Below are 72,089 nucleotides of genomic sequence, written 5' to 3'. Positions count from 1 at the left end.
ACCATACGTTTCTTCAACTCCTGGAAACTAGCCTCACATTCCTCAGTCCATTTGAACTTGGTATCCTTCTTCAACAACTCAGTCATAGGCTTCGCGGTCTTTGAGAAATTCTCAATAGATCTTCGGTAGTATCGTGCGAGTCCCAGAAAACTCCGTATCTCTCCCATCATGGTCGGTGCTCCCCATTTGGTCACGATATCAACTATAGTGGGATCCACTGCTATTCCTTCTCCGGATATAACGTGTCCGAGGAATCCTACTTCCTTCAACCAAAACTCACATTTGCTGAACTTGGCATGCAACTGATGTTCTCTGAGCTTCTCAAGTACCAATCGCAAATGTTCCTTATGCTCTTCTTCATTCTTCTCGTAAACCAGGATATCATCAATGAACACTACGACGAACTTATCCAAGAACTCCATAAACACTTTGTTCATCATGTTCATAAAATAAGGAGGTGCGTTAGTCAGACCAAATGACATAACGGTATACTCGTACAGCCCATACCTAGTGGTAAAAGCTGTCTTAGGAATATCCTGTTCTCGAATCTTCAATTGGTGGTACCCTGATCGCAAATCGATCTTGGAAAATACCTTAGCTCCTTGCAATCGATCAAACAGATCATTGATCATTGGTAGTCGGTACTTGTTCTTGATTGTTACTTCATTCAATCCTCGATAATCAACAACCCTCCTTAACGATCCATCCTTCTTCTCCACTAGAAGTACTAGCGATCCCCAAGGCGAAGAACTTGGGAGAATATATCCTTTATCCAGTAACTCCTTAATCTGCTTCTTAATTTCCACCAAATCCTTTGCTGGCATCCTATACGGTCTCTTTGATATTGGCCCGGTGCCTGGCTATAGCTCAATCAAAAACTCAATATCTCTATCCGGTGGCATGCCTGGCAACTCTTCTGGAAATACTTCAGGGAAATCCCTTACCACTGGTACTTCCTCCTACACAACTCCTGTTAAGCAATTTACTTGAGCCCTCTTTGGCACATGTCGGGATACATACTTGATCCTTCTCCCTTCTAGGGTGGTAAGCAAAATTGACTTACTAGCACATTCAATATTCCCTTCATACTTTGATAACCAATCCATGCCTAATATCACATCCAATCCTTGGGATTCCAATACTATTAGGTCTGAGGGAAAAACATAGTTACCAATCTTTAATGTTAACCGATCACACCATCGACTAGCCATATACTCTGCTCCAGGCAAGGTTACTAACATGGGTGACCTAAGGGCTTGCGTTGAAAGGTTATACGTATCCATAAATCCCCTTGAGATGTATGAATGCGATGCGCCAGTATCAAAAAGAACGAGTGCAGTAAATGACTTAACCAAAAACTTACCTATTACTGCATCAGGCTGAGCTTCAACCTCCTCCACGTTAACGTGGTTCACTTGTCCCCTGTTGAAAGGGTTCGACTTCTTCCCAGAGCTTCCATTGCCATTTCCATTTTATAATTCAGGACATTCATTGGCATAATATCCGGTCTTCGAACACTTAAAGCAAGTGACTTGGCTCAGGTCCTTCTTGGCTGGGGTTGATGGGTTGATGCGATTCTGGCCGTTGCTTCCTCCATTCCCATTACCATTTCTGGTGCCATTGTGATTGTGCGAGCTACCTCCTCCATGGGTATGCTGAAAAGGTCCTCCCGGTCTAGGGGTAAAATGTGGCTTCTGCTGAGCTCCTAAATTTTACTTCCCTTGTCCATACTTCCTCTTGTGGTTCTCAATTTGCTGTTGCCTGCCTTCAATCATAAGAGCTCGATCTACCAACTCCTGATAGTTGTTGAAGGTTGCTACCATCAACTGCATGCTTAACTCATCATTCAGTCCTTCTAGAAATTTCTCCAGCTTCGCTGCATCTGTAGCGACGTCATCTGGGGCATAACGTGCTAACTTACTAAAGTCCTCCACATACTGGCCAACTGTCCGTCCTCCTTGGCGCAAGTTGCGAAACTCACGCTTCTTCATGGCCATAGCTCCTGCTGAAACATGGGCAGTACGAAAGGCCTGCTGAAACTGGTCCCATGTGACAGTGTCGACAGGGAAAGTGGCTGTGAAATTCTCCCACCATGATGCTGCGGGTCCTTCAAGCTGATGTGCGACAAACTTCACCTTCTCCGCATCTGTGCATCCTGCTGTGGTCAACTCTTTAGCTGTCTTGCGGAGCCAATCATCTGCTACTATCGGCTCGGTGCTACTGGAAAACACAGGCGGATTCAGCCTAAGAAAATGGGCTAAGTGATCAACAGGTGGTGGTGGTGGTGGTGGGTTGTTGTTGTTGTTCCCCTGATTCTGATTCTGGACTAGCAACTGCATCAGTGTCTTCTGCTGCTGGATCAACTGGTTGAGCTCCGGTGGGAAGGTAAATCCGGGGTCACGTCTCGGAGGCATATGAGGGTTTAGAAAAGATGATATGTAAGAATAGAGGGGGTCTAAAGGGAAAACACTACCCATATGCACATGAGGCAAAAGCAAACAATTCACTTTATTCAATCAAACAAGGGCATACAATCGATCTAACTATCGCAAAAGTGTTGGGACTACTATATTTACATGGTGGACTACTACTACTTATGAGGTGGTCTACTAGAAATATTCTTCGGTTGCAGACTCCATGATATCTGCTCCAGCTTCATCAACATAATCATCATCGCTATCACCTAGATCCGAATCGGTGTCGTCGATGATGATGTAGTCTTCTGGGTGAATCTCCTTGGGTTCTTCATCTTCATCTACTAGTGTAGGGCCTCCCATAAATATCCCGATCTTCATTGTTAAGTCGGCATTCTTGTCCACCAATACTTCAATTTCCTGTTCATAATCTTCACGTGTAACCTTGAGTTCTTCCTCCAGTTCCTTGATTCTTGTATTAGCCTTCTTCAGATCTATCATGTCAACGAACATCAGGTTCTCTTGTCGTCGAATGTGCTGATTTAACTCCTGGTGAAAGTGCATTATATCGACTAGAGGGGGGGTGAATAGGAGATTTTTATGAAAGTCTTCAAAACGTGGAAGTTATGAAGACAAACGATAGAAATAAACCTATTACCCTGCAGCGGAAGGTAGACTACACTAGGCAAGCCATAGTCAAGTATTCAATAGAGTGAAAGCACAATGACTAATAGCAGCAATGTAGTAAGGATCAGGTAGGAAGATATTGTGAAGCCACACAGAACACGCAGTCACTCAGTGAAGACAAAAGATAGTGCGAACATACAATGACTTCGCAAGGAGTAACAGTAAGTAAAGAGAAGGGAAGATGAAACAAGTGACTCGCTGAAGACAATGATTTGTTGGACCAGTTCTAGTTGCTGTGACAACTGTACGTCTGGTTAGGGCGGCTAGGTATTTAAACCTTAGGACACACAGTCCCGGACACCCAGTCCTGAACACGCAGCTCAGGACACCCAATCCTCACTGTATTCCCCTTGAGCTAAGGTCACACAGACCTCGCCCAATCACTCAGTAAGGACCAAAAAGGATTGAAGACATAGAGCATCTACTCGTTCCCATGAGGAGTAGGTGAAGCAGCAGGGTCATTGGTTGTGTTTGGCGGTGCTGAAGAGCTTGGAGCAGAGTCGAAGCGTGCTGAAGGACATGGCGGTGAAGTAGCATCATCTTCAAGGGATGGAGTTCGTCGCAGCACTGCCCTTCGAGGAGGTGTGGAGTCAAACTTGAATTGCTCAGTGAAGCCATCCTCTTGAAGATCATCTTCAGAACACATCAGTGTTAGCCCTTTCCATGTGCGGCGAGAGGTTTCATGGGCAACAAAAGCATTCTTGGTGGCAAGATTGCGAATGCGATTAACATCCACCAAGAGGCTTTGCATCTGACGCTTCAGCCAGTCATGATGCCTATCCTGTTTCTGATGAAGAGCCACAAGAAGCTCTCGGTCGTTGAGAACACGAGTGCGCTTCTTGGGTTGTGGAGCAGTTGTACTGTCAGTGGCTTCAGTGAGAGCAGGATGCGGTGCACGTGTAGTGCCAGCCAAAGGATACACACAAGTTACGGCTACCACGCCTTCAACATTCTGAGTGAAACTTTGATGCTCTGCATTCTGAAGACTGAGAGGTTCCTTGGTAGGCTCAGGATAGATGGCTTCAATAGACATATCCACATCAGGCAAAAAGATCCGATGGTTGCGGGCCGAGGGCTGATATGAGATAGCGGAGGGAAGTTTGATCAGCCGCATCACCCAAGGGGCGTAGAACTTCAAACCAAACAGATCAGAGCCAGATGCAGCAAGTTGGCGAATGAAGAAATCCTGTGTATTGAAGCATTTTCCATGAAGAATGTAGAAGACCAAAGTCTTCATTGCACCTTCCAGCTTGGCATGGGAAGAATGTCCTTTGATTGGCTAGAGAGTTTGCCTTACGATGTGATAAATGGTTCTTGCCAGATACTCAAGGTCTTCAACGAAGAACTCTGTGGGATAGGCAGCATCTTGGGGCAATGACTTCATCATACTGAGCATCTGACTCATATTAGGTTCAGTCTTCTGAAAGATGCTCTCAATAGCTTCACTATGAAGCTGACAGCCATGCTCGTAGAGATCGCCAGGAGTGGGAAAACCAGTGAGCTCAATGATGTCAAAGGCTTTGGCTTCGTGATGAACGTTTCCAGTCATCCACTCCAGGACCCAAGTCTTCGGATCTCTACTATACCCGCGGATGTGAAGTGTGGCATAGAATTGGAGTAACAACTCTTCATTCCAATGCTCTTGGTTAGTGACGAACGGCAGCAGTCCAACCTCTTTGAAGCAATCCAGAGCCTCTTCCAGAGAGGGCAGACCAGCTATTGCTTCAATGTCAAGGCGCTTGTATGGGAAGATGCGACCTTGGTTGTAAAGAACACATAAGTAATAGCTTCTCTACGGATAACTCCAGAACTGATCAGATGATATTCTTTCCCTGGAGTAGGGGTTCCTGGAGCTGTTGAAGAATGTGTTGTCTGCTCTGAAGCCATTGATATTGAAGGAGCCAGGTGCTGATGCAGGACCTGGGAACCTTGGCAATCTTGGGATTGGCTTCTGTACCTGAGGCCTGTGCTCAACATGATGGTCGAACTGGGGACCGGCAGCAGACTCAGGAACAAAAGTGGCGGGATCAGTGGCTTCGCTGACTTCTAGTGCTTTTGTTGGTGAGGGCTCCACATTAGCTTCAGCCATGACAGCGTCAGTGGCTTCAGTGGTGTTGGTGGTGGTAGCCGTAAGATTTTCAACCTCCACTTGACGAGCTGGAGGGTCGCTTACGACCACGTTCTCCTTGAGAACTGCTTCTTGGTGGGACAGGGGAGCAACAGCTTGTGGTACTTCTTCTTCATCGGCTGATGCAGCCGGAATGTCTTCAGCAGTTTTAGCTTCAGACGCAGAGACTTGAGGCCTTGGACCTTTGCGAAGCCTGCGCAACGCGGGTGACGCCTGTGGAGTTTGTGTTGGCTGGGCCTCAGAGTCTTCTTCCTCTTGTGGGCGATCCGCCCATGAAGCATCCTGTGCTATTGGTGTCACTGGACGACCAATGCTGATGAGTTCACTGTGCGTGAGCACAGGCAATGATACCTGTTGGTGCTCTAGCTGAGGAAGGGCTGCATCATCTTCAACATTGTCATGGTGACCAATGTCCTCAACAGCAAGGGGATCAGCTGCTGGAAAGTCTTCAGCTTCATGAGCCTTTGTGAAAGCAGGCTCATGGACAGTCAGTTGACGTTCTTGTGGATCGGCGTCAGGGTGAACCATGGAAATGGGTTCAACAATCAAGGGCTCTATGGGAGCAGCCCGTTCCTTATTGGTCATTCTTTTCTTCTTGGCGGGGGCAGTAACAGAGGCTTCAGGATGTTTTCTCTTCCTTGCTTCAGCCTCAGCAGTCCTGGTCTTCTTCAGTTCTGAAGGGGTTGACCCGGCCTTTGGCTTCGGGCTAGTCATGCTAGTTGGGAAGACAAGGGGATCTGCCTCCTGCCTTGGTGCTTCAAGTTCAGCCATAGCGGGCTTCTTCTGCTAATTGGCAGCCATCCTGGGGTCGATGGCAGGATGCCCAAGGGCCTTGCGCTTCTCAGCCTCATTGTAGGCTTGCACACACCTATCAGCCAAGACCTTCATGCGCTCACGAGAACCCTGAGCTTCTGCACGTTTCTTTAGAAAGGCTTCCTTGGGCTCATGCAGCATAATCTTGAAATTCTTCACGTCTTGCACGCTGAGCTTGGCCATATGCTTCTTGAACTGAGTTTTCTCAAAGTCAATCTTCTGCTTTAGTTCAACAATGCGCTGGGTGATAGCTAACTCTGAAGCAATGGCGCCATGGAAGGAGACACTGAGGCCAATGGGTAGTTGGAGATCGTCGAAGCTGATGTTTGGCGTGTCAAACCATTCATCAATGAAGTTGTGAATGGCTGTTACATCAAAGAGAGGCAGATCATTGAAGATTTCTGCTTCTTCTTTGCTCTTGATGAGTTGCTCAAGAGCGTCATCTGCAAGATCTTCATCACTTGACAGATCAATGGTATCATTGCGCAGAATGGCAGCAGCTGTTAGCTCTTGGCCGGTGTGTGGCAGAGGCATCTTGACCTTCTGGGGCTTCGAGATGCGTGATAAATCTTCGGACTGCACACTGTCTTCAGGAGGTGTAGTTGCCAGTGGCTTCGCCCGTGAGATTTTTGGTGAAGGGGCAGGCTTTAAAGCTTTAGGCTTCTTCCACTTCTTTGGCTTCGGTGCTGCAGACGCTTCACCTGATTCAGCGTCAGCTGCAGGCTCATTTACTGCGGTCCCTTGAACCAAGATATGGGTGATGAGGCCTTCCAGGTTGTAGAAAGGACCGACGACATTGGGTTCTGCATCTCGTGTGCCATCAGCCCTTGGAGCTGAGGGACCAGGGTTGAAGTCAAGTGCCAATGTCTTCTTGTTTTGCTTCGTTGAGTTCTGGGCAAACTGGAAGTTGCGCTTGAATAGAATGTCGTCATGACACCATAGTAGTGACGATGGGTGTGCATCAGCAGGCTGTGGCCCACGGACCATGCAGGGATAGAAGCCTTGTTCAATGGCTGCATCTCTGGACTTGGGTTGAAGATTCATTTATAGGATGTCTCCCCACTGTCTCTTGATGGCATTTTTCTCAGCATATTCCTGGGTTACAAATCGGTATTTGAACCATTGTTCTGCCCAATATCTTCGAATCCATTGGATTTAGGTCTTGCGCTGATTGTAATCCTCTTCGGGATCTGTCTTGTACATTTTTGAGAGTTCATCTGGCAGATCTCTAGATGTTTCTCCACGACGCTTTCTGCCACCCTTCCTTGCTGATTTCTCTGAAGCCATGAACTTTACACTGAAAGGCTTCAACACGTTCAAAGGCTTCAAAGATTTTCGCTTGCTGGATAGACAGGAACTTGCTTCGGGAGAATTTATAAGATGCTGTAATTCTGCAAATGAATGCAGACTATGAGAACCAAGTGATTCTCCCACGGACATGTACCTGTCACAGCATTAAGGTGCGAGGGAAGGGGAAGAGGTCATATGCATTCTCAGAAGATTTTGAATAAAAATCAGTTTAGAAGACATTGACCTCATCGTGCGAAGACATTCACTCATAGATAAGGAGTTGGTTCCAGATTTGTACGAATCTAGAGATCAGTACAAGTGAGGAATCTAACTACTTTGTGAAGCATAAGTGAATATACTAGGCATGTTATGAGATGCAGTATGAGAGAGATCTAACTTGTGTGAATAGAAACTGCTTGTGGTAGAAAGTGACAAAGCCATAGGATCAATGGTGCCGTAAAAAGGAAGTTTTATTTACCACACTAAGAACTGCTAGACGGAGTGGAAGATGAGGCCGAGCAGTTCGATATTCCGTGCCCTAACTTGGCGATGGAGGACACCTACGGCGATGGCGGAGAGGACAATGTTCGCGGTCAGCGTGAAGACAACGTCGGAGAGGTTGCGGCAGCGAAACGCTTCATTGCCGGCGTCGTCGAGGGCTAGCGGTGGCGCTAGGGTTCGTGCGAGAGTGGAAGTAGAGATAATGACCGCCGTGAAGTGTGTATTTATAGGTACAGGGGCGGCACTGCGTTATTACATAGGTGCCCCTGGCGATTCGCATCTGAGGAACACGTGGCCATCATGCAGAATTTTGGGGTTTGTTCCACGTCCCACGCACGCCTGGATTGTCGGGTGGTCATTCCTACTTCTGCAGGTTTCATGTGGAGGAATGAGCATTGAAAGTGGACTTAAGGTTTGTCTTTGTATCTTCTGCTGACAAAGATGCAGAAAAGACATTCAACGGTTTCAATAGAATGCATATGATTTGGAGAGATAGAGTTTGAGATAGATAGCATAGAGAGGTTAGGGTCCGATCACATTCACTTAGTTCCAAATATTCAACAAGAAGACATAGCTATAAGTGAATGCTGTAGAGGACGACAGAACACTAGTATATATATATAATCAACATAGTGAAGATAATCATGAAGACATGTTGAGATTGAAGCCAAAACAAATGTGAAGACATAGCAAGGTAATGCCATGAGTGAAACACTTCAAAATAGAACATTTGGTGGTGGTGTTACCCACCGTATAGGAAGTATTAGACCCAGACACGGCGCACAATTATCGTGGCGCTCCGAAGTCAAATTCCACATTAATGTATTCACACTTAGAATGTATGTCTTGATTGATTGAAGATATACTTTACTTCGTGTGTTGCACATCTAAGTCATCAATATGCATAAGGGTTAGGATGTGTGCCTGATCACAAGACATTTGAGGATTCCAGGATATTTAGCTCACACTGTAACTTGCAAAATCTCTTCACATCCTAGGGCTTGGTGAAGATATCTGCCAATTACTCTTCAGTGTTGACGTGTATGATATCAATATCTTCCTTCACAACATGATCTCTGAAGAAGTGATGACGAATTTCAATGTGCTTTGTCTTCGAGTGCTGAACTGGGTTGTTGGCAATCTTGATGGCGCTTTCATTGTCGCAGTAGAGTGGCACTTGCTTCAGATGAATGCCATAGTCCTTGAGCGTTTGCTTCATCCACAGAAGCTGAGCGCAGCAAGATCCAGCAGCAATGTATTCAGATTCAGCAGTGGAGAGAGATACACAGTTCTGCTTCTTTGAAGACCAACATACAAGTGATCATCCCAGAAAGTGACATGTGCCTGATGTAGACTTGCGATCAACTTTGTCACCAGCATAATCAGCATCCGAGAATCCAACCAGATCAAACTCTGAGCCCTTTGGATACCATAAACCTAGAGTTGGGGTGTGAGCCAAATATCGAAGAATTCTCCTCACAGCTAAGTGATGTGACTCCTTTGATCGAGCACACATGCAAACACTAAGCATAATATCTGGCCTAGATGCACATAGATAAAGTAAAGAACCAATCATGGAGCGGTATACCTTTTGATCGAACTCTTTACCATTGTCGTCAGGACCCAGATGATGCTTGGCTGGCATTGACGTCGTGAAGCCTTTGCAGTCTTGCATACTGAACTTCTTGAGGCAATCTTTGAGATACTTCTCTTGAGATATGAAGATGCCGTTGCGTTGCTGTCGTATTTTAAGACCGAGAAAGAACTTCATCTCTCCCATCATAGACATTTGATATTGCTCTTGCATCATATATCCAAACTCTTCACTGTACTTCTGATTGGTGCAGCCGAAGATAATGTCATCCACATATATTTGGCACACAAACAGTTCACCATCATATGTCTTCGTGAAGAGAGTGGGGTCGAGAGAACCAGGTATGAAGCCTTTGCTCTTCAGGAAGTATTTGAGTGTGTCATACGTGGCCCGAGGGGCTTGTTTGAGGCCATACAGTGCCTTGTTGAGCTAGTATACCATGTCAGGATGTTTTGGATCTTCAAAGCCAGGAGGTTGTGCAACATACACTTCTTCTTCAATCTTGCCATTGAGGAAGGCACTCTTCACATCCATTTGATAAAGAAGTATGTTGTGATGATTTGCATAGGCCAGCAGTATGCGTATGGCTTCAAGTCTAGCCACAGGAGCAAATGTTTCATCGAAGTCAATGCCTTCCACTTGAGTATATCCTTGAGCAACGAGACGAGCTTTGTTTCTGACAACTTGACCATGCTCATCTTGCTTGTTGCGTTATATCCATTTGGTGCCTATTATGTTGTGCTTCCGAGGATCGGGACGCTTGACCAATTCCCATACATTATTCAGCTCAAACTGTTGAAGCTCGTCTTGCATAGCTTGAATCCATTCAGGTTCCATGAAGGCTTCTTCAACTTTCTTGGGTTCTGTTATTGAGACGAATGCGAAGTGCCCACAAAAATTTGCTAGCTGAGTTGCCCTTGAACGAGTGAGTGGACCGGGTGCATTGATGCTATCAATTATTCTTTCAATCTGCACTTCATTGATAACGCGAGGATGTACAGGGCGAAGATTTTGCTCTTGCTGATCATTGTCATTGTTAGAAGGAATGTCTTCAGGTTGAGCATTTTCTTCATGTTGATCAGGTGCTGAGATGATAAGTTCTTCTTCAGGATGAGCTTCAGAAGGTATAATTTCTCCAGTTCCCATTAGCTTGATTGATTCACTGGATGGAACTTCATCTAGCACATTTGGTAGTTGCTCTCTTTCTGAACCGTTGGTCTCATCGAACCGCACATGCACTGTTTCAACCACTTTGTAATGAAAGAGATGGAAGACTCTGTAGGAGTGCGAATCCTTTCCATATCCAAGCATAAAACCCTCATGTGCTTTTGGTGCAAACTTCAAGGTGTGATGTGGGTCCTTGATCCAGCACCTGGCGCCAAATACTCTGAAGTAACTGTCATTTGGCTTCTTGCCGGTAAGGAGCTCATAAGATGTCTTGTTCAGAAGCTTGTGAAGATAAACACGATTGATTGTATGGCATGCAGTATCAATGGCTTCAGGCCAGAATTTTCTTGGAGTCTTGTATTCATCTAGCATCGTTCTGGCCATCTCAATGAGTGTTCTGTTCTTGCGTTCGACGACCCCATTCTGCTGTGGCGTCTACGGGGCTAAGAATTCATGTGTGATGCCCAAGGCATCAAGATATGTATCAAGGCTAGTGTTCTTGAATTTAGTGCCATTGTCACTTCTGATATGCTTTATCTTGGCGCCATAGTTGTTCATTGCTCGATTGGCGAAGCGTCTGAAGACATCCTGCACTTCAGTCTTGTAAAGGATTATGTGCACCCAAGTATATCTAGAATAATCATCAACAATGACGAAGCCATAGAGACAAGCAGTGATAGTAAGAGTTGAGTAATGAGTGGGAGCGAAAAGATCCATGTGAAGAAGTTCGAATGGTCGAGTAGTGGTCATGATTGTCTTCGAGGAATGTTTGGCCCTCGTCATCTTTCCTGCCTCACAGGCACCGCATAAGTGATCTTTCTTGAACTTGATGCCCTCGATGCCTATGACATGCTTCTTCTTTGCCAGGGTGTGGAGGTTCCTCATGCCAGCATGCCCAAGCCTCCGATGCCAGAGCCAGCATTCTGAAGCTTTTGCTAGAAGACATACGGCAAGCTGTGGTCCTGCTGAGAAATCTACCACGTACAAATCATCTTTTCGATACCCTTCAAATACTAGAGACTTGTCAGATTCCATTAGAACAAGGCAATGATATTTTCCAAATATTACGATCATGTTTAAATCGCAAAGCATTGAGACAGACATTAAGTTGAAGCCAAGGGATTCAACAAGCATGACTTTATCCATGTGTTGATCCCTTGAGATTGCAACTCTACCTAGACCCAATACCTTACTTTTACCAGTGTCAGCAAATGTGATGTGGCTCTTGTCGGATGGACGTAAGGTTGAGTCCATAAGAAGGCTTCTTTTGCCAGTCATGTGATTTGTACACCCACTATCAATAATCCATTCTGAAGACACTGGTGTCGTATCCTACAGTGCATTTAGGGGGATAGGCTTCACGAAGAGCATTGTGAAGCAAAAACATTTGACGAACCAGTGGGTTATGAAAGCTTAGATCCAGATTAGGACTAATAGGGAGAGTAGCAAGCGATTCAGGAACGAAGTACATAGTAAGACCATTCGGGCATTTGATCTTGCGCCCTACAAGATGTTTAAGGTCCTCAGCAATAGCGTCAGACGATTTTGGTTTTCTGCTAGAGACCTTTCCTTGCAGAGTTAAGCTTTCTTAGCCACCCACATCTTCAAGGGTGGCTTAGAAGCAATAAGTCTAAGTGCAGCATCTGAGAACTTTGGCTTTGGAGTCCTAGCAAACAGTCTTGCAGGCGGACAATAGTACTCATAAGAATAAGCAGAATAGTTCTTGGTCTTATGAACATGGCGGTTTGATGAACCGCTCTCATATTCATATGCCTGAGTATGTTTCCCCTGCAACACATTTACGTTAGTGCGACTCAGGTGAGTCCTCTGTTTGTATGAAGCCTTTGGACCATATGAAGCCTTTGGTCTGAGGTTTGTCTTCTTCACGTGAGGTGTCATGATGACATTCATAGGAAGATTCTCCAGACACCTTTTCGGAACCCAGATCTTCTTCATAGGCGGTCCATTCCTGCAATTAGTACCAATGTACCTGGCAAACACTTCACCATTCTGATTCTTAAACAGTTTATAGTTTGCATCAAAGGAGTCATCAATGACAATGGGGTTAGCACAAGTGAACCCAGATAGAGTGGATGGATCTGCTAAAAATTCCTTTGCAGCAACCCATGTGGTTTTGGGGTACTACTCAGGTTTCCAGTAAGAGCCATCAGCATTCATTTTCCTTAAGAACCCAACACCCTCTTTCCTCGGGTTTCAGTTCAAAATCTGCTTTTTGAGGACATCACATAGTGTCTGATGCCCTTCAAGACTTTTGTACATCCCTGTTTCAAGCAATGTCTTCAACCTAGCATTCTCATCAGCAATAGTAGTGGAATCCTCAGCAGAGGGGTTAGTTCCCACATCAACAGTTGAAGATATTGCAACAGTAGCAGCAGTAGAACATTCAGCAACAATAGTAGCATTATCACGCTCAATGCATTTAAGACATGGTGGTTCAAATCCTTCCTGAGCGGAGCTGATCTGTTCGGCGCGAAGTGACTTGTTTTCCTTTTGAAGATCTTCATGAGCCGCTCTCAATTTCTCAAGATCTTGCTTCCTTTGAAGATAATCATAGGAAAGCTTTTCATGAGTTGTTGAGAGAGTTTCATGACGACTTTCAAGTTCCTCATACTTAGCGTGAAGATTTTTTATGTCTTCAATTAAGGATTCAGATCGAGTCATTTCAGCACCTAACAGATGATCGCTTCTGTCTAATAGTTTTTGAATATGTTCCATAGCTTTTTGTTGTTCAGTTGCAATTTTAGCAAGTGTTTTGTAGCTGGGTTTTGAACCACAATCAGAGTCATCGTCACTAGATGTTTGATAGTGAGTAGTGCGTGTGTTTACCTTGGCACCACGTGCCATGAAGCAGTAGGTAGAAGCGGAGTAGTCCTTGTCATTTGCATCGGTGTCGGTGATGAAGTCATTGTCTTCAGTGTTGAAGATGGACTTGGCAACGTAAGCTGTAGCCAGACTTGTGACGCCTGAATCGGACTCCTCCTCAGACTCTACCTCCGCCTCCTCAGAAGCGGACTCCTCCTTTGAATCCATTTCCTTGCCAACAAACGCACGTGCCTTGCCAGATGAGCTCTTCTTGTGTGATGAAGACTTTGAGGCAGACTTGGAAGAAGACTTTGAGTATTTCTTCTTCTTCTTGTCGTCAGAGTCATATTCCTTGCTCTTCTTCTTCTTTTTGTTCTCATTGTCCCACTGTGGACACTCAGAGATGAAGTGGCCAGGTTTCTTGCACTTGTGACATGTTTTCTTCTTGTAGTCGTGAGCAGAAGCTTCATCATTCCTTGAGCTTGATCGCGAAGACTTTATGAAACCTTTCTTCTTTCTGAATTTTTGGAACTTCTTCACAAGCATAGCAAGTTCCCTTCCAATGTCTTCAGGATCATCCGAACTACTGTCAGATTCTTCTTCAGATGAGGAGACAGCTTTTGCCTTCAAGGCACGAGTTGGCCCATAGTTTGGACTGTAGATATCTCTTTCCTCAAAAAGCTAAAACTCATGTGTGTTGAGCCTCTCAAGTATGTCAAACGGATCGAGTGTCTTGAAATCAGGACGTTCTTGAATCATCAGGGCTAGGGTGTCAAACGAACTATCAAGTGATCTCAGTAGTGTCTTGACGACTTCATGTTTGGTGATCTCAGTAGCGCCGAGGGCTTGAAGCTCATTTGTGATGTCAGTGAGTCAGTCAAATGTGAGCTGGACATTCTCATTGTCATTTCGCTTGAAGCGGTTGAAGAGGTTGCGAAGGACACTGATTCTCTGATCTCTCTGGGTTGAGACGCCTTCATTAACCTTGGAGAACCATACCCAGACCAGCTTAGATGTTTTCAAAGCACTCACACGGCCATACTGTCCTTTGGTCAGATGACTACAGATGATATTCTTGGCAGTAGAGTCCAGTTGAATGAACTTCTTGACATCAACAGCAGTGACACCTTCTCCAGCCTTGGGAACGCCATTCTTGATGACATACCATAGGTCGACGTCAATGGCTTCAAGATGCATGCGCATCTTATTCTTCCAGTAGGGATATTCAGTTCCATCGAAGACGGGGCATGCAGCGGAGACTTTAATTATCCCTGCAGTCGACATAGCTAAAACTCCAGGTGGTTAAACCGAATCACACAGAACAAGGGAGCACCTTGCTCTCATACCAATTGAAAGTGCGTTATATCGACTAGAGGGGGGGTGAATAGGCGATTTTTATGGAAGTCTTCAAAACGTGGAAGTTATGAAGACAAACGATAGAAATAAACCTATTACCCTGCAGCGGAAGGTAGACTACACTAGGCAAGCCATAGTCAAGTATTCAATAGAGTGAAAGCACAATGACTAATAGCAGCAATGTAGTAAGGATCAGGTAGGAAGATATTGTGAAGCCACACAGAACATGCAGTCACTCAGTGAAGACAAAAGATAGTGCGAACATACAATGACTTCACAAGGAGTAACAGTAAGTAAAGAGAAGGGAAGATGAAACCAGTGACTCGCTGAAGACAATGATTTGTTGGACCAGTTCCAGTTGCTTTGACAACTGTACGTCTGGTTAGGGCGGCTAGCTATTTAAACCTTAGGACACACAGTCCCGGACACCCAGTCCTGAACACGCAGCTTAGGACACCCAGTCCTCACCGTATTCCCCTTGAGCTAAGGTCACACAGACCTCGCCCAATCACTCTGGTAAGTCTTCAAGGTAGACTCCCAAACCTTCACAGACTTCGTTCACCGGCAATCCACAATGTCTCTTGGATGCTCAGAACGTGACGCCTAACCGGCTGGAGGATGCACAGTCCTCAAGTGTAATAAGTCTTCAGATCACACAGACAAGAAGACTTAAGTGATGCCTAATTCTCTTTGGCTCTGGGTGGTTAGGGCTTTATCCTCGCAAGGAATTCTCTCTCAAAGGCTTCGAGGTGGGTTGCTCTCAAACGACAAAAGCCGTACACTGAATCTGAGCAGCCAACCATTTATGGTTGTAGGGGGTGGGCTATTTATAGCCACTTGGCAACCCAACCTGATTTGTCCGAAATGACCCTGGGTCACTAAGGAACTGACACGTGTTCCAACGGTCAGATTTCAAACTCACACGGCAACTTTACTTCGGCTACAAGCAAAGCTGACTTGCCTGACTCTGGACAAGATTCGCTCTCAAAGTCTTCACTCGAAGACATAGGTTTTGTTTAAGCATCACTTCAGTCATTCTGACTCATTATCTTGGACCCCACTTAACAGTACGGTGGTTGCTATGACTCAACACAGAAGAAAGAGAACTACGAAAGATCTAAGTCTTCGAGCTCCATAGCCTTCATGTGGTGTCTTCTCTTGTCATAGTCTTCAATGTGAATATCTTCATATACCACCTTTGACTTCAATGTCTTCATACATTTTTAGGGGTCATCTCTGGTAGGAAAACTGAATCAATGAGGGACTTCTACCTGTGTTATCCTGTAATTCTCACAAACACATTAGTCCCTCAACTAGGTTTGTAGTCAATACTACAAAACCAACTAGGGGTGGCACTAGTTGCACTTACACCTGTATAAAAGCTGCAATTTATCTATCCTTTCGGGTGCTGATCATCTCCCAGTGCTCATCTCGGCGCCCACAAATCTGGTAGATAGTATCCTTGAGATCATTGTGGTAGACTTCTCCAATGCGTCCCATGGCGATGTGTGTTGCCATGCTTTTTCCTAGACTCCAAGTTGGTGCATCAAAAGAAAACTCTATGGGCTCATGACTGGCATGAACGTTCTTCCTGGAACTTGAACTTGAATCATCCAGTGCTCTTCTTCAGGTAAAGTGGCGTTGTAGGTTCCGGTGAAGCTTGGTACTCCTATGTTTAGGTATCTAGTGACTTCCTTCAAGTGACGTCCAAAGGGTGTATCTTCATCTAGTTGCGTGAACTTGTTCCTTGCATCTGCCATCCTAAAGTGTAGAAAAGATGACAGGTCAGAAGAGAAGAGAGTGAATAGTGATCTAGGTCTTTTGCTTAGTGGTCGTGTCCTACAGTCAGCATGTGCTCTGATACCATCTCTGTAGCGACCAGACCTCAAACAGTCTGATCTCTGTGCTCCGGTGTCATCCCTGGATAAGTAATGCTGACACCACACAGTACTCGGAGGATTTATAACAGAGTAGCAATCACACACTTATTACATCGAGTGTCTCGATAGAGAACTTATTACAGTAAATATGGCTTAAGGCCATCTAATAACGATAATAGCGGAAGGCTTGGAAGATAAGTGAGTCCATCAACTCCAACGGCATCACTGAGTATAGAACCACGACCTAAAAACTCCTTAATCGTCATCTGAAAATTCTGCAACATTAACGTTGCAGCCCGAAACGGGTCAACACATGGAATATGCTGGCAAGGTAACACATAGAGAATAATGGAATGAAACAGCTATACTATATGCATATTTGGCTGGTGGAAAGCTCTATGGTTACAGTTTTGCGTAAAGCCAACTTTTCCCTACTTGAAAGGAATGGATTTAATTACTATCATGGTGGTTGTTAAACATTGAGAATGGTTGACAGCATTCTCAATCCCAATTAAGCATCATCATTAAACAAAACCCAACCAAATTAATTTAGAGTAACATGTTGAGATTCACATGATAATCCAGGTACTAGATACTCAAGATGTCCATAACCGGGGACACGGCTAACCATGATTAGTTTATTACACTCTGCAGAGGTTTGCGCACTTTTCCCCACAAGACTCGATCGCCTCCGTTTGGTTTCTCGCACTACATGGTGTTTGTCGTGGAATTGTCACGGCAGATGTCCTCTTGCAAGGACTTGATCGTGGAGCCATCACAACTAGGAAGCTTAAAGGGGTTAATCGGAACAAAGGACACGCGAGGTTTATACTAGTTCATCCCCTTATGGTGAAGGAAGGCCTACATCTAGTTGGGTTGGAATTGCTTGAGGTTTCGATGACCAGGGAGCGAGATACGCTATGCCCGGTTCTCGATCTCTTGTTTCTTCTCTCCCTAAGCCGCCAGCGGGTCATCCCTTTATATACACGGGCTGACGCCCTATGGCTTACAGAGTCCCGGCTGGCTCATAAACAGTGTCCGGCTCGGTGACTAGTTATTTCTACCTTACAATACAAGTCGCGCCCTCATGGCGGTTTATCACCATGGGCCATAAATCGTCTGTGGGCCACTAGACCCTTTACTGAACCGCCATCTTCACATCTTGGTCTTGGGCTTCAGATGGGCTTCTCTTTGCGTAACCCGGCCCATCCTGGGTGTCTTACGTAAATAGTTATATCCCCAACATTAGGCCCCAGATTGATTTGAACCGGTTCATGTCAATCTTTAAAAACCTTATAAGCTAGCCCTTAGTCCTCTGTTTTGTGCGGAAATTCTAACCCGCCGTGACGTCATCATCTGGATCCGGGTCAAATCTTTGTGACGTCATCTTCAATAAAATTCATATTTTATTCCGCCATATCCTCCAACGAATCTTTGCCTTTACTGACCATCCCGAGAATCGAGGCGTCGGGGCCGCTGGATAATGATGCTTTGGTCTCCTTGTTTCTCGCGCCGTCTTGGTCGGCCCCTCCTTATAAATAGATGCGACCTAGGCCTTCTCCATTTCCTTCAGTCGTCTTCCTCCTTATAAATAGATGCCGCCGTCGAACCCCTCGTCTTCACCGACTCAGGCCGCTGCATCACCCTGATTTCGACCAGAAAACGACGGCGACCCTCCGCAGCTCTTCCGATGCAGATCTCCATTAGTTTCACCTCCAATGCTTTGATTTAGATTATAGAAACAACATAGAACTGCTGCGGAAAATATTTGTACTTATCCTGTATAAGAACAGATCTCATTTCCCTTGTTTTGGAAACCCTCCGCGAGTATATGAACTTCTCTGTACTGTTTTTAGGTCTAGAAATATTTTCTTTCTCAGAACCTCGTTTGATCCAAAATAATGATTGCAACTTGTGAAACCTGTTTGTTCCATACTTAACCAAAAAACCGCATCTGTTGACTCTGCTTCAGCCATAATAATTCATGTGACCGGTTTAAAATAATACCGGTTGTCAGCACCGCTTGCTTATGGCGACTTAAGAAAACCTTAATCAGCTTTAATACCTGCAGCTACTAATCATTATCACATAGTTACCTGTATGTCATTAGGCCCCTTCTTAAGTCGCCATCTCAGATAACCCAATAATGCTTATTCTCTGGATAATAATGAACCGGAAAATTTCCTTTATCTTGTTGTAGGCTTCAATTTACCCAATGGCACCCAAAGCTGTTAAGCCTCCGATTACCTGCAACTGGGTCCCATCCATTGTTAAAGAGAGCAAACTGTCCGAGTTCGTAAAGTCTGGCCATCTGCCCAAGAAGGATGCCATGTCTTATCGCGCTCCTGACCCGTCTGAAGAGAAACCTCAACCCAAGGAAGGGGAGGTGATCATTTTCACCGATCACATGAGCCGGGGATTTGCTCCTCCCGGTTCAAAATTCTTTAGAGATGTTTTGCACTTCTTTGACTTAAGACCTCAAGACATCGGGCCCAATTCGGTGTCAAATATCTGCAACTTTCAAGTTTTCTGTGAGGTCTACCTTGGAGAAGAACCTAGCCTACTTTTGTTCAGGGAGTTGTTCTATTTGAACTGGCAGAATGAACGCGCCAATGGACCCAGTCTAGAACTTGGTGGCATCTCGATTCAGCGAAGAAGAGACTACCTTTTCCCTTATGCTGAACTGCCGAGTCATCCAAAGGACTGGAACCAAACGTGGTTCTACTGCCAGGACACTTCTCCGGCTGGTGAAAACACGCTGCCCGGCTTCCGTGCATTGCGCCTTGAACCTACTCACCCGCTGCCAGATAAGTTGACAGCTACTGAACGTCTGCCACTCACCCCCAAAATCAAGAAGATAAAAGCTCTTTTAGGGAACGGCTTAGATGGCATTGACCTGGTCCGAGTCTGGGTTGCTTGGAGAATAATTCCGTTAAGCCGCCGCCCCGGCTTAATGTGTAGTTATTTAGGCGAGAAAGATGACCCTCAGCGTCATAGCCCTGACGACTTACCAGATGATGTAGTGGAAGCTACAACTCAGCCCTTGTTAAAGGAGGGCATAGTGAATAGTAACGCCTTCGGCTTACTACCTTTTTGCCAGAAGAACCCGGTCCCTGCAGTAAGTTTCCAGCCATCGGTTTATTATTATCTTTTATTTATCATGTTAGGCTGTATTCTTCTGCATAACTCGTTATAACCTTTTATAGGCAAATGGTAACTTCTGGAAAACCCAATATGATCATGAGGCAGCCAAGAAAGCCAGGGCGGCCAAGAGAGCCGAAAAGAAAACCACCAAGCCCACCACCTCAAGGAAGAGGAAGCCAAGCGCCTCTGAGCTATTTCAGCTTGATGATACTGATGATAATGTGGAAGAGGTAACCTTTGAATTTCCCTTTCTCCTGTATCACTACCTTACTGATACTAACCTTCTTTCAGGAAGACACGGGCAACAGCCAACCCGTCGAGGAAGAGGTAATTATAATCTCCTCCGACTCCGAGCTTCAGCCGCGTCAGAAAATTCGAAGAGTAACCCGGAAAGTAAGATTTTCACATCCTTTGGCTTACCAAGATCCTGACTTTCTTTTGAAGCGACAGATTTATGAGAGCCGGAGGCAGACCCGGACCAGCAAAGACGCAAAACTCTCCTCCGGCTTACCTGATGTGACCAGGAAACGCCAGACTAAGGTTACCTCCGATTCACACCTTCTTTTTCTTTTGGCGGGTTTCATTCGTTATCCTCTCAATTTTTTTGACTCCAATTATCAGGATATTTCACCTCCGGTGAGTCTATGCAGTCCAACATGCCAGCCTTCAAAACTGATCCCGGGTAATATAAACTTGTTGTACCTCATGCCTTTATTTTACTCATACTTTTCGTATTTAATCTGTCTACTTTTTCTGCAGTGTGCAAGTAAAACCCAGCAAAAGGGCAAAGAAGAATAAGCCGCACCACAAGCCGGTTGTGACTGAACCAGAGCTGGGTACAGCTGCTCCTGATGCCCCTGCTCACGAACCGCCGCCTCAACCATCTCATGACGCTCCTATATCTTCCTCTGACCCGCCTACTGAGAAAATCTTCAACAAGTCTGGTAACCCGGAGGCTCCTAGCCCCGCCAAAGCAAGTGATCCGGAAGTTGAGATCCTCAAAACTCAGTTTGTTGAACCGGCACAGCCATCTGTACTTGCCAAGTGTTCTAAAGAGGAGTTGGTAGAACGCCGAAAGACCAAGCTGGACGTCACTGACTATACTCATTTGAGTATCGAAGAGATCGTCTCCGGCTATATCAATCAAGTACATAACAGCCGTGACCTGGAAATTGACATGGTGAAGCAGATACAGCAGAAATCTGAGGTATGACTTATGCTTGCTTTCTTTAACCATACTTACTGTACCAGCCCCCAAGTCCATTGCTTACAAGCAAATATGCCGTAGACTTTTGAAAATTGCCTAGCACTGCTTATCCGGCTTAGGAAAAAGACTTTTAACCCGGTAACATTTGCGATACACATTAGCCCCCAAGTGCTAAACATCTTTGCTTGCAAAGTGTTTGGGACTTTAATTTCCATAAACCGGAGTAGTAATTGAAAAATTCTTCAGGATACATTAGCCCCCAAGTGCCAAATACCTTTGCTTGCAAAGTGCTTGGGACTTAGCACTATTTACCGTAAACTTGACTGTTATCTGGCGCAATGCAGGTCATGATAAGTCAATTTGAATCGGAAATTGTTGACCTGAAGAACTGTGTGGCAGCAAAGGAGACTGAAACTCAAAAGGCTAACTCCAAATTCAAATTCAGCGTCTCTGAACAAGAGAGGCTGAAGCAAAATTTTGAATCGGAGAAAAAAATTTGGGCTGATGAAAAGGCCGCACTGGTGACCCGGGCTGAGACAGCAGAGGCATCGCTGGTGGAAACAACGGCCGAACTGTCCGACTTAAAGCGCCAGATATCTCGAATGGTCTCAGCAATCTTTGGTGAGTGACTTACTCAAATCATAAACACTGCAAAACTCCTTGAATGACCTTTTCGGTTGTTTCCTCTGACTCACATTATGCTTAATAACAAAGGCCCCAGGAGCACAAATCTCAAGCAGAACATGGTGATCAAGCTGAAGGCGGTTTATACTCTGGTGGAACAGCTCTACACCGGGTCACAACGTGCCCTGGCCATTGCGTCTTTATCAAATGATGTTCCCTATCTCCTGCAAGATGTGCTGAAGCGGCTTGCTGTGCTACCTCAGCGGATCCAAGAGTTAAGACGAGCATCTGCAAGAGCCGGAGCTATTGCCGCATTGAGTCGGGCCAAGGCGTGGCTTCCAGAACTAGATCCTGCTGATATTGCTCTTGGGTATCCAAGTTTAATGGAAGATGGCACCGTGTTTAATGATAAAGATTTCACCGCCTATGTGAAAGATATACGTCCGGTGGCTACTCTTATTGGGAACAACACTGACCTCTCCAAGTGTCAGCCGGGTTATGACAATGAGAATTGGAGAATCCCCACGCCGCATTATGACAACGTCAGCTTGATACCTCCAACCCGTAAGCACACCTTTGCTCTTGAACTCGACCCAACCGGTTTAATAAATGATGAAGCTGAGTTTGAGGCCTTGAGTGGCATTGACTGGGCCTCATCATCCTTCCAGGACAAAGCAGCCGGCGGAGAGGCGGAGAAGGATAATCCAGAGGCTTCAAATCAACCCCAAGAGTAGATTATCAGGCGCCACCTTGATTTTTGCTATGCCTTTGCGTATGCTTATGGCCTTTAGTACTTGCATAAGCCGCCGTCACTATATACTTTATATGAATCTGTTATGCCCTTTGCAGAAATACCTTGCATTGCTCTGTAGTGCTTACAGCTGCTTTTCCGGTTTATATAAACCAACCCCTAAGGATAAACTTAACTCCTGAAAATTGGCACATACAAGTTCACCTGGTTCTTAACAACCTGATGTAACTAATATTAATTCTGGAAGATTGTAATGTACTCCATTGTACCTTCAAGAGGGTCACAAGATATCTAATGTTGGCACTTGTAAAATATGATGAACAAAATTCAAGGGTTTTTGATTCGAATACGATGAGTGACCCGTTCCAAAGGGGTTGAGCTAAGATTCGGATACGATCTGTTAGCCCCCAGTGGCTGTGGCGATGCCGATGAAGTGGGTATCGACAACTATGTTCTCTTTGGTTCGAATACGACCTATGTTTGAACAGGAAGCCCCCAAGTGACCATAAGAGTTATTTAATGACGCTGATTCGAATACGATCCATGTCAGACCCGAAAGGAGTTAAGCTATGATTCAGATATGATCAAGAAGCCCCCAAGGGGGTTTAGCAGTATGCCAATCAAGTGGGTATCGACAGTTATGTTCTCTTTGGTTCGAATATGACCTATGTTTGAACAGGAAGCCCCCAAGTGATCACGGCTGGATTCAGATATGATCATAAGCCGGACCAAAGGAAAGCCGGATTCAGATATGATCCGCTTCTCCTTGGTCATCTCCACCACCTGACAAGGAAAACACATAAACCTTTTTAGGAGTGGAAAAAAGGACAGAGGTCCTGCTTTATTGCTTTATATAATATACACAGTATAAGTATATACACATTAGAGCCGACGGCTCAAGTATAATAAGGCCGAAGATGAGCGATATTCCACGGCCGACGGGTCTCCTCCTCCGACTTACGTGAGTCTTTGTGTTCCCGAACGTCGATAAGGTAGTATGATCCATTATTCAGATTCTTGCTGACCACAAAGGGTCCTTCCCAAGGAGGGGATAGCTTGTGCATGTTAGATTGATCCTGGATGAGTCGGAGCACTAAGTCGCCTTCCTGAAAGGTTTTGGACTTAACCCGGCGGCTGTGGTAGCGGCGCAGGTCTTGCTGGTAAATCGCCGAGCGGGCTATTGCCAAGTCTCGCTCTTCATCCAACAGGTCAAGTGCATCTTGCCGAGCTTTTTCATTGTCTTCCTCAACATAAGCCGCCACATGGGGTGAATCGTGACGGATGTCACTTGGCAGGACCGCCTCTGCTCCATACACTATAAAGAAAGGCGTGTAACCCGTAGATCTGTTAGGTGTAGTATTGATACTCCAGAGTACAGAAGGTAACTCCTCCACCCAACAACCCGGCGTCTGCTGTAAAGGGACCAAGAGCCGGGGCTTGATACCCTTCAAGATTTCTTGATTGGCTCGTTCTGCTTGACCATTTGATTGAGGGTGAGCTACAGCTGAAACGTCAAGCCGGACATGCTCTCGTTGACAGAACTCTTCCATAGCTCCTTTGGAAAGGTTAGTACCATTATCAGTTATGATGCTATGTGGAAAACCAAAGCGAAAAATCACCTTTTTCATAAACTGGACCGCTGTGGCCGCATCACACTTACTGACTGGCTCCGCCTCCACCCACTTTGTGAACTTGTCAACCGCCACCAAGAGGTGAGTCTTTTTATCCTTATATCTTTTGAAAGGCCCGACCATATCAAGACCCCAGACTGCAAATGGCCAGGCAATTGGAATCATCCTCAATTCTTGAGCCGGCACATGGGCTCGTCGTGAGAATTTCTGACATCCGTCACATTTACTGACGAGGTCTTCCACATCAGCATGAGCCGTCAGCCAATAAAACCCATGACGGAAAGCTTTGGCCACAAGAGATTTTGAGCCGGCATGATGACCACAATCACCTTCATGAATCTCACGAAGGATCTCCTGACCTTCTGCAGGTGACACGCAACGTTGAATCGCTCAAGTGACGCTGTAATGATGTAACTCGCCATTGACAATTGTCATGGACTTGGACCGCCGGACGATTTGTCTTGCCAAGGTCTCATCTTCAGGCAACTCTCCCCGGGTCATGTAAGCCAAATAAGGCACTGTCCAATCCGGGGTAACGTGGAGAGCCGCCACCAGCTGTGCCTCCGAGTCTGGTATTGCCAGATCTTCTTCTGTAGGTAACTTAACAGAAGGATTATGCAAAACATCAAGAAAGGTGTTAGGCGGCACCGGCTTACGTTGAGACCCCAGCCGGCTTAAGGCATCCGCCGCCTCATTCTTCCTTCGATCAATGTGTTCCACTACATAACCCTTGAAATATCTAGCCACAGCATCAACTTCACGACGGTAAGCCGCCATGAGGGGATCTTTAGAGTCCCACTTGCCTGACACCTGTTGAGCCACAAGGTCTGAGTCTCCTAAGCATCTTACCCGGCTCAAGTTCATCTCTTTGGCCATCCGGAGACCATGGAGCAGGGCCTCATACTCAGCTGCATTGTTAGTGCAAGGAAACATAAGCCGTAGCACATAACAAAATTTGTCACCTCGAGGGGAAGTTAATACAACTCCAGCCCCCGAGCCTTCCAACTGTCTGGACCCATCAAAGTGAATAATCCAATAATTGTTATCGGGCTTCTCCTCAGGTGCCTGTAGCTCTGTCCAGTCGTTGATGAAATCCACCAAAGCTTGAGACTTAATGGCAGTGCGCGGTACATACTTCAGACCATGAGGCCCGAGTTCGATGGCCCATTTGGAGACTCGTCCTGTAGCCTCTCTGTTCTGAATAATGTCTCCCAAGGGGGCAGAACTTACCACAGTGATAGGGTGACCTTGGAAGTATTGCTTCAGCTTCCGGCTTGCCATGAACACCCCGTAAACAAGTTTCTGCCAATGAGGATATCTTTGTTTTGACTCGATGAGTACCTCACTGACATAATAAATCGGCCGTTGAACCGGATGTTCCTTACCAGCCTCCTTGTGCTCTACCACAATTGCCACACTGACGGATCGTGAATTAGCAGCCACATATAACAGCAAAGGCTCTTTGTCAACGGGAGCCACAAGAACTGGCGGCTCAGATAACTGCCTCTTCAAATCCTCAAAAGCAGCATTAGCAGCATCACTCCAGACAAAGGTGTCTGCCTTCTTCATCAATTGGTACAGCGGTAGGGCCTTCTCACCTAACCGGCTTATGAACCGACTTAAAGCGGCAACACGACCCGCCAATCGCTGAACATCATTAATACATGCCGGTTTAGCCAAAGAAGTGATTGCCTTAATCTTCTCCGGATTAGCCTCGATGCCCCTGTTTGAGACCAAGAATCCCAAAAGCTTGCCTGCAGGCACACCAAATACACACTTCTCCGAGTTAAGAATCATTTTGTAAACCCGGAGATTGTCAAAGGTTTCTCTGAGATCAGATATCAAGGTGTCCGCCTCTCTAGATTTCACTACTATGTCATCCACATAAGAATGAACGTTGCGCCCAATCTGATTGTGAAGACAATTCTGTACACACCGTTGATAAGTTGCCTGGGCACTCTTGAGCCCAAACAGCATAGACACACAGCAGAAGGCTCCAAACGGGGTGATGAAAGCCGTCTCCTCCTGGTCCTTAATTGCCATCTTGATCTGATGATAGCCAGAATAAGCATCCAAAAGGCTCAAACATGCACAACCTGCCGTAGCATCAATGATTTGATCAATACGGGGGAGAGCAAAAGGATCAGCCGGACAAGCCTTATTTAGGTCCATGTAATCCAGACACATCCGCCAGGTACCATTTTTCTTGAGTACGAGCACCGGGTTAGCCAACCACTCCGGGTGAAAAACTTCAACAATAAACCCAGCCGCCAAGAGCCGGGAGACCTCTTCTCCTATAGCTTTTCTTCGCTCCTCATTGAATCGCCGCAGAAACTGCCTGACCGGCTTATACTTCGAATCAACATTAAGAGTGTGCTCAGCGAGTTCTCTCGGTACCCCCAGCATGTCAAAAGGTATCCATGCAAAGATGTCCCGGTTCTCACGAATGAACTCGATGAGAGTGCTTTCCTATTTAGGATCCAAGTTGGCACTAATGCTGAATTGCTTAGATGAATCGCCCGGAGTGAAATCAACAAGCTTAGTCTCTGCAGCCGATTTAAACTTCATGGCCAGGTCATGCTCCGTAGTCGGCTTCTTGAGAGAAGTCATATCTGCCGGGTCAACGTTATCTTGATAAAATTTGAGCTCCTCTGCTGCACAGACAGACTCGGCGTAAGCCGCATCGCGTTCTTCACACTCCAGGGCCACCTTTTGGCTTCCATGCACAGTGATGGTACCCTTGTAACCCACATCTTGAGCTGTAGATAAACATAACACGGCTGTGCCATGAATTTGGCATAGGCCGGCCGCCCGAACAAAGCGTGATATGGACTCTTGATTTTGACCACCTCAAAAGTTAACTTTTCCGCCCTAGAATCATGCTCGTCTCCGAAGGCCACCTCTAGCTCAATATTCCCCACAGGATACGCCGACTTACCGGGCACCACTCCATGGAAGACGGTGTTGGAAGTCTTTAAATTCTTGTCAGTTAAGCCCATGTGCCGAAAGGTCTCGTAATAGAGGATGTTGATGCTGCTACCTCCATCCATGAGCACCTTAGTAAATTTATAACCACCAACCTGCGGTGCCACCACTAGGGCCAGTTGACCTGGATTATCAACTCGGGGAGGGTGATCCTCCCTACTCCAGACAATAGGCTGTTCCGACCACCTCAAGTAACGAGGGACTGCCGGTTCCACAGAAATCACAGCCCTCTTATGAACTTTCTTATCACGTTTACACAAACTTGTGGTGAACATGTGATACTGCCCACTGTTTAACTGTTTTGGATGGCTCTGATAACCCGACTGCTGCTGCTGCTGACCTCCTTGACCAGATTGCTGCTGATTATAACCACCCTGATTTCCCTGAAAACCGGATCCTGAACCACCACCCGGGCCATGAAAGCCGCCGGCTCCCGAGCCGCCGCCTGTGCCTTGATTGTCATCAAATGTATTAGAATTCTTGAAAGCTTTCATGATTGCGCAATCCTTCCATAAATGAGTCGCTGGTCGTTCCCGGGTGCCGTGTTTCGGGCAGGGTTCATTGAGTAGTTGCTCGAGAGACGGACCTGACCCACCAAACCGGGGTGGCTTTCCTTTGCGCTTCTGATTGTTACCCTGTGCATTGGCCACAAATTCCGGGTTACCGTCCGCCTTCCGCTTATTACCTCCTTGACTCGACGGGTTATGCTGCTGACCCTTTCCATTACCGTTCTTCTTTCCCTTCCCTGTCTTTTCCTCATCAGACGCGGGATCCTTGGTACTATCAGAGTCGGCATACTTGACTAAAGCCACCATCAGCGTCCCCATATCGTTGCAATCACGCTTAAGGCGCCCCAGCTTCTGGCTCAGAGGCTCAAAGCGGCAATTCTTCTCCAGCATGAGAACTGCTGAGCCGGCATCCATCTTGTCAGACGAATGTATTATATCCTTGACCCGGCGCACCCAATGAGTCATAGATTCACCTTCTTCCTGCTTACAATTTGTCAGATCCACAATTGACATAGACTGCTTGCAAGTATCTTTGAAGTTCTAGATGAAACGGGCCTTTAGCTCCACCCATGAACTAATGGAGTTGGGTGGCAAACCGTTTAACCAAGAATGGGCCGTTCCGTCCAGCATCATGGTGAAATATTTAGCCATCGCTTCATCACTAACCTCCAGCAGCTCCATAGCCATCTCGTAACTTTCAATCCACGCCCCAGGCTGTAAATCCGCCGTATAATTTGGCACCTTCCGAGGTCCCTTGAAATCCTTGGGCAGACGTACATTACGTAGAGCCGGTACCAGACAAGGAACTCCTCCGATTCTAGTAGCAACTCCCGCTTCAACGGAAGTTGTCGGGTAAGCCGGTTAGTTCTGTTGGGCTGCTAGTTGATCCGCTAGCTGAGCCGCCCGCTCGTCCTCTTGACGTATCCGATCCTGAACCGGATTAGACCCGCCGGGCTGGTTCCGGCGCTGAGCTTTACTTGACAAGGCCTCTGACTCCATGTGTCTACTGTAACTCGGGCTCCGATTTTGACGAGGCGGAGCTAACCAGGGCGGAGGTGTCGAGTGAATCCTATCTCGGCTGTAGGCATCCGCCGCCTCATTCTTCCTTCGATCAATGTGTTCCACTACATAACCCTTGAAATATCTAGCCACAGCATCAACTTCACGACGGTAAGCCGCCATGAGGGGATCTTTAGAGTCCCACTTGCCTGACACCTGTTGAGCCACAAGGTCTGAGTCTCCTAAGCATCTTACCCGGCTCAAGTTCATCTCTTTGGCCATCCGGAGACCATGGAGCAGGGCCTCATACTCAGCTGCATTGTTAGTGCAAGGAAACATAAGCCGGAGCACATAACAAAATTTGTCACCTCGAGGGGAAGTTAATACAACTCCAGCCCCCGAGCCTTCCAACTGTCTGGACCCATCAAAGTGAATAATCCAATAATTGTTATCGGGCTTCTCCTCAGGTGCCTGTAGCTCTGTCCAGTCGTTGATGAAATCCACCAAAGCTCGAGACTTAATGGCAGTGCGCGGTACGTACTTCAGACCATGAGGCCCGAGTTCGATGGCCCATTTAGCGACTCGTCCTGTAGCCTCTCTGTTCTGAATAATGTCTCCCAAGGGGGCAGAACTTACCACAGTGATAGGGTGACTTTTGAAGTATTGCTTCAGCTTCCGGCTTGCCATGAGCACCCCGTAAACAAGTTTCTGCCAATGAGGATATCTTTGTTTTGACTCGATGAGTACCTCACTGACATAATAAACCGGCCGTTGAACCGGATGTTCCTTACCAGCCTCCTTGTGCTCTACCACAATTGCCACACTGACGGCTCGTGAATTAGCAGCCACATATAACAGCAAAGGCTCTTTGTCAACGGGAGCCGCAAGAACTGGCGGCTCAGATAACTGCCTCTTCAAATCCTCAAAAGCAGCATTAGCAGCATCACTCCAGACAAAGGTGTCTGCCTTCTTCATCAATTGGTACAGCGGTAGGGCCTTCTCACCTAACCGGCTTATGAACCGACTTAAAGCGGCAACACGACCCGCCAATCGCTGAACATCATTAATACATGCCGGTTTAGCCAAAGAAGTGATTGCCTTAATCTTCTCCGGATTAGCCTCGATGCCCCTGTTTGAGACCAAGAATCCCAAAAGCTTGCCTGCAGGCACACCAAATACACACTTCTCCGAGTTAAGAATCATTTTGTAAACCCGGAGATTGTCAAAGGTTTCTCTGAGATCAGATATCAATGTTTCCGCCTCTCTGGATTTCACTACTATGTCATCCACATAAGAATGAACGTTGCGCCCAATCTGATTGTGAAGACAATTCTGTACACACCGTTGATAAGTTGCCTGGGCACTCTTGAGCCCAAACAGCATAGACACACAGCAGAAGGCTCCAAACGGGGTGATGAAAGCCGTCTTCTCCTGGTCCTTAATTGCCATCTTGATCTGATGATAGCCAGAATAAGCATCCAAAAGGATCAAACATGCACAACCTGCCGTAGCATCAATGATTTGATCAATACGGGGGAGAGCAAAAGGATCAGCCGGACAAGCCTTATTTAGGTCCGTGTAATCCAGACACATCCGCCAGGTACCGTTTTTCTTGAGTACGAGCACCGGGTTAGCCAACCACTCCGGGTGAAAAACTTCAATAATAAACCCAGCCGCCAAGAGCCGGGAGACCTCTTCTCCTATAGCTTTTCTTCGCTCCTCATTGAATCGCCGCAGAAACTGCCTGACCGGCTTATACTTCGAATCAACATTAAGAGTGTGCTCAGCGAGTTCTCTCGGTACCCCCAGCATGTCAAAAGGTATCCATGCAAAGATGTCCCGGTTCTCACGAATGAACTCGATGAGAGTGCTTTCCTATTTAGGATCCAAGTTGGCACTAATGCTGAATTGCTTAGATGAATCGCCCGGAGTGAAATCAACAAGCTTAGTCTCTGCAGCCGATTTAAACTTCATGGCCAGGTCATGCTCCGTAGTCGGCTTCTTGAGAGAAGTCATATCTGCCGGGTCAACGTTATCTTGATAAAATTTGAGCTCCTCTGCTGCACAGACAGACTCGGCGTAAGCCGCATCGCGTTCTTCACACTCCAGGGCCACCTTTTGGCTTCCATGCACAGTGATGGTACCCTTGTAACCCACATCTTGAGCTGTAGATAAACATAACACGGCTGTGCCATGAATTTGGCATAGGCCGGCTGCCCGAACAAAGCGTGATATGGACTCTTGATTTTGACCACCTCAAAAGTTAACTTTTCCGCCCTAGAATCATGCTCGTCTCCGAAGGCCACCTCTAGCTCAATATTCCCCACAGGATACGCCGACTTACCGGGCACCACTCCATGGAAGACGGTGTTGGAAGTCTTTAAATTCTTGTCAGTTAAGCCCATGTGCCGAAAGGTCTCGTAATAGAGGATGTTGATGCTGCTACCTCCATCCATGAGCACCTTAGTAAATTTATAACCACCAACCTGCGGTGCCACCACTAGGGCCAGTTGACCTGGATTATCAACTCGGGGAGGGTGATCCTCCCTACTCCAGACAATAGGCTGTTCCGACCACCTCAAGTAACGAGGGACTGCCGGTTCCACAGAATTCACAGCCCTCTTATGAACTTTCTTATCACGTTTACACAAACTTGTGGTGAACATGTGATACTGCCCACTGTTTAACTGTTTTGGATGGCTCTGATAACCCGACTGCTGCTGCTGCTGACCTCCTTGACCAGATTGCTGCTGATTATAACCACCCTGATTTCCCTGAAAACCGGATCCTGAACCACCACCCGGGCCATGAAAGCCGCCGGCTCCCGAGCCGCCGCCTGTGCCTTGATTGTCATCAAATGTATTAGAATTCTTGAAAGCTTTCATGATTGCGCAATCCTTCCATAAATGAGTCGCTGGTCGTTCCCGGGTGCCGTGTTTCGGGCAGGGTTCATTGAGTAGTTGCTCGAGAGACGGACCTGACCCACCAAACCGGGGTGGCTTTCCTTTGCGCTTCTGATTGTTACCCTGTGCATTGGCCACAAATTCCGGGTTACCGTCCGCCTTCCGCTTATTACCTCCTTGACTCGACGGGTTATGCTGCTGACCCTTTCCATTACCGTTCTTCTTTCCCTTCCCTGTCTTTTCCTCATCAGACGCGGGATCCTTGGTACTATCAGAGTCGGCATACTTGACTAAAGCCACCATCAGCGTCCCGATATCGTTGCAATCACGCTTAAGGCGCCCCAGCTTCTGGCTCAAAGGCTCAAAGCGGCAATTCTTCTCCAGCATGAGAACTGCTGAGCCGGCATCCATCTTGTCAGACGAATGTATTATATCCTTGACCCGGCGCACCCAATGAGTCATAGATTCACCTTCTTCCTGCTTACAATTTGTCAGATCCACAATTGACATAGACTGCTTGCAAGTATCTTTGAAGTTCTAGATGAAACGGGCCTTTAGCTCCGCCCATGAACTAATGGAGTTGGGTGGCAAACCGTTTAACCAAGAACGGGCCGTTCCGTCCAGCATCATGGTGAAATATTTAGCCATCGCTTCATCACTAACCTCCAGCAGCTCCATAGCCATCTCGTAACTTTCAATCCACGCCCCAGGCTGTAAATCGGCCGTATAATTTTGCACCTTCCGAGGTCCCTTGAAATCCTTGGGCAGACGTACATTACGTAGAGCCGGTACCAGACAAGGAACTCCTCCGATTCTAGTAGCAACTCCCGCTTCAACGGAAGTTGTCGGGTAAGCCGGTTAGTTCTGTTGGGCTGCTAGTTGATCCGCTAGCTGAGCCGCCCGCTCGTCCTCCTGACGTATCCGATCCTGAACCGGATTAGACCCGCCGGGCTAGTTCCGGCGCTGAGCATTACTTGACAAGGCCTCTGACTCCATGTGTCTACTGTAACTCGGGCTCCGATTTTGACGAGGCGGAGCTAACCAGGGCGGAGGAGTCGAGTGAATCCTATCTCGGCTGTAGGCATCCGCCGCCTCATTCTTCCTTCGATCAATGTGTTCCACTATGTAACCCTTGAAATATCCAGCCACAGCATCAACTTCACGATGGTAAGCCGCCATGAGGGGATCTTTAGAGTCCCACTTGCCTGACACCTATTGAGCCATAAGGTCTGAGTCTCCTAAGCATCTTACCCGGCTCAAGTTCATCTCTTTGGCCATCCGGAGACCATGGAGCAGGGCCTCATACTCAGCTGCATTGTTAGTGCAAGGAAACATAAGCCGGAGCACATAACAAAATTTGTCACCTCGAGGGGAAGTTAATATAACTCCAGTCTCCGAGCCTTCCAACTGTCTGGACCCAACAAAGTGAATAATCTAATAATTGTTATCGGGCTTCTCCTCAGGTGCCTGTAGCTCTGTCCAGTCGTTGATGAAATCCACCAAAGCTCGAGACTTAATGGCAGTGCGCGGTACGTACTTCAGACCATGAGGCCCGAGTTCGATGGCCCATTTAGCGACTCGTCCTGTAGCCTCTCTGTTCTGAATAATGTCTCCCAAGGGGGCAGAACTTACCACAGTGATAGGGTGACTTTGGAAGTATTGCTTCAGCTTCCGGCTTGCCATGAACACCCCGTAAACAAGTTTCTGCCAATGAGGATATCTTTGTTTTGACTCGATGAGTACCTCACTGACATAATAAAACGGTCGTTGAACCGTATGTTCCTTACCAGCCTCCTTGCACTCTACCACAATTGCCACACTGACGGCTCGTGAATTAGCAGCCACATATAACAGCAAAGGCTCTTTGTCAACGGGAGCCGCAAGAACTGGCGGCTTAGATAACTGCCTCTTCAAATCCTCAAAAGCAGCATTAGCAGCATCACTTCAAACAAAGGTGTCTGCCTTCTTCATCAATTGGTACAGCGGTAGGGCCTTCTCACCTAACCGGCTTATGAACGGACTTAAAGTGGCAACACGACCCGCCAATCGCAGAACATCATTAATACATGCCGGTTTAGCCAAAGAAGTGATTGCCTTAATCTTCTCCGGATTAGCCTCGATGCCCCTGTTTGAGACCAAGAATCCCAAAAGCTTGCCTGCAGGCAGACCAAATACACACTCCTCCGGGTTAAGCATCATTTTGTAAACTCGGAGATTGTCAAAGGTTTCTCTGAGATCAGATATCAAGGTTTCCGCCTCTCTGGATTTCACTACTATGTCATCCCCATAAGCATGAACATTGCGCCCAATCTGATTGTGAAGACAATTCTGTACACACCGTTGATAAGTTGCCTCGGCACCCTTGAGCCCAAACGGCATAGACACATAGCAGAAGGCTCCAAACGGGGTGATGAAAGCCGTCTTCTCCTGGTCCTTAATTGCCATCTTGATCTGTTGATAGCCAGAATAAGCATAAAAAAAGCTCAAACATGCATAACCTGCCGTAGCATCAATGATTTGATCAATACGGGGGAGAGCAAAAGGATCAGCCGGACAAGCCTTATTTGGGTCCGTGTAATCCACACACATCCGCCAGGTACCGTTTTTCTTGAGTACGAGCACTGGGTTAGCCAACCACTCCGGGTGAAAAACTTCAACATTGAACCCAGCCGCCAAGAGCCGGGCGTCCTCTTCTCCTATAGCTTTTTGTCGCTCCTCATTAAATCACCGCAGAAACTGCCAGACCGGCTTATACTCCGGATCAATATTAAGAGTGTGCTCAGCGAGTTCTCTTGGTACACACGGCATGTCAGAAGGTTTCCATGCAAAGATGTCCCGGTTCTCATGGATGAACTCGATGAGTGCACTTTCCTATTTAGGATCTAAGTTGGCACTAAAGCTGAATTGCTTAGATGAATCGCCCGGAGTGAAATCAACAAGCTTAGTCTCTGCAGCCGATTTAAACTTCATGGCCAGGTCATGCTCCGTAGTCGGCTTCTTGAGAGAAGTCATATCTGCTGGGTCAACGTTATCTTTATAAAATTTGAGCTCCTCTGCTGCACGGATAGACTCAGCGTAAGCCGCATCACCTTCTTCACACTCCAGGGCCACCTTTCGGCTTCCATGCACAGTGATGGTACCCTTGTAACCCGGAATCTTGAGCTGTAGATAAACATAACACAGCCGTGCCATGAATTTGGCATTGGCCGGCTGCCCGAACAAAGCCTGATATGGACTCTTGATTTTGACCACCTCAAAAGTTAACTTTTCCGCCCTAGAATCATGCTCGTCTCTGAAGGACACCTCTAGCTCAATCTTCCCCACAGGATACGCCGACTTACTGGGCACCACTCCATGGAAGACGGTGTTGGAAGTCTTTAAATTCTTGTCAGTTAAGCCCATGCGCCGAAAGGTCTCGTAATAGAGGATGTTGATGCTGCTACCTCCATCCATGAGCACCATAGTAAATTTATAACCACCAACCTGCGGTGCCACCACTAGGGCCAGTTGAACCGGATTGTCAACCCGGGGAGGGTGACCCTCCCTGCTCCAGACAATAGGCTGTTCCGACCACCTCAACTAACGAGGGACTGCCGGTTCAATAGAATTCACAGCCCTCTTATGAACTTTCTGATCACGTTTATACAAACTTGTGGTGAACACGTGATACTACCCACTGTTTAACTGTTTTGGATGGCTCTGATAACCCGACTGCTGCTGCTGCTGACCTCCTTGACCAGACTGCTTCTGATTATAACCACCCTGATTTCCCTGAAAACCGGATCCTGAACCACCGCCCGGGCCATGAAAGCCGCCGGCTCCTGAGCCGCCGCCTGGGCCTTGATTTCCATCAAATGTATTAGAATTCTTGAAAGATTTCATGATTGCGCAATCCTTCCATAAATGAGTCGTTGGTCGTTCCCAGGTTCCGTGTTTCAGGCAGGGTTCATTGAGTAGTTGCTCGAGAGACGGACCTGACCCACCAAACCGGGGTGGCTTTCCTTTGCGCTTCTAATTGTTACCCTGTGCATTGGCCACAAATTCCGGGTTACCGTCCGCCTTCCGCTTATTGCCTCCTTGACTGGCCGGGTTATGCTGCTGACCCTTTCCATTACCGTTCTTCTTTCCCTTCCCTGTCTTTTCCTCATCAGACGCGGGATCCTTTGTACTATCAGAGTCAGGATACTTGACTAAACCCGCCATCAGCATCCCCATATCATTGCAATCACGCTTAAGGCGCCCCAGCTTCTGTCTCAGAGGCTCAAAGCGGCAATTCTTCTCCAGCATGAGAACTGTTGAGCCGGCATCCATCTTGTGAGACGAATGTATTATATCCTTGACCCGGCACACCCAATGAGTCATAGATTCACCTTCTTCCTGCTTACAATTTGTCAGATCCACAATTGACATAGACTGCTTGCAAGTATCTTTGAAGTTCTGGATGAAACGGGACTTTAGCTCCGCCCATGAACTAATGGAGTTGGGTGGCAAACCCTTTAACCAAGAACAGGCCGTTCCGTCCAGCATCATGGTGAAATATTTAGCCATCGCTTCATCACTAACCTCCAGCAGCTCCATAGCCATCTCGTCACTTTCAATCCACGCCCCAGGCTGTAAATTGGCCGTATAATTCGGCACCTTCCGAGGTCCCTTGAAATCCTTGGGCAGACGTACATTACGTAGAGCCGGTACCAGACAAGGAACTCCTCCGGTTCTAATAGCAACTCCCGCTTCAATGGAAGTCGTCGGGTAAGCCGGTGAGTTCTGTTGGGCTGCTAGTTGAGCCGCTAGCTGAGCCACATGCTCGTCCTCCTGACGTATCCGATCCTGAACCGGGTTATACCTGCCGGGTAGGTTCCGGCGCTGAGCGTTACTTGACAAGGCCTCTGACTCCATGTGTTTACTGTAACTCGGGCTCCGATTTTGACGAGGCAGTGCTAACCAGGGCAGAGTCGAGTGAATCCTATCCCGGCTGTGGGAGTAGGTTTCTTGCTGAGCCGGGGCTGTTTGGACAAGTTCTCTGATCTTCCGGGTTTCCACCGCTGTCGGATCATCCCCATCTACTGGGAGAGCCGCCAATCGTGCTGATGCTGCAATTAAGTTCTCCATGGGGTTGGAGAAGTGACCCTGTGGTATTGGTACATAATTGGGCGGTACCATATTGCCGTGAGGAGGTGCCAACCCCTGAAGCTGATTCGCACCTGGCGGGTTACTTGGGCCGGTCCCGGGTGTAGCAAAGAGATTCCGATGATCATAATTCTGAGGTAAACGGGACTGAGTTTTCTGATGTCTCCTCCTCATTACCTCATTAGATGCGTTTAAGCTCAACGTGAGCTGCAAGGCCTCTGCCTGAAGTTGCTGCGCTCGTACGTCCAAAGCCGCCCGCTCTGCTGCTAATCTAGCATCCTCAGCTACTAAGGTTTCCTTGACCCGGGCGATCTTGTCGCGAACCTGTGCCACCTCTGCCTCATGCTCAGATTGTTTCGCAGGGATGACTGTAACAGTTAACAAAGCCGTAAGCTTATCCATGAGATCCATCAGCACCTGAGCCGGTGAGCGCATGGGGCCTCCTGCCCCGGCTGCTCCTAACCCGGACGTTATCGCTGCTGAGGCCGTAGAGTTTTGGCCGGATTGAGTACCAGCCACGAAGACTCCTGCCTAGTTTGGCGACTCTAAGAGGTCCGGAATAGTGCTGCCATCGGAACAGCCCCCAAGCACACCATCTTGAACTTGATACAGCGAATCTGTTGAGCCAGCGGACGAATCACCGTCAGAGAGGACGGCCGGCTCACCATCACCTTCAGATCCTTTAGGAAGTTCACCTCCATGGATGCAACCCACAAAGGCACGCTTCACGATGGGTTGAGCTCGGGCAGGTTTCCCACACTGAGCCGTCTCGACAAGGTCGGTGCAGCGGTCCGGCTCAGGGCCCGGCTCAACAATCCGGCCGATGAAGACGTGAATTCCGCCAAAGGGGACCCGGTAGCCGTACTCAATTGAGCTGGTGTCGGGGCCCCAGCCTTCGTCGTCGATGTAGATCTTGCCGCGATGACTCTTGGTCATCCGGCCAACTGCGTATCCCTTGAGCCCTTCGAAGCTGCCCTTCAAGAACTCAAATCCACCGTGCGCTGGCCCGACGGTGGGCGCCAACTATCGTGGAATTGTCACGGCAGATATCCTCTTGCAAGGACTTGATCGTGGAGCCGTAGCAACTAGGAAGCTTAAAGGGGTTAATCGGGACAAAGGACACGCGAGGTTTATACTAGTTCAGCCCCTTATGGTGAAGTAAGGCCTACGTCTAGTTGGGTTGGAATTGCTTGAGGTTTTGATGACCAGGGAGCGAGATACGCTATGCCGGTTCTTGATCTCTTCTTTATTCTCTCCCTAAGCCTCCAGCGGGTCGTCCCCTTATATACACGGGCTGACGCCCTACGGCTTATAGAGTCCCGGCCGGCTCATAAACAGTGTCCGGCTCGGTGACTAGTTATTTCTACCTTACGATACAAGTCGCGCCCTCATGGCGGTTTATCACCATGGGCCATAAATCGTCTGTGGGTCACTGGACCCTTTACTGAACCGCCATCTTCACGTCTTGGTCTTGGACTTCAGATGGGCTTCTCTTTGCGTAACCCGGCCCCTCCTGGGCGGCTTACGTAAATAGTTATATCCCCAACATTAGGCCCTAGGTTGATTTGAACCGGTTCATGTCAATCTTTAAAAATCTTATAAGCTAGCCCTTAGTCCTCTGTTTTGTGTGGAAATTCTAACCCGCCGTGACATCATCATCTAGATCCGGGACAAATCTCTGTGACGTCATCTTCAATAAAATTCATATTTTATTCCCCCATATCCTCCAACGAACCTTTGCCTTTACTGACCATCCCAAGAATCGAGGCGTCGGGGCCGCTGGATAATGATGCTTTGGTATCCTCGTTTCTTGCGCCGTCTTGGTCGGCCCCTCCTTATAAATAGATGCGACCTAGGCCTTCTCCATTTCCTTCAGTCATCTTCCTCCCCACACTTCTTCCTTTGCTGCTCAAGCTCCGCCGCCGCCGCCGTCGAACCCCTCGTCTTCACCGACTCAGGCCGCTGCATCACCCTGATTTCGACGAGAAAACGACGGCGACCCTCCGCAGCTCTTCCGCATCTGTGAGTTCCTATTTTCCCCTTTCTCAGATCTGCTTTGAAATCGTCTTGAGTTCGTCGGTGTTCATCACCGCCCGACGCAGATCTCCATTAGTTTCACCTCCAATGCTTTGATTTAGATTATAGAAACAACATAGAACTGCTGCGGAAAATATTTCTACTTATCATGTATAAGAACATATCTCATTTCCCTTGTTTTGGAAACCCTTCGCGAGTATATGAACTTCTCTGTACTGTTTTTAGGTCTAGAAATATGTTCTTTCTCAGAACATTGTTTCATCCAAAATAATGATTGCAACTTGTGAAAACTGTTTGTTCCATACTTAACCAAAAAACCGCATCTGTTGACTCTGCTTCAGCGATAATAATTCATGTGACCGGTTTAAAATAATACCGGTTGTCAGCACCGCTTGCTTATGGCAACTTAAGAAAACCTTAATCATCTTTAATACCTGCAGCTGCTAATCATTATCACATAGTTACCTGTATGTCATTAGGCCCCTTCTTAAGCCGCCATCTCAGATAACCCAATAATGCTTATTCTCCGGGTTACAATGAACCGGAAAATTTCCTTTATCTTGTTGTAGGATTCAATTTACCCAATGGCACACAAAGCTGTTAAGCCTCCGATTACCTGCAACAGGGTCCCATCCATTGTTACAGAGAGCAGACTGTCCGAGTTTGTAAAGTCTGGCCATCTGCCCAAGAAGGATGTCATGTCTTATCGCGCTCCTGACCCGTCTGAAGAGAAACCTCAACCCAAGGAAGGGGAGGTGATCATTTTCACCGATCACATGAGCCGGGGATTTGCTCCTCCCGGTTCAAAATTCTTTAGCGACATTTGCACTTCTTTGACTTAAGACCTCAAGACATCAGGCCCAATTCGGTGTCAAATAACTGCAACTTTCAAGTTTTCTGTGAGGTCTACCTTGGAGAAGAACCCAGCCTACTTTTGTTTAGGGAGTTGTTCTATTTGAACTGGCAGAATGAACGCGCCAACGGACCCAGTCTAGAACTTGGTGGCATCTCGATTCAGCAACGAAGAGACTGCCTTTTCCCTTATGCTGAACTGCCGAGTCATCCAAAGGACTGGAACCAAACGTGGTTCTACTGCCAGGACACTTCTCCGGCTGGTGAAAACCCATTGCCCGGCTTCCGTGCATTGCGCCTTGAACCTAATCACCCGCTGCCGGATAAGTTGACAGCTACTGAACGTCTGCCACTCACCGCCAAAATCAAGAAGATAAAAGCTCTTTTAGGGAACGGCTTAGATGGCATTGACCTGGTCTGAGTCTGGGTTGCTTGGAGAATAATTCCGTTAAGCCGCCGCCCCAGCTTAATGTGTAATTATTTAGGCGAGAAAGATGACCCTCAGCATCATAGCCCTGACGACTTACCAGATGATGTAGTGGAAGCTACAACTCAGTCCTTGTTGAAGGAGGGCATAGTGAATAGTAACACCTTCGGCTTACTACCTTTTTGCTAGAAGAACCCAGCCGCTGCAGTAAGTTTCCAGCCGTCGGTTTATTATTATCTTTTTTTATCCTGTTAGGCTGTATTCTTATGCATAACTCGTTATAACCTTTTACAGGCAAATGGTAACTTCTGGAAAACCCAATATGATCATGAGGTAGCCAAGAAAGCCAGGGCGGCCAAGAGAGCCGAAAAGAAAACCACCAAGCCCACCACCTCAAGGAAGAGGAAGCCAAGCGCCTCTGAGTTGTTTCAGCTTGATGATACTGATGATAATGAGGAAGAGGTAACCTTTGAATTTCCCTTTCTCCTTTATCACTACCTTACTGATACTAACCTTCTTTCAGGAAGACACGGGCAACAGCCAACCCATCGAGGAAGAGGTAATTATAATCTCCTCCGACTCCGAGCTTCAGCCGCGTCAGAAAATTCGAAGAGTAAACAAGAAAGTAAGATTTTCACATCCTTTGGCTTACCGAGATCCTGACTTTCTTTTGAAGCGACAGATTTATGAGAGCCGGAGGCAGACCCGGACCAGCAAAGACGCGGAAGTCTCCTCCAGCTTACCTGATGTGACCAGGAAACGCCAGACTGAGGTTACCTCCGATTCACACCTTCTTTTTCTTTTGGCGGGTTTCATTCGTTATCCTCTCAATTTTTTTTGACTCCGATTATCAGGCTATTTCACCTTCCTCCAGTGAGTCTATGCAGTCCAACATGCCAGCCTTCAAAACTGCTCCCGGGTAATATAAACTTGTTGTACCTCATGCCTTTATTTTACTCATACTTTTCGTATTTAATCTGTCTACTTTTTCTGCAGTGTGCAAGTAAAACCCAGCAAAAGGGCAAAGAAGAATAAGCCGCCCCAAGAGCCGGTTGTGACTGAACCAGAGCTGGGTACAGCTGCTCCTGATGCCCCTGCTCACGAGCCGCCGCCTCAACCATCTCATGACGCTCCTATATCTTCCTCTGACCCGCCTACTGAGCAAATCTTCAACAAGTCTAGTAACCCGGAGGCTCCTAGCCCCGCCAAAGCAAGTGATCCGGAAGTTGAGATCCTCAAAACTCAGTTTGTTGAACCGGCACAGCCATCTGTACTTACCAAGTGTTCTAAAGAGGAGTTGGTAGAACGCCGAAAGACCAAGCTGGACGTCACTGACTATACTCCTTTGAGTATCGGAGAGATCGTCTCTGGCTATATCAATCAAGTACATAGCAGCCGTGACCTGGAAATTGACATGGGGAAGCAGATACAGCAGAAATTTGAGGTATGACTTATGCTTGGTTTCTTTAACCATACTTACTGTACCAGCCCCCAAGTCTATTGCTTATAAGCAAATATGCTGTAGACTTTTAAAAATTGCCTAGCACTGCTTATCCGGCTTAGGAAAAAGACTTTTAACCCGGTAACATTTGTGATACACATTAGCCCCCAAGTGCTAAACATCTTTGCTTGGAAAGTGTTTGGGACTTTAATTTCCATAAACCGGAGTAATAATTGAAAGTTTCTTCAGGATCCATTAGCCCCCAAGTGCCAAATACCTTTGCTTGCAAAGTGCTTAGCACTTAGCACTATTTACCGTAAACTTGAGTGTTATCTGGTGCAATGCAGGTCATGATAAGTCAATTAGAATCAGAAATTGTTGACCTGAAGAACCGCGTGGCAGCCAAGGAGACTGAAACTCAAAAGGCTAACTCCAAATTCGAATTCAGCGTCTCTGAACAAGAGAGGCTGAAGCAAAATTTTGAATCGGAGAATAAAATTTGGGCTGATGAAAAGGCCGCACTGGTGACCCGGACCGAGACAGCAGAGGCATCGCTGGCGGAAACAACGGCCGAACTGTCCGACTTAAAGCGCCAGATATCTCGAATGGTCTCAGAAATCTTTGTTGAGTGACTTACGCAAATCTTAAACACTTCAAAACTCCTTAAATGACCTTTTCGGTTGTTTCCTCTGACTCACCTTATGCTTAATAACGCAGGCCCCAGGAGCACAAATCTCAAGTAGAACATGGTGATCAAGCTGAAGGCGGTTTATACTCTGGTGGAACAGCTCTACACCGGGTCACAATGTGCCCTGGCCGTTGCGTCTTTATCAAATGATGTTCCCTATCTCCTGCAAGATGTGCTGAAGTGGTTTGCTGTGCTACCTCAGCGGATCCAAGAGTTAAGACGAGCATCTGCAAGAGCCGGAGCTATAGCCGCATTGAGCCGGGCCAAGGCGTGGCTTCCAGAACTAGACCCTGCTGATATTGCTCTTGGGTATCCAAGTTGAAAGGAAGATGGCACCGTGTTTAATGATAAAGATTTCACAGCCTGTGTGAAAGATATACGTCCGGTGGCTACTCTTATTGGGAACGACACTGACCTCTCCAAGTGTCAGCCGGGTTATGACAATGAGAATCGGAGAATCCCCACGCCGCATTATAACGACATCAGCTTGATCCCTCCAACCCGTAAGCACACCTTTGCTCCTGAAGTCGACCCAACCGGTTTAATAGATGATGAAGCTGAGTTTGAGGCCTTGAGTGGCATTGACTGGGCCTCATCATCCTTCCAGGACAAAGCAGCCGGCGGAGAGGTGGAGAAGGATAATCCGGAGGCTTCAAATCAACCCCAAGAGTAGATTATCAGGTGCCACCTGCTTATGTAGTTGTAGAAAAACAATGCCACATCATTCAGACTCGGAGAGTCTTGTAATAGAGTAAAAAATACCTTGAGTTTTGCTATGCCTTTGCGTATGCTTATGTCCTTTAGTACTTACATAAGCCGCCGTCACTATATACTTTATATGAATCTGTTATGCCTTTTGCAGAAATACCTTGCATTGCTCTGTAGTGCTTACAGCTGCTTTTCGGTTTATATAAACCAACCCCTGAGGGTAAACTTAACTCCTGAAAATTGGCACATACAAGTTCACCTAGTTCTTAACAACCTGATGTTACTAATATTAATTCTGGAAGATTGTAAGTACTCCATTGTACCTTCAAGAGGGTCGCAAGATATCTAATGTTGGCACTTGTAAAATATGATGAACAAAATTCAAGGGTTTCTGATTCGAATATGATCAGTGACCCGTTCCAAAGGGGTTGAGCTAAGATTCGGATACGATCTGTTAGCCCCCACTGGCTGTGGCGATACCGATCAAGTGGGTATCGACAGCTATGTTCTCTTTGGTTCGAATACGACCTATGTTTGAACAGGAAGGCCCCAAGTGACCATAAGAGTTGTTTAATGACGCTGATTCGAATACGATCCACGTCAGACCCAAAAGGAGTTAAGCTATGATTCAGATATGATCAAGAAGCCCCCAAGTGGGTTTGGCAGTATGCCAATCAAGTGGGTATCGACAGCTATGTTCTCTTTGGTTCGAATACGACCTATGTTTGAACAGGAAGCCCCCAAGTGATCACGGCTGGATTCAGATATGATCATAAGCCGGACCAAAGGAAAGCCGGATTCAAATATGATCCGCTTCTCCTTGGTCATCTCCACCACCTGACAAGGAAAACACATAAACCTTTTTAGGAGTGGAAAAAAGGACAGAGGTCCTGCTTTATTGCTTTATATAATATACATAGTATAAGTATATACACATTAGAGCCGACGGCTCAAGTATAATAAGGTTGAAGATGAGCGATATTCCACGACCGACGGGTCTCCTCCTCCGACTTACGTGAATCTTTGTGTTCCCGAATGTCGATAAGGTAGTATGATCCATTGTTCAGATTCTTGCTGACCACAAAGGGTCCTTCCCAAGGAGGGGATAGCTTGTGCATGTTAGATTGATCCTGGATGAGTCGGAGCACTAAGTCGCCTTCCTGAAAGGATCTGGACTTAACCCGGCGGCTGTGGTAGCGGCGCAGGTCTTGTTGGTAAATCGCCGAGCGGGCTATTGCCAAGTCTCGCTCTTCATCCAACAGGTCAAGTGCATCTTGCCGAGCTTTTTCATTGTCTTCCTCAACATAAGCCGCCACACAGGGTGAATTGTGATGGATGTCACTTGGCAGGACCGCCTCTGCTCAATACACCAAAAAGAAAGGCATGTAACCCGTAGATCTGTTAGGTGTAGTATTGATGCTCCAGAGTACAGAAGGTAACTCCTCCACCCAACAACCCGGCGTCCACTATAAAGGGACCAAGAGCCGGGGCTTGATACCCTTCAAGATTTCTTGATTGGCTCGATCTGCTTGACCATTTGATTGGCTGAAACGTCAAGTCGGACATGCTCTCGTTGACAGAACTCTTCCATAGCTCCATTGGAAAGGTTAGTACGATTATCTGTTATGATGCTGTGTGGAAAACCAAAGCGAAAAATCACCTTTTGCATAAACTGGACCGCTGTGGCTGCATCACACTTACTGACTGGCTCCGCCTCCACCCACTTTGTGAACTTGTCAACCGCCACCAAGAGGTGAGTCTTTTTATCCTTAGATCTTTTGAAAGGCCCGACCATATCAAGCCCCAGACTGCAAATGGCCAGGTAATTGGAATCATCCTCAATTCTTGAGCCGGCACATGGGCTCGTCGTGAGAATTTCTGACAGCCGTCACATTTACTGACCAGGTCTTCCGCATCAGCATGAGCCGTCAGCCAATAAAACCCATGACAGAAAGCTTTGGCCACAAGAGATTTTGAGCCGGCGTGATGACCACAATTACCTTCATGAATCTCACGAAGGATCTCTTGACCTTCTGCCGGTGACACGCAAAGTTGAATCGCTCCAGTGACGCTGTAATGATGTAACTCGCCATTGACAATTGTCATGGACTTGGACCGCCGGACGATTTGTCTTGCCAAGGTCTCATCTTCAGGTAACTCTCCCCGGGTCATGTAAGCCAAATAAGGCACTGTCCAATCCGGGGTAACGTGGAGAGCCGCCACCAGCTGTGCCTCCAGGTCTGGTATTGCCAGATCTTCTTCTGTAGGTAACTTAACAGAAGGATTATGCAAAACATCAAGAAAGGTGTTAGGCGGCACCGGCTTACGCTGAGACCCCAGCCGGCTTAAGGCATCCGCCGCCTCATTCTTCCTTCGATTAATGTGTTCCACTACATAACCCTTGAAATATCCAGCCACAGCATCAACTTCACGACGGTAAGCCGCCATGAGGGGATCTTTAGAGTCCCACTTGCCTGACACCTGTTGAGCCACAAGGTCTGAGTCTCCTAAGCATCTTACCCGGCTCAAGTTCATCTCTTTGGCCATCCGGAGACCATGGAGCAGGGCCTCATACTCAGCTGCATTGTTAGTGCAAGGAAACATAAGTCGGAGCAAATAACAAAATTTGTCACCTCGAGGGGAAGTTAATACAACTCCAGCCCCCGAGCCTTCCAACTGTCTCGACCCATCAAAGTGAATAATCCAATAAGTGTTATCGTATCAGGCTTCTCCGCAGGTGCCTGTAGCTTTGTCCAGTTGTTGATGAAATCCACCAAAGCTTGAGACTTAATGGCAGTGCACGGTATGTACTTCAGACCATGAGGCCCGAGTTCGATGGCCCATTTGGCGACTCGTCCTGTAGCCTCTCTGTTCTGAATAATGTCTCCCAAGGGGGCAGAACTTACCACAGTGATAGGGTGACTTTGGAAGTATTGCTTCAGCTTCCGGCTTGCCATGAACACCCCGTAAACAAGTTTGTGCCAATGAGGATATCTTTGTTTTGACTGGATGAGTACCTCACTGACATAATAAACCGGCCGTTGAACCGGATGTTCCTTACCAGCCTCCTTGCGCTCTACCACAATTGCCACACTGACGGCTCGTGAATTAGCAGCCACATATAACAGCAAAGGCTCTTTGTCAATGGGAGCCGCAAGAACTGGCGGCTCAGATAACTGCCTCTTCAAATCCTCAAAAGCAGCATTAGCAGCATCACTCCAGACAAAGGTGTCTGCCTTCTTCATCAATTGGTACAGCGGTAGGGCCTTCTCACCTAAGTGGCTTATGAACCGACTTAAAGCGGCAACACGACCCGCCAATCGCTGAAACCATTAATACATGCCGGTTTAGCCAAAGAAGTGATTGCCTTAATCTTCTCCGGATTAGCCTCGATGCCCCTGTTTGAGACCAAGAATCCCAAAAGCTTGACTGCAGGCACACCAAATACAAACTTCTCCGGGTTAAGCATCATTCTGTAAACCCGGAGATTGTCAAAGGTTTCTCTAAGATCAGATATCAAGGTTTCCGCCTCTCTGGATTTCACTACTATGTCATCCACGTAAGCATGAACATTGCGCCCAATCTGATTGTGAAGACAATTCTGTACACACCGTTGATAAGTTGCCTAGGCACTCTTGAGCCCAAACGGCATAGACACATAGCAGAAGGCTCCAAACGGGGTGATGAAAGCCGTCTTCTCCTTGGTCCTTAATTGCCATCTTGATCTGATGATAGCCAGAATAAGCATCCAAAAAGCTCAAACATGCACAACCTGCCGTAGCATCAATGATTTGATCAATACGGGGAGAGAAAAAGGATCAGCCAGACAAGCCTTATTTAGGTCCGTGTAATCCACACACATCCGCCAGGTACCGTTTTTCTTGAGTACGAGCACCGGGTTAGCCAACCACTCCGGGTGAAAACCTTCAACAATAAACCCAGCCGCCAAGAGCCGGGCGACCTCTTCTCCTATTGCTTTTCGTCGCTCTTCATTGAATCCCCGCAGAAACTGCCTCACCGGCTTATACTTCGGATCAATATTAAGAGTGTGCTCAGCGACTTCTCTCGGTACACCCGGCATGTCAGAAGGTTTCCATGCAAAGATGTCCTGGTTCTCACGGATGAACTCGATGAGCGTGCTTTCCTATTTAGGATCCAAGTTGGCACTAATGCTAAATTGCTTAGATGAATCGCCCGGAGTGAAATCAACAAGCTTAGTCTCTGCAGCCGATTTAAACTTCATGGCCGGGTCATGCTCTGTAGTCGGCTTCTTGAGAGAAGTCATATCTGCCGGGTCAACGTTATCTTGATAAAATTTGAGCTCCTCTGCTGCACAGACAGACTCGGCGTAAGCCGCATCGCCTTCTTCACACACCAGGGCCACCTTTCGGCTTCCATGCACTGTGATGGTACCCTTATAACCCGGCATCTTGAGCTGTAGATAAACATAACATGGCCGTGCCATGAATTTGGCATAGACCGGCCGCCCGAACAAAGCGTGATATGGACTCTTGATTTTGACCACCTCAAAAGTTAACTTTTCCGCCCTAGAATCATGCTCGTCTCCGAAGGCCACCTCTAGCTCAATCTTCCCCACAGGATACACCGACTTACCGGGCACCACTCCATGGAAGACGGTGTTGGAAGTCTTTAAATTCTTGTCAGTTAAGCCCATGCGCCGAAAGGTCTCGTAATAGAGGATGTTGATGCTGCTACCTCCATCCATGAGCACCTTAGTAAATTTATAACCACCAACCTGCGGTGCCACCACTAGGGCCAGTTGACCCGAATTATCAACCCGGGGAGGGTGATCCTCCCTGCTCCAGATAATAGGTTGTTCCGACCACCTCAAGTAACGAGGGACTGCCGGTTCAACAGAACTCACAACCCTCTTATGAACTTTCTGATCACATTTACACAAACTTGTGGTGAACACGTGATACTGCCCACTATTTAACTGTTTTGGATGGCTCTGATAACCCGACTGCTGCTGCTGCTGACCTCCTTCACCAGACTGCTGCTGATTATAACCACCCTGATTTCCCTGAAAACCGGATACTGAACCACCGCCCGGGCCATGAAAGCCGCTGGCTCCTGAGCCGCCGCCTGGGCCTTGATTGCCATCAAATGTATTAGAATTCTTGAAAGCTTTCATGATTGTGCAATCCTTCCATAAATGAGTCGCTGGTCATTCCCGGGTGCCATGTTTCGGGCAGGGTTCATTGAGTAGTTGCTCGAGAGACGGACCTGACCCACCAAATGTCAGGACCCCGACTCAATGCCACATCAATCTAGCATGTAACACCTCATATCACTTTGCGGCCTCACGCACGGTATTCCCACGGGTGTCGCCTTACCTTTGCCCGGGACCGTTTGCGCCTTTTGGCACACGTATATGATAGCGTCGCTAGCATCCATATGATAAGGAGCCCGGGCTGACATGGCTAGTCGTAAACCCAAAGTGGCACAGACTTACAGGGACAGGCATCCATGACCCAGCATCGAACGTGTCGGTCATCAGCAAGTGAATCCAGGCTGTAGCACTGGGCTAGCAGGACTCCGGTAAACCGGGCTGTAGCGGGCTAACAGGACTCCGGTATTCATCGCGTGACATTTCCCCGAAGGGACAGACACAGGAACGAAGAAGGACACATGCCGGCCAGCCTAAGTGTTCCGGAGCAGTAGCAAGCTACCATGGCTCGGTGGAAACACTAGGAGACATTTCCCGGTAAGAGAGGCTACCAAGGATAAACAACTAGGTTGTCAGATCCCACACATACCAAGCATTTCAATAACATACACACAATATGCTCGATATGTGCAACTACAACATGGCATCACAACATGACTCTACGACTCAAATATTTTAATCAATAGGCTCCAAGGAGCGAGATATTACAAACAGGGGTCTCATGACCCAACAATCAGAACATACAAGTCAAAGCACAAGCGGAAGCTATCATGTCTGAGTACAGACATCTATAAATGAAAAGGGCTGAGAAGCCTGACTATTTATCAGATCCTGCCGAGGGCACAAGATCGTAGTTGAGGTATCAAGCTAAACGTCGAAGTCCACGCGGAACTACTAGTGAGACTGAAGTCTCTCTGCAAAACATAAAATGGGCAAACGTGAGTACAAATGTACCCAGCAAGACTTACATCAGATCTATCTACATATGCCTCATTATCAACAAAGGGGATGGTGGAGTTTAACTGCAGCAAGCCAGCTTTGACTCGGTGGCTATCCTGAACTACGACTGCAAGTAACTCTTTGAGGTGGCGCACACGAGTCCACATATTCACCATATCAATACACCACTATGGATCCGCTCCCGTCTCCCTACGAGAACGCCATCCATAGCACTCACGCTTATCTTGCGTATTTTAGAGTATCCACTTTCACTTGTCTATGAACTGTACAAGGGGTCCACGTTTCCATATCCGAGGAATCCGGCTATTCGAATAGATGACGTTAACCCTGCAGGGGTGTACTTCTTCACACACGCTCCCGCCACTTACCGCCCTGTACACGTCATGTACCTCGGCAACCTTCAAGCGGAAGCCGGGCGAGGGAGTCGGCCACGACCTGACTAACCGAACAAGTCTCTCGTCCAGGTTTATCGCCTATTCGGGTTCCATCCGCAAGGAGATCCGGCCGGGGTGTCGCTCACGGCCCCAAACGATGTGAGCAGGGTTCCCAAGCCCACCAACCGGGTGCCACTTGGTACACCGTGCCACGGTGCCTAGTCTGTCCCAAGCCCACCTGTACCGGGTGCCACTTGGTAGACTACTAACACTACCTACAAACACCAGAAACTAGTTGCAACTCCTGGACAGAGATCATGTTGATTAATAAGTCGAGAGGGGCACTTAAGCATTCCAATGTGTGGTAGTAGCTGGTCATGGATCACAACACAGAACTCAGTTCCTGAGGACGGCTGCAATGAGACAACCCACCATGTACTCCTACATGGCCTCTCACCGCTACCTTTACCAAATCGTGTTCACACACTTAGCTCACACACAGTAGGACATGTTCACACGCCTCTGATTCATCCCCGATGAATCAGACCTGACTCAACTCTAAGCAGTAGCAGGCATGACAAACAAGCATGAATGAGTAGGCACATCAGGGCTCAAACAACTCCTACTCATGCTAGTGGGTTTCATCTATTTACTGTGGCAATGACAGGTCATGCAAAGGATAAAGGGGTTCAGCTACCGCAGCAAGTATCAAATATGTCGTTGTTGTCCTAATGCAGTAAAAGAGAGCAGGAGCGAGAGAGTGGGATTTTATCGGAATGAACAAGGGGGTTTTGCTTGCCTGGCACTTCTGAAGATAACATTGAGTCTTCATCAGTGTCAACGATCACATCCTCGGTATCACGTCTATCGAGAGGGGACAAATACCGGCAACACAGAAGGAAACACAATCAATGCAATGCACAATATGATGCATGATCATGACATAGCAAAATGAATGTGTTTTGGGCTAATGCATCTAGCAACAAGTTAAATGAAGTTGGTTTGAATACAAGATTCAAATTCAAACTCCATATGTGATTATTTAAATGCCCTTTAATTGATTTGTACTAAACAGCAGCCATAAGTTGTTCTAACATGCATGAAAATGGTACAGATGGATTCCTTGAATTTTTCTGATAATTTTTCATATATAATTTATTTCATTTGGAGTTACGGTTAATTTTCTATGATTTATTGAAGTTTTAGCTATTTTCTGGAATTTTCTGATTATTTAGAATTAAAATAATTCCAGAAAATGAATTATGGCGTCAGCATGTCATCACCTTGACGTCAGCAGGTCAACAGGGCGCCTCCAGGTCAAACCTGACCAGTGGGGTCCACTGGTCAGTGACCCAGGGCTGTTTAGTGTCAATGGCAGGTGGGGCCGGGTCAAAGGCCACGTCAGCAGAGTCAATGCTGACGGGTGGGGCCACTGGATTAGTTAAAAACTAAACAGAAACTAATCTATGATTAATTAGCAGGTGGGGCCCTGCTGTCAGTGTCACAAAGCGGTGATTAGTGGCTAATTAAGCCAACCACGTCACTGGCCACCGGAGTTCGGCCGGCGGCGACCCGGAACGCGGCGGAAGTTCACCGGGGTTGCGCTACGGGCGACGGCTGGACGCGCGAAGGGCACCAGAAGGTAGCCCGTGCCCGTGCGCACCTAGGGGGGCCAACGGGAGGTGCGGGGGTGGACGGAGTCCGCCGGAGTGGAGCCCGAGGCGGCGGCCGGAGCTCGGGTGGGTGCGGGGTTAGTGCTGTGGCTTGCAAACAAGCTAGCTACCACGCTAGCGTTGCTCCACGGGTCGTTGCGAGTGCAACGGACGCACGCGCGGGGCCGTTTGGTCACCGGGGCTTCGCCGGCGACGAGTCCGTGCGGTGGAGCGTCTCGGCTCTGGTAGAGGGGGCGGCTAGAGCTCGAAATCGAACTTGGGGTTAGGGGGAAACGGAGCAGGGACTCACGGGGATCGCGCAGGGAGGATCAGCGAGCTCGGGGGCGCGCCGGAGTGGCCGAATTCGACGGAGAACGGCGCCGGGGCCGAAGCTTGGGGATGATGACGATGGCGGCTGCTCGGGGCCCTTCTGGTCGCGTGAGACGTCGAGGAGGTCGAGGGAGGCACTGCGGAGCTCTGGGAGGCGTCGGGGAGGCGAGAGGGGGATGGTGGTCGCGGCGAACGGCGTCGGTGGCGACGGCTCTGTTCGGGTCCGAGGTGCGGAGCGAGAGGGAGAGGAGGAGAAGGGGATGAGCACGGGAGGGAGTTGAGAGAGGCCTGAGGGAGCCGCGTGGCGTCTCCAGGGAGTAGCGGAGGCAAGCAGGGAGGCAGGAGGTGGCCGAGGCGGCATCGGCGCTGGCCACCGAGCTGCTTCGGTGCGAGGGGAGGAAGAAGACAAAGGGGAGGAGGTGGGCTGGGCCAACGGGAGGAGCTGGGCCGGCTACAGGTAAGTGGCCCAGGTGGGCTGCAGGTAATGTTTCCCTCCCTCTCTCTGTTTTTCCTATTTTACCTCTGTTTTCTATTTTTCTGACATTTGTTTGATTTAACAAATATATTAAATCATTTAATTTTATTATGCCAATTTTTGTAGGGGCTAATGGTATTATTCCAGAGCTCTTTTATAATTGGCATAATTTTTGGACCATATTTCATATATATAGAAATATCTTTCCAATGCAAATATTTATCCAATTAATCCAAATGGCCAAATTAAATGTCCATGAGCTCCTAAAAATATTGTTTTGATTTTTATCTCTGTCCAATATTTTCAGAGGGCAACATGAGCATTTTCTTGGACCCTTTTGGGCAATTTTTTATTTGGGTCATTTTCAACATGATTCTGAGGGTTCCACCAATCCTCATTTCAAATTTAAATGAAATTTAAACATGATGCACACATGAAGCTAGCCTAGAGCATTACCAGAAGCTAGGGATGTGACAACTCACCCCCACTAAACAAGAATCTCGTCTCGAGATTCAAGCGTAGGGTAGGATGAAGGGGAAACGCAAACTAGTACAATCTTCACGATCCAGGGTGCACTTCAGTTGAACGTTGATTCATTCACCATCATTGTCTTGATGTCTTGTTTTGAGAAATCCTGCCAACATGACATGGAGGGAAGAAGGAGACTCTAGAAGGGTCGATCTTCTTGAAGATCGAACAACTCACGGAATGAGACATAGGACCATCTCTCGGGTTGAGATACGAGATACACATCAAGAGAGGTGGAAAGAAACGGATGACGAAGGTTCACTAGGTGGACAACAATTCCACACCTAAGAAGGTGGCAAACGATTGTCAACGTAGCGAGGAGTTGAGTTGCCATGATACCATAACGATACACCTTAGGGAAGGTGACTCATAGAGATATCCCCTTAAGTGGCAAAAAGAATTACTTTTGATTCAAAGATCATTGAAACTCTTTAAACCAGCCTAAGGCAATTCTCGAGCGATCGTTTGGAGGGGGTCAGTAGAATGGCATACTCGGACTTGGATGATGTGGATTACCTTGTTGAAGACAACGCAATGGATGAATTTACTTATCACCGGAAATGGAAGGGACATTGGTGGTGCAAGCTGGGAACAAAATGCAAATGCTGGGAATGATTCTGGTAACTGGGGAAGAACCCAACAATAGAGAGTGAATTCACTGTTGGAGTGGTTATAGCATAACCGAAGAAATCTGGGGCAATCCCAGCTAGTGCCGATGATAAGACGTAGCTCTTGTGTGTGCTCTCAAGAACTTAAGCATTTCCACATTCATCAAGGTTTTACCAACATCCGTGTCAAGGGTCCGGTAGCACAACTTACTACCATGATGAATGGTGATGGAGGACGCAGATGCAAAGGGAGATAACACTTTCTCAGATTTCACCTTAGCGAGGCCAAGGAAACAAAATCTGGATGATCGACCGAGAGACATTTAGCACTCCGCTTCTAATGTTCTCCTTGATGTGCTAGCATAACCCATTCAGACATGGTTTGATATCTAGAACATCAAGTAAAAAGATCGGACTTCGGAACACAGAAATCCATAGGGGTAACTAGGAAGTAAATCCTACGAAATCCCTATGGGGAGGTGTCCGACTTCTTCAATCAAGATACTACAATAATGGATCTTCCGGCTGGGTGTGTTGGCCACGACATCCACTCTACCGGTTATAGAGGGACCAATATTATAGTTCTTGGGAAAGGTTCCAAACCATCATATCTGCCTGAGATTCAGATCTGGTTGGTGTCAGGATATTCCAGACTCATCGAGTCTAGAAAGAAAAATGAAAGTTTGCAACACAAATCGACGAGATGACGTTGCGAGATTCTCGGGGAATGAACTACGATAGTAAGCTCCAAAACATGAGCTGGTTCTGCTACACACATGTGAACACGCTGTCCCAGACAAGCATGACCACATAGTAGTCTTATAATAAAACACTACCGAGTTCAGGAGGGGAAACCATCAACGAGGGTATCGAAGTCCTTACATAAGTCCGGATTAGCTCTTATGAAGAAACTCCTTCTCCTTGAACAAATCAATCAGTGGCTTGGTGTGCTAGGGATACATATAGATTGAAGGTTGCAATTCTTCAACCCACAGCATTCTTCGCACGTGTGCATGACTGATTTGGAATGATTCCAAAGAAAGCAACATTGACTTTCTCGAATCCACGGCGGCAACTTGCATCAGATGCACATGAATTAAAGGAAGTCACTACCTTCATCCAAACATATGCTTCATGAGCTAGCATGAACAAATGCTTTCAAAAGTTTCCAACACTAGCTTAATGTTCAACAAAATCATGGAGGAGATAAGGATGTTGTCAATGGGATCAACAACAATTCATCTAGGTTTCCTTTTAAAAGGAATTCCATAGTTAAGTGAACACGGTGATAGTATTGGTCAGACCAAAGATGTAATGGTGCATGCTCGGGGGATCAACCACGAATAAGACAACATTACGAGCATCGTTGGTACTGATTTGATTTGACGATAGCCCACACTCAAATCAATGGATTGATAAGACAATAGGTCCAGCAACTGATCACAAGGACCAATCGATGAAGATATCATCTTTCTTCAACACACACTACACAAGAATATCCCTTTGGAACGAACTAAGTCAGGCAAGCTTTTATCTTCCAACTCTCCAAGTTGTTGTCTAGCTTAACCAACTAGCTCAGGGATATCTAACACCGATTCTTGGAGAGAAGGTGGTTCACAAGAAACCAACTTGATCACGAGCTCAACATAACAGTCAGGGAACAACCTGGTAATACTTCCGAGAAGATATTCGGAAAATCACGAACCACCGGTATGTTACTAAGCTCGAGAACAATCTCGCTTTTGAGGGCAAGACGATATGATCAAATGAGTGAGGACTTGACAAGATCCTAACTCATCAATCGAAGGGTGCACCGAAATAAGGACTAGGTAGCACGATCAGTCTTAGAAGGATGATTCAAAAACCAACACGCTAAGAATGAAACTATTATCCTTTAACTACCAAGCAACGAAGTTGCTGGGAGTATTGATTTCACACATCACAATTCAGTTGTCGGTATTCCGGTTGCATCAACACGAGGGCCGAGGAATGACTAATGATGGTGAGAAGTATCACTACGTCAAAATTCATGAGAGTTGGTGCAGTTCTCATGACAATTCTGACATAAAGGGGGTAATACTCCAAGGTAGAACAGAACCAAAAGCTGGATTGGCATTTGATCTGCGGAATACAACTACTTTGACCCAATCCTAGATATGGATGAGGTACTGGAGTTTGTTTCTCCAAGTCATTCAGGACAGAATGGCTTGACGGACCACAAGGGTAATAGGCATCGACGAACGAATGCACGCATACTCTTGACTATCAATTGATAGACGAGGGCCAGAAAACAACTAAAGAGGGACAACTCAAAAGAACATATAACTTTCTGGGTTGTGGATACATGGGTTGGTATGCCGAACAAAGTTCAACATAATTCTTCCGGATAACCCATGCAGAAAAGTTGAGCTGGCAGAGTCACAATATAGCATGGAGAACTCATAGAGGGTCTGTTGTGATCTTTTGATCCAACAAACTTCTGCCATAATGGTTCATGGTATTTGGAAGAACGATATACCATGGACCTCGAGGACTAATGCAAAGTTACTAATAACCTAAAGGAACTAGTAAACACTATCAACATGAAGTAGGTAGAGTGAATATCGGGTTTAAGAACCCAGGAATAGAATACCTACTACTAAGTAGCATCACGGGATGCTTTCGAGAATGATGGGCAGAATCATCACACTGGGAACACAAATCATGGCTAAATTACTAGATGATCCCCTAAGACACCTAGGGTCATAATAGTAACTCCAACATAATGTCAAGGCAACAGAATACCTCAACTCAACAATTAGTGTGATTGAGCTGGCATAAAGGAACATCGAAACCAGAGGGAAAAGATCTTGCAAATGCATCAGACTATTTAGAAACCTGGAATGACTCGGACAGCATAACGGCTGTAAATGCTCAGAAAAGATTTGAGACATTCACAAAAATGGTGGCATAACCACTCAGAAGCACAATATCAAGGTTTCGAGATCAACAATTAACATACGGGAGTAGTAGGAACTGAACTGAGACTTAAGTCCAACAATCTTATAAGTCTACGGATTAGTAACACGTGATCCTGATAGAAAGAAGAGATAGCCTAGTTCTTAATACCCGTAGAAGAGAAGATGATGACTCAGATCAGAAGGCCATGAGGTATAAGGAGTAAAAGAGCCTTACGTTCCATCCCACAGTCAATTCCCTTATATAACTAAGGAATTTCTAGACTCAACTTCGACCAGTTTGGCTTGGTAATCCTACAGGCAGTCAAGCTCTGATACCAACGCTGTCAGGACCCCGACTCAATGCCACATCGATCTAGCATGTAACACCTCATATCACTTTGCGGCCTCACGCACGGTATTCCCACGGGTGTCGCCTTACCTTTGCCCGGGACCGTTTGCGCCTTTTGGCACACGTATATGATAGCGTCGCTAGCATCCATATGATAAGGAGCCCGGGCTGACATGGCTAGTCGTAAACCCAAAGTGGCACAGACTTACAGGGACAGGCATCCATGACCCAGCATCGAACGTGTCGGTCATCAGCGAGTGAATCCAGGCTGTAGCACTGGGCTAGCAGGACTCCGGTAAACCGGGCTGTAGCGGGCTAACAGGACTCCGGTATTCATCGCGTGACATTTCCCCGAAGGGACAGACACAGGAACGAAGAAGGACACATGCCGGCCAGCCTAAGTGTTCCGGAGCAGTAGCAAGCTACCATGGCTCGGTGGAAACACTAGGAGACATTTCCCGGTAAGAGAGGCTACCAAGGATAAACAACTAGGTTGTCAGATCCCACACATACCAAGCATTTCAATAACATACACACAATATGCTCGATATGTGCAACTATAACATGGCATCACAACATGACTCTACGACTCAAATATTTTAATCAATAGGCTCCAAGGAGCGAGATATTACAAACAGGGGTCTCATGACCCAACAATCAGAACATACAAGTCAAAGCACAAGCGGAAGCTATCATGTCTGAGTACAGACATCTATAAATGAAAAGGGCTGAGAAGCCTGACTATTTATCAGATCCTGCCGAGGGCACAAGATCGTAGCTGAGGTATCAAGCTAAACGTCGAAGTCCACGCGGAACTACTAGTGAGACTGAAGTCTCTCTGCAAAACATAAAATGGGCAAACGTGAGTACAAATGTACCCAGCAAGACTTACATCAGATCTATCTACATATGCCTCATTATCAACAAAGGGGATGGTGGAGTTTAACTGCAGCAAGCCAGCTTTGACTCGGTGGCTATCCTGAACTACGACTGCAAGTAACTCTTTGAGGTGGCGCACACGAGTCCACATATTCACCATATCAATACACCACTATGGATCCGCTCCCGTCTCCCTACGAGAACGCCATCCATAGCACTCACGCTTATCTTGCGTATTTTAGAGTATCCACTTTCACTTGTCTATGAACTGTACAAGGGGTCCACGTTTCCATATCCGAGGAATCCGGCTATTCGAATAGATGATGTTAACCCTGCAGGGGTGTACTTCTTCACACACGCTCCCGCCACTTACCGCCCTGTACACGTCATGTACCTCGGCAACCTTCAAGCGGAAGCCGGGCGAGGGAGTCGGCCACGACCTGACTAACCGAACAAGTCTCTCGTCCAGGTTTATCGCCTATTCGGGTTCCATCCGCAAGGAGATCCGGCCGGGGTGTCGCTCACGGCCCCAAACGATGTGAGCAGGGTTCCCAAGCCCACCAACCGGGTGCCACTTGGTACACCGTGCCACGGTGCCTAGTCTGTCCCAAGCCCACCTGTACCGGGTGCCACTTGGTAGACTACTAACACTACCTACAAACACCAGAAACTAGTTGCAACTCCTGGACAGAGATCATGTTGATTAATAAGTCGAGAGGGGCACTTAAGCATTCCAATGTGTGGTAGTAGCTGGTCATGGATCACAAACACAGAACTCAGTTCCTGAGGACGGCTGCAATGAGACAACCCACCATGTACTCCTACATGGCCTCTCACCGCTACCTTTACCAAATCGTGTTCACACACTTAGCTCACACACAGTAGGACATGTTCACACGCCTCTGATTCATCCCCGATGAATCAGACCTGACTCAACTCTAAGCAGTAGCAGGCATGACAAACAAGCATGAATGAGTAGGCACATCAGGGCTCAAACAACTCCTACTCATGCTAGTGGGTTTCATCTATTTACTGTGGCAATGACAGGTCATGCAAAGGATAAAGGGGTTCAGCTACCGCAGCAAGTATCAAATATGTCGTTGTTGTCCTAATGCAGTAAAAGAGAGCAGGAGCGAGAGAGTGGGATTTTATCGGAATGAACAAGGGGGTTTTGCTTGCCTGGCACTTCTGAAGATAACATTGAGTCTTCATCAGTGTCAACGATCACATCCTCGGTATCACGTCTATCGAGAGGGGACAAATACCGGCAACACAGAAGGAAACACAATCAATGCAATGCACAATATGATGCATGATCATGACATAGCAAAATGAATGTGTTTTGGGCTAATGCATCTAGCAACAAGTTAAATGAAGTTGGTTTGAATACAAGATTCAAATTCAAACTCCATATGTGATTATTTAAATGCCCTTTAATTGATTTGTGCTAAACAGCAGCTATAAGTTGTTCTAACATGCATGAAAATGGTACAGATGGATTCCTTGAATTTTTCTGATAATTTTTCATATATAATTTATTTCATTTGGAGTTACGGTTAATTTTCTATGATTTATTGAAGTTTTAGCTATTTTCTGGAATTTTCTGATTATTTAGAATTAAAATAATTCCAGAAAATGAATTATGGCGTCAGCATGTCATCACCTTGACGTCAGCAGGTCAACAGGGCGCCTCCAGGTCAAACCTGACCAGTGGGGTCCACTGGTCAGTGACCCAGGGCTGTTTAGTGTCAATGGCAGGTGGGGCCGGGTCAAAGGCCACGTCAGCAGAGTCAATGCTGACGGGTGGGGCCACTGGATTAGTTAAAAACTAAACAGAAACTAATCTATGATTAATTAGCAGGTGGGGCCCTGCTGTCAGTGTCACAAAGCGGTGATTAGTGGCTAATTAAGCCAGCCACGTCACTGGCCACCGGAGTTCGGCCGGCGGCGACCCGGAACGCAGCGGAAGTTCACCGGGGTTGCGCTACAGGCGACGGCTGGACGCGCGAAGGGCACCAGAAGGTAGCCCGTGCCCGTGCGCACCTAGGGGGGCCAACGGGAGGTGCGGGGTGGACGGAGTCCGCCGGAGTGGAGCCCGAGGCGGCGGCCGGAGCTCGGGTGGGTGCGGGGTTAGTGCTGTGGCTTGCAAACAAGCTAGCTGCCACGCTAGCGTTGCTCCACGGGTCGTTGCGAGTGCAACGGACGCACGCGCGGGGCCGTTTGGTCACCGGGGCTTCGCCGGCGACGAGTCCGTGCGGCGGAGCGTCTCGGCTCCGGTAGAGGGGGCGGCTAGAGCTCGAAATCGAACTTGGGGTTAGGGGGAAACGGAGCAGGGACTCACGGGGATCGCGCAGGGAGGGTCAGCGAGCTCAGGGGCGCGCCGGAGTGGCCGAATTCGACGGAGAACGGCGCCGGGGCCGAAGCTTGGGGATGATGACGATGGCGGCTGCTCGGGGCCCTTCTGGTCGCGTGAGACGTCGAGGAGGTCGAGGGAGGCACTGCGGAGCTCTGGGAGGCGTCGGGGAGGCGAGAGGGGGATGGTGGCCGCGGCGAACGGCGTCGGTGGCGACGGCTCCATTCGGGTCCGAGGTGTGGAGCGAGAGGGAGAGCAGGAGAAGGGGATGAGCACGGGAGGGAGTTGAGAGAGGCCTGAGGGAGCCGCGTGGCGTCTCCAGGGAGTAGCGGAGGCAAGCAGGGAGGCAGGAGGTGGCCGAGGCGGCATCGGCGCTCGCCAATGAGCTGCTTCGGTGCGAGGGGAGGAAGAAGACAAAGGGGAGGAGGTGGGCTGGGCCAGCGGGAGGAGCTGGGCCGGCTACAGGTAAGTGGCCCAGGTGGGCTGCAGGTAATGTTTCCCTCCCTCTCTCTGTTTTTCCTATTTTACCTCTGTTTTCTATTTTTCTGACATTTGTTTGATTTAACAAATATATTAAATCATTTAATTTTATTATGCCAATTTTTGTAGGGGCTAATGGTATTATTCCAGAGCTCTTTTATAATTGGCATAATTTTTGGACCATATTTCATATATATAGAAATATCTTTCCAATGCAAATATTTATCGAATTAATCCAAATGGCCAAATTAAATGTCCATGAGCTCCTAAAAATATTGTTTTGATTTTTATCTCTGTCCAATATTTTCAGAGGGCAACATGAGCATTTTCTTGGACCCTTTTGGGCAATTTTTTTATTTGGGTCATTTTCAACATGATTCTGAGGGTTCCACCAATCCTCATTTCAAATTTAAATGAAATTTAAACATGATGCACACATGAAGCTAGCCTAGAGCATTACCAGAAGCTAGGGATGTGACACCAAACCGGGGTGGCTTTCCTTTGCGCTTCTGATTGTTACCCTGTGCGCTGGCCACAAATTCCAGGTTACCGTATGCCTTCCGGTTATTACCTCCTTGACTCGCCGGGTTATGCTGCTGACCCTTTCCATTACCGTTCTTCTTTCCCTTCCCTGTCTTTTCCTCATCAGACGCGGGATCCTTGGTACTATCAGAATCGACATACTTGACTAAAGCCGCCATCAGCGTCCCCATATTGTTGCAATCATGCTTAAGGCGCCCCAGCTTCTGTCTCAGAGGCTCAAAGTGGCAATTCTTCTCCAGCATGAGAACTGCTGAGCCAGCATCCATCTTGTTAGACGAATGTATTATATCCTTGACCCGGCGCACCCAATGAGTTGTAGATTCACCTTCTTCCTACTTACAATTTGTCAGATCCACAATTGACATTGACTGCTTGCAAGTATCTTTGAAGTTCTGGATGAAACGGGCCTTTAGCTCCGCCCATGAACTAATGGAGCTGGGTGGCAAACCCTTTAACCAAGAATGGGCCGTTCCGTCCAGCATCATGATGAAATATTTAGCCATCGCTTCATCACTAACCTCCAGCAGCTCCATAGCCATCTCATAACTTTCAATCCATGCCCCAGGCTGTAAATCGGCCGTATAATTCGGCACCTTCCGAGGTCCCTTGAAATCCTTGGGCAGACGTACATTACGTAGAACCGGTACCAGACAAGGAACTCCTCCGGTTCTAGTAGCAACTCCCACTTCAATGGAAGCCATCGGGTAAGCCGGTGAGTTCTGTTGGGCTGCTAGTTGAGCCACTAGCTGAGCCGCCCGCTCGTCCTCCTGATATATCCGATCCTGAACCGGGTTATACCCGCTTGGCTGGTTCCGACGCTGAGCGTTACTTGACAAGGCCTCTGACTCCATGTGTCTACTGTAACTCGGGCTCCGATTTTGACGAGGCTTAGCTAACCAGGGCGGAGGAGTCGAGTGAATCCTATCCCGGCTGTATGAGTAGGTTTCTTGCTGAGCCAGGGCTGTTTGGACAAGTTCTCTGATCTTCCGGGTTTCCACCGCTGTTAGATCATCCCCATCTACTGGGAGAGCCGCAAAACATGCTGATGCTGTGATTAAGTTCTCCATGGGGTTGGAGAAGTGACCCTGTGGTATTGGTACATAATTGGGCGGTGCCATATTGCCGTGAGGAGGTGCCATCCCCTGAGGCTGGACTGGACCTCCAGCTCCGGATGTAATAAGCTGATTCGCACCTGGCGGGTTACTTGGGCCGGCCCCGGGTGTAGCAAAGAGATTCAGAGGATCATAATTCTGAGGTAAACGGGACTGAGTTTTCTGATCCTCCTCATTACCTCATTAGATGCGTTTAAGCTCAACATGAGCTGCAAGGCCTCTGCCTGAAGTTGTTGCGCTCGTATGTCCAAAGCTGCTCACTCTGCTGCTAATCTAGCGTCCTCAGCTGCTAAGGTTTCCTTGACCCGGGCGATCTCGTCGCGAACCTGTGCCACCTCTGCCTCATGCTCAGATTGGTTCGCAGGGATGACTGTAACAGTTAACAAAGCCATAAGCTTATCCATGAGATCCATCAGCACCTGAGTCGGTGAGCGCACGGGGCCTCCTACCCCGGCTGCTCCTAACTCCGACGTTATCACCGCTGAGGCCATAGAGTTTTGGCCGGGTTGAGTACCAGCCATGAAGACTCCTGCCCAGTTTGGCGACTCTGAGAGGTTCGGAATAGTGCTGCCATCGGAACAGCCCCCAAGCACACCATCTTGAACTTGATACAACGAATCTGTTGAGCCGGCGGACGAATCACCGTCAGAGAGGACGGACGGCTCACCATCACCTTCAGATCCTTCAGGAAGTTCACCTCCATGGATGCAACCCACAAAGGCACGCTTCACGACGGGTTGAGCTCGGGCGGGTTTCGCAAGCTGAGCCGTCTCGACGAGGTCGGTGCAGCTGTCCGGCTCAGGGCCCGGCTCACCAATCCGACCGATGAAGACGTGAATTCCGCCAAAGGGGACTCGGTAGCCATACTCAATTGAGCCGGCGTCGGGGCCCCAGTCTTCGTCGTCGATGTAGATCTTGCCGCGACGACTCTTGGTCATCCGGCCAACTGCGTATCCCTTGAGCACTTCGAAGCTGCCCTTCAAGAACTCAAATCCATCGTGCGCTGGCCCCATGGTGGGCGCCAACTGTCATGGAATTGTCACGGCAGATGTCCTCTTGCAAGGACTTGATCGTGGAGCCATCGCAACTTGGAAGCTTAAAGGGGTTAATCGGGACAAAGGACACGCGAGGTTTATACTAGTTCAGCCCCTTACGGTGAAGGAAGGCCTACGTCTAGTTGGGTTGGAATTGCTTGAGGTTTCGATGACCAGGGAGCGAGATACGCTATGCCCAGTTCCCGATCTCTTGTTTCTTCTCTCCCTACGCCGCCAGCAGGTCGTCCCCTTATATACACGGGCTAACGCCCTACGGCTTACAGAGTCCTGGCCGGCTCATAAAGAGTGTCCGGCTCGGTGACTAGTTATTTCTACCTTACAATACAAGTCGCGCCCTCATGGCGGTTTATCACCATGGGCCATAAATCGTCTGTTGTCCACTAGACCCATTAATGAACCGCCATCTTCACGTCTTGGTCTTGGGCTTCAGATGGGCTTCTCTTTGCGTAACCCGGCCCCTCCTAGGCGGCTTACTAAATAGTTATATCCCCAACAGTGTTTGAGAAGACGGATGACCGAGACATAGTCTTTTAGAAGCGCTAGCACCTTACGATCGGGTAGACCGTACCACCTACATCCCCTACATCTGCTAGTCTACCACTTTAAGAGTTCGCACGACTTAGTCAACTATGCTAGAGCCCATAATAGCTTGTGGCTGCACACGGAAGTTTCTAGTATGAATAGTCTCATGATCCCTTTCAGCCTGGGTGGCAGTCCAAAAGAATACAGGCAAGTCCTGGAATACCCAGGTGCCTCAATCCACCCAAATGTGTGTTTAAGTTGCCACCTTAGATAAACCATTAATTAACAAACTCACATCTATCATGGATATCACTCACCCAATCCACGTCTACTAGCATAGCATGGCATAATAAGCAAACGTAGAAGGAACTCCCAAAGGTTTGATAATAAACAGGTAATAGGTAGTACCTCAACTACTTCCCATCCCACAATTTAATTATATCCTAATCATGCAATGTGTGAGGATTGATCTAATGCAGTAAAACTAGGTAGTAGGAAAGGTATGATCAAAGTGTTACTTGCCTTGCTGATGATCCGGGAAACCTAGCGATTCGAAGTAACAAGCGGCGCACTCCAGGTACTCTATCGCAAACAAACAAACAAGCATACACTAAGTACTCATCTAATGCACAGGTAAAACTCAAATAAGAGATCTAACCAGAAGGTTCAACTTAAGAACTCCGGTTTGCAAAAAGAATCAAATCGAACAAAGCAACGAAAGACAAACGACGAAAGAAAACAACTTCGTTCTACTAATCTGAATCTAGGGCAATCTTTACAGTAGTAAAAACTTGTTTAAGTTGGTTAAATGGATAGAGGGTTTCGAGACAAAACTCTAGGTGCTTGAATCGCGTGATTCCGATAAACGAGCGAAAAGTTATAATAAAAAGAAAATCGGACCAAGAATCGTGATCAGAAAAATCGTAGATTAAATCCGAGAAAAAGAAAAACGACAAACGTTCGCTAGAACGAACGAACGGACGCTCGCTCGCTATTTAAATAAACCGGAAAACCGATCTATTTAAAAACAAACCGAAACAAAAAAAACCGATGAAAACCGATAGAAAAACCGAACGGTTTTTCGAAAAAAAATAAAAAAATGGAGCGGAAAACGAGGCGGCGAACCTCGGGCGGCGTGCGGCGGCGGCGGTGTTCGGCGGCGGCGGCGGTGTTCGGCGGCGGCGGCGGTGTTCGGCGGCGGCGCGGCGGGGCGGCACGGCGGTGGCGGCGGCGGGGCGGCGGCGGCGGCGGGGCTGGGGCTGGGGCGGCTTAGGGTTTCGGCTGGGCCTCTCCCCGGTTTATATAGCCTAGAAGGCCGAGAGTCCTAGTCGGACACGGCCCTAGGTCGGTTCGTTCTTTTTATAATTACGCGCATAAGAAAAATAAAAAGAAATACTAAACTGACGCGAAAAATCCGGAAATAAATTTTCCCGGGCTTCTAAAATCAAGCCGCACAAGGTGAACATTTATTTGGGGCCTAAATACAATTTTGAAAAAACGCACATTTTTCCTAAATTCAAATAAAATAATGAAAAACTCCGAATTAAAATCTTATTTGATTTTATTATTAAATCCTCAATAATTCTTTATTTTGGGAAAGTCATTTTATTCCCTCTCTCATATTTTTGTAATAGAAATAATTGATGATAAAATAAATAAAATCAAATGATCCTATTCTCAAAATTTGAGAAAACTCAAATATGAAAATAATGAATTCCCCAACTCTCTCCGTGGGTCCTTGAGTTGCGTAGAAATTCTAGGATCAAAATCAAACACAAATAAAATATGATATGCAATGATGATCTAATGTATAACATTCCAAATTGAAAATTTGGGATGTTACACAATAAAACACTATCGAGTTCAGGTTAGGTTCCATCATCAAGGATTTCGAAGTCTTTACGCGTGCTAGACTTCTTTACCTTGAACAAGTCAATCAGTGACTTGTTGTGCTAGGGAATACATATGGAGTGGAGGTAATTAATCTACTAAACCATAGAATACATTCGCACATGCATAACTGACTTGGGATGGTACCAGAGGAAAACAAAAAACAATAATTCTCGAACTCACGGCGGCAACCACTACTAGGGAAAAACCTAGCAGTAGCACTAGTTTTGTGCTCACTAGTAGTGCGGGTAGGCGCGCTGCTAATAAGGCTCTACAGCTATTGCTTAGCAGTAACGCGTGCCGCACGCGCTACTGCTAGGACAAATAGCTGCATCGCTTTTTCACTCCCACGCTGCTGCTAATGTAACTACTGGCAGCGTGTTTTCTTTCCATCGCTACTAGTATTGTTTTTTTACTTTTTTTATTTTTAGTGTATTTATGCGCCATCGTACAAATATTGGTACAATACTAGTTATGAGGTTTACATCATTATGTCCATAACAGTGTGTCAAATGAAGGTGGGTTAGGTTCAAGTGGAGGCAATATGTGGTGCATGTTAAAAGTATACTACTAATCCAAACTTTATCTAGTTTGGACTAATAGTACTTTCGATGTGCACCACATGTTGCCTCCACTTGAATCTAATCCGCCAGCACAAGCTATTTAATCATCATCATAATCATTAGCACCAACAATATTTATTTAATCACCACTAACACTAGCTAATAATAATCATCAGTCATTACCACCAACACTAGCTATTTTATCATCATAGTAATAGTGTAGCACATCATCATCCTCAAACTCATTTCTAGCTAATCACTCCTGCTGCTCTCTCTTAGGTAAAACAACATAAAACATGTGTAGCTCTCCTCCTTGATCAAGTTGGAGCATGCAGATGAACCTGTCTCCTAATTTCGGATAGCACATCTGTTTGCTGCCCCCTAGTACTTGTCTGCGCTCCCCCATCACACATCTGGTCCAGTCTTGCACTATTAAGAATTCATCGCTGATCTTGAATGCACTAAAGTAACATGTAGGATATCTTGGCTGTAAGCTAATAATACTCATGGTACCTTTAGTCTCGATCCCATAAGGCACAACATTCATCGGGAGTCCCTGTTGAAGAACATCGTATGGTCACATACTTAGCAATGAAGTTTATCTTCACAAATAATGTATGGAAAATATGCACTGAGGACAAATAGTAAAAATCTTACCATCCTTCCTAAATAGATGTGACCGTAGTTCATGACGAACACTATTGGTCGCACGTTTTCAGTACTAAGATTTCTAAGTCCAGGAAGAAAATTTGTCTTGATGGTATCAAGATCCTCAAGCCATGAAAAATAATGACTTAGCTCCTCGCAGTTTAGTTCAGCCCCGGGACAGTAGTAGGTCCTGTCTACCAAGCGCTGGACATGTTTGCTTGCACCGAAATAAGCTGACAATACAAATTAGTTGTCAACTATTTTTGAATAAGCAATATCAAAGACATAAATATGGTTAAGAACTTACATTTTGGTGTAACTGGAGGCGTCTGCACATCGACCCAGATGTCGGTATTACCTTCAATATCATCTTCCGGACGAATATCAAAGGTGACAACCATATCAGGCTGAAATGCATAAGTCTTGCATAGTGCTCGCCATGTTTTGCATCCAAAATAGGTGTAGTCATCTGAATTGTATAATTTTGCGTGGAAAATATAACCATGCTCGGTCTTCAAATAAACTTTCTTTACCTCCATAGTTGAAGGAAATATGCCCTAGAGGCAATAATAAAGTTATTATTTATTTCGTTATATCATGATAAATGTTTATTATTCATGCTAGAATTGTATTAACCGGAAACATAATACATGTGTGAATACATAGACAAACAGAGTGTCACTAGTATGCCTCTACTTGACTAGCTCGTTAATCGAAGATGGTTATGTTTCCTAACCGTAAACAAAAGAGTTGTTATTTGATTAACGGGATCACGTCATTAGGAGAATGATGTGATTGACATGACCCATTCCATTAGCTTAGCACCCGATCGTTTAGTATGTTGTTATTGCTTTCTTCATGACTTATACATGTTCCTATGACTATGAGATTATGCAACTCCCGTTTGCCGAAGAAACACTTTGTGTGCTACCAAACGTCACAACATAACTGGGTGATTATAAAGGAGCTCTACAGGTGGCTCCAAAGGTACATGTTGGGTTGGCGTATTTCGAGATTAGGATTTGTCACTCCGATTGTCGGAGAGGTATCTCTGGGCCCTCTCGGTAATGCACATCACATAAGCCTTGCAAGCATTGCAACTAATTAGTTAGTTGTGAGATGATGTATTACGCAACGAGTAAAGAGACTTGCCGGTAACGAGATTGAACTAGGTATTAAGATACCGACGATCGAATCTCGGGCAAGTAACATACCGATGACAAAGGGAACAACGTGTGTTGTTATGCGGTCTGACCGATAAAGATCTTCGTAGAATATGTGGGAGCCAATATGAGCATCTAGGTTCCGCTATTGGTTATTGACTGGAGACGTGTCTTGGTCATGTCTACATTGTTCTCGAACCCTTAGGTTCCGCACGCTTAAGGTTTCAATGACAGTTATATTATGAGTTTATGAGTTTTGATGTACCGAAGGAGTTCAGAGTCTCAGATGAGATCGGGGACATGACGAGGAGTCTCGAAATGGTCGAGACGTAAAGATCGATATATTGGACGACTATATTCGGACATCGGAAATTTTCCGAGTGATTCGGGTATTTTTCGGAGTACCGGAGAGTTATGGAAATACGTATTGGGCCTTATTGGGCCATACGGGAAAGAAGAAAAAGGCCTCAAGGGTGGCCGCACCCCTCCCCTTGGTCTGGTCCGAATTGGACTAGGGAAGGGGGGCGCCCCCTCCCTTCCACCATAATCCTCGATAATTTTGTAGCGGTGCTTAGGAGAAGCCCTGCGACGGTAGTACATCAAGATTGTCACCACGCCGTCGTGCTAACGGAACTATTCCCCGACACTTTGCTGGATCGGAGTCCGGGGATCGTCATCGAGCTGAACGTGTGCTAGAACTCGGAGGTGCCATAGTTTCGGTGCTTGATCGGTCGGGATGTGAAGACGTACGACTGCATCAACCGCGTTGTGCTAACGCTTCCGCTGTCGGTCTACAAGGGTACGTAGATCACACTCTCCGCTCTCGTTGCTATGCATCACCATTATCTTGCGTGTGCGTAGGATTTTTTTTTGAAATTACTACGTTCCCCAACTGTGGCATCTGATCCTAGGTTTTATGTGTTGATGTTATATGCACGAGTAGAACACAAGTGAGTTATGGGCGATATAAGTCATACTGCTTACCAGCATGTCATACTTTGGTTCGGCGGTATTGTTGGACGAAGCGGCCCGGACCGACATTATGCGTACGCTTACGCAAGACCGGTTCTCCCGACGTGCTTTGCACAAAGGTGGCTAGCGGGTGACAGTTTCTCCAACTTTAGTTGAACCGAGTGTGGCTACGCCCGGTCCTTGCGAAGGTTAAAACAACATCAACTTGACAAACTATCGTTGTGGTTTTGATGCGTAGGTAAGATTGGTTCTTTCTTAGGACCGTAGCAACCACGTAAAACTTGCAACAACAAAGTAGAGGACGTCTAACTTGTTTTTGCAGGGCATATTGTGATGTGATATGGTCAAGACATGATGCTAAATTTTATTGTATGAGATGATCATGTTTTGTAACCGAGTTATCGGCAACTGGCAGGAGCCATATGGTTGTCGCTTTATTGTATGCAATGCAATCGTGTTGTAATGCTTTACTTTATCACTAAGCGGTAGCGATAGTCGTGGAAGCATAAGATTGGAGAGACGACAACGATGCTACGATGGAGATCAAGGTGTCGCGCCAGTGACGATGGTGATCATGACGGTGCTTCGAAGATGGAGATCACAAGCACAAGATGATGGTGGCCATATCATATCACTTATATTGATTGCATGTGATGTTTATCTTTTATGCATCTTATCTTGCTTTGATTGACGGTAGCATTATAAGATGATCTCTCACTAATTATCAAGAAGTGTTCTCCCTGAGTATGCACCGTTGCGAAAGTTCTTCATGCTGAGACACCACGTGATGATCGGGTGTGATAGGCTCTACGTTCAAATACAATGGGTGCAAAACAGTTGCAGACGCAGAATACTCATGTTATACTTGATGAGCCAAGCATATACAGATATGGCCTCGGAACACGTAGACCGAAAGGTCGAGCGTGAATCATATAGCAGATATGATCAACATAGCGATGTTCACCAATGAAACTACTCCATCTCACGTGATGATCGAACATGGTTTAGTTGATTTGGATCACGTAATCACTTAGAGGATTAGAGGGATGTCTATCTAAGTGGGAGTTCTTAAGTAATATGATTAATTGAACTTAAATTTATCATGAACTTAGTCCTGGTAGTATTTTGCAAATTATGTTGTAGATCAATACTCGCGTTGTTGCTTCCCTGTGTTTATTTTGATATGTTCCTAGAGAAAATTGTGTTGAAAGATGTTAGTAGCAATGATGTGGATTGGATCCGTGATCTGAGGTTTATCCTCATTGCTGCACAGAAGAATTATGTCCTTGATGCACCGCTAGGTGACAGACCTATTGCATGAGCAGATGCAAACGTTATGAATGTTTGGCTAGCTCAATATGATGACTACTTGATAGTTTAGTGCACCATGCTTAATGGCTTAAAATCGGGACTTCAAAGACGTTTTGAACGTCATGGAGCATATGAGATGTTCCAGGAGTTGAAGTTAATATTTCAAGCAAATACCCGAGTTGAGAGATATGAAGTCTCCAACAAGTTCTATAGCTAAAAGATGGAGGAGAATCGCTCAACTAGTGAGCATGTGCTCAGATTGTCTGAGTACTACAATCGCTTGAATCAAGTGGGAGTTAATCTTCCAGATAAGATAGTGATTGACAGAATTCTCTAGTCACCATCACCAAGTTAGTAGAACTTCGTGATGAACTATGATATGCAAGGGATAACAGAAACGATTCCCAAGCTCTTCGTAATGCGGAAATTGACGAAGGTAGAAATCGAGAAAAACATCAAGTGTTGATGGTAGACAAGACCACTAGTTTCAAGAAAAGGGCAGAGGGAAGAAGGGGAACTTCAAGAAGAACAGCAAGCAAGTTGCTGCTCAAGTGAAGAAGCCCAAGTCTGGTCCTAAGCCTGAGACTAAGTGTTTCTACTGCAAAGGGACTGGTCACTGGAAGCGGAACTATCCCAAGTGATTGGCAAATAAGAAGCATGGCAAAGTGAACATAAGTATATTTGATATACATGTTATTGATGTGTACTTTACTAGTGTTTATAGCAACCCCTCAGTATTTGATACCAGTTCAATTGCTAAGATTAGTAACTCGAAACGGGAGTTGCAGAATAAACAGAGACTAGTTAAGGGTGAAGTGACGATGTGTGTTGGAAGTGGTTCCAAGATTGATATGATCATCATCGCACACTCCCTATACTTTCGGGATTAGTGTTGAACATGAATAAGTGTTATTTGGTGTTTGCGTTGAGCATGAATATGATTTGATCATGTTTATTGTAATACGGTTATTCATTTAAGTAAGAGAATAAATTGTTGTTCTGTTTACATGAATAAAACCTTATATGGTTACACACCTAATGAAAATAGTTCGTTGGACCTCGATCGTAGTGATATACATAATCATAATATTGAAACCAAAAGATGCAAAGTTAATAATGATAGTGCAACTTATTTGTGGCACTGCCGTTTAGGTCATATTGGTGTAAAGCGCATGAAGAAACTCCATGCTAATGGGTTTTTGGAATCACTTGATTATGAATCAGTTGATGCTTGTGAACCATGCCTCATGGGCAAGATGACTAAAATGCCGTTCTCCGGAACTATGGAGCGAGCAACTGACTTATTGGAAATAATACATACTGATGTATGAGATCCGATGAGTGTTAAGGCTCGTGGCGGGTATCATTATTTTCTGACCTTTACAGATGATTTGAGCAGATATGGGTATATCTACTTAATGAAACACAAGTCTGAAATATTTGAAAAGTTCAAAGAATTTCAGAGTGAAGTGGAGAATCATCGTAACAAGAAAATAAAAGTTTCTACGATATGATCGCAGAGGTAAAATATTTGAGTTATGAGTCTGGCCTTCAGTTAAAACAATGTGAAATAGTTTCACTACTCACGCCACCTGGAACACCACGGCATAATGGTGTGTCCGAACATCATAACCGTACTTTATTAGATATGGTGCGATCTATGATGTCTCTTACCGATCTACCACTATCGTTTTGGGGTTATGCATTAAAGACAGCTGCATTCACGTTTAAAAGGGCACCATCTAAGTCCGTTGAGACGACACAATCTGAACTGTGGTTTGGCAAGAAACCAAAGTTGTCGTTTCTTAAAGTTTGGGATTGTGATGCTTATATGAAAAAGTTTCATCCTGATAATCTCAAACCCAAATCGGAGAAATATGTCTTCATATGATACCCAAAGGAGACTATTGGGTACACCTTCTATCACAGATCAGAAGGCAAGACATTCGTTGCTAAGAATGGATCCTTTCTAGAGAAGGAGTTTCTCTTGAAAGAAGTGAGTGGGAGGAAAGTAGAACTTGATAAGGTAATTGTACCTTCCCCCTTATTGAAAAGTAGTTCATCACAAGAAATCTATTCCTGTGACTACTACACCAATTAGTGAGGAAGACTAATGATGATGATCATCTAACTTCAGATCAAGTTAATACCGAATCTCGTAGGTAAACCAGAGTGAGATCCGCACGAAAGTGGTACGGTAATCCTATTCTGGAAGTCATGTTACTAGACCATGAAGAACTTGCGAACTATGAGGAAGCGATGATGAGCCTAGATTCCGCGAAATGGCTTGAGGCCATGAAATCTGAGATGAGATCCATGTATGAGAACAAAGTAAGGACTTTGATTGACTTGCCCAATGATCGGCGAGCCATTGAGATTAAATGGATCTTCAAGAGGAAGACGGACGCTGATAATAGTGTTGCTATCTTCAAAGCTAGAATTGTCGTAAAAAGGTTTTCGACAAGTTCAAGGTGTTGACTATGATGATTGTTTCTCACTCGTATCT

The sequence above is a fragment of the Triticum aestivum genome, chromosome 7A (genome assembly GCF_018294505.1).
Source record: "Triticum aestivum cultivar Chinese Spring chromosome 7A, IWGSC CS RefSeq v2.1, whole genome shotgun sequence".
Taxonomy (NCBI): Eukaryota; Viridiplantae; Streptophyta; class Magnoliopsida; order Poales; family Poaceae; genus Triticum; species Triticum aestivum.
Note: the sequence above shows the minus strand (reverse complement) of the source record.